The sequence below is a fragment of the Gorilla gorilla genome, chromosome 17 (genome assembly GCF_029281585.2).
Source record: "Gorilla gorilla gorilla isolate KB3781 chromosome 17, NHGRI_mGorGor1-v2.1_pri, whole genome shotgun sequence".
Lineage (NCBI taxonomy): Eukaryota > Metazoa > Chordata > Mammalia > Primates > Hominidae > Gorilla > Gorilla gorilla.
In genome coordinates, this window is record NC_073241.2 from 110334144 (window position 1) to 110406232 (window position 72089).

The window sequence follows — 72089 nt, forward strand, 5'->3', positions numbered from 1 at the left end:
TGTCCTGAGGTTCTAGTGTTGAAATAAGAGCAGTGAGAGCAAGCAAGAGTAAGGAAAGAAAGAACTAATATTCACTGGGTGCCCACTAAAGGTTTTGTCTATTTTTTTCTCACCGTCCATAGCCCTATGAAGGATGTGTAATGACTCATGTTTTTACAGTGAAGGAACAGGGAAGAAAGAAAGCTGGGGAAACTGAGCAAGATTATCTGGCTAGTAAGAAATTGGAGTTGAAGGCCAGGAGCGGTGGCTTACACCTGTAATCCCAGCGCTTTGGGAGGCCAAGGCGGGCAGATCACCTGAGGTCAGGAGTTCGAGACCAGCCTGGCCAACATGGTGAAACCCGTCTCTACTAAAAATACAGAAATTAGCTGGGTGTGGTGGTAGGCGCCTGTAATCCCAGCTACTTGGGAGGCTGAGGCAGGAGAATCGCTTGAACCCGGGAGGCGGAGGTTGCAGTGAGCCAAGATTGCACCACTGCACTCCAGTCTGGGGGACAAGAGCGAGACTTCGCCTCAAAAAAAAAAAAAATTTGGAGTTGAAGCCAGGTCTCTCTGACCCATGAGCCCAAACCTTCTAGGTCCACATCAGAATTTCTCAACTGCTCTCCCCAAGGGGACATTTGGCAATGTCTGGAGACATTTTTGACTGTCACATCGTAGGGGTGGGGGTGGAGATGCTACTGGCATCTAGTGGATAGAAGCCAAGGATGCTGCTAACCATCCACCAGTGTGTAGGATAGCCCCCATAGACAACAAAGACTGACCCAGCCCCAAATGTCAATAGCACCGAGGCCCAGAGAGCCCAGTCTGTGTTAGGAACAGGAAGAGGACAGGCTTCCCCTGCAAGTGCAACTTGTGTTCCCTGGAGTGGCCTGTCTCATTTCCTGAGAATCTCTATAAAACCTAGTTTGAAAATATTTCATATACAAAAAAGTAATTATATTTGAAGTAATTAAACATCAACCAAGGACATGACTGTGACCTTTGTGAGAGAGAAAGAGGAAGAGGAGGGGAGAGAGAGAGAGAGGGGAGAGAAGAGAGGGGAGAGGGGAGATCTTAAGGCTTGCAGCAAGTGAAATGATATCATTTGAGTCTGATTTCAAATAGAAAGAGTATTGGATTTGTGATTAGATATTTGCCAAAGATCAACTACCCAGTGTTTAAACGGGTATTACATAAAAGGACAATAACAAATTTGATCAATACTAAGTTCTAAATCTGTACTCTGTATGGTAAAGTTATACAGGAGAGCAAGAGAGAGCAATTGTAATAGCGACCATTAACACAACATTTTTGTGAATGTGACACCAAATCTCTACAAACAAGTGATTACATTCTTACCTTATTTTGCAATTTCTACCTTTTATGATAATAAATCACTTCTAAGGGTTTCTCATACAAATTTTGAGGAAAAATTCAGATCTCCTGACTTGGGGCTATTGATTTTTCTGTCCTGTTTTTAAAATACATATTTTAAACTTCCCCTTTTGGAGCCAGAGAGCCAGTTATTGGTCCTTGCAGCATGTCAGATCATTGAGCAATTTCTCAGGTTCAATAAAACAAGATATACTGTGTCCTGCCTGCCATTAAAAAAAAAACAAAAACCCATGAATGACACTTGGAGTGTTCCAGATTGACTACTGGCTGAGCGTGTGTGTGAACAACAGCCGCACCTTCCAGCTCTCTCGGGATTAGTTGCTCAGACATGAGAACTTTCACTGAAGAGCCACGGCTGGCTCCTACAGACACTGTCTCCTTACTGGCAACCTTCAGACACAGCCTTTGGGACCAAGGACATGGTTGATGTTACCTGTGCTGAAGAACAGGAGATATGGTTGCTACTGGTCTACAGTCAAGTCTGCATATGACGGGCTGGGGTGCCCATGTGTGGACGTGTGCAGCTCCGGTCCCTATCTAGGGACACAAATCGTGATCAAACTTAAATTTTTGTCAGGAGTAGCTGAAAAGCACTATACATTTCTCAAGTGTGATGACAGAAAGCAAAAGAGATTGTGCTGAGGGTCAAACGCTTTATACAAAGGAAGTGAAACAGGTTGCACTTCTGATTGATGGATTTTTAACCCAGGCAATCCTCTGAGCATTTTGGGTTCCTTCCTCGAACTTACAGAGGCGTAGCTAATTCAGAACAGCTTCTGTGGATGGCCTTCTCCCTGCATCGCCCTTGAGCCCTCCCCTGGTTCCCAGCCTCTCAGGCTCACAGTGGAGGTGTGCTGCTGAGGAAACAAGGTCAAGTTGGCAACCAGCACTCATTTCGAAAGGCATCCTCCAGTCCTACAGGAGATGGTCCTTCAGGGCCCTTTGAAGGGCCTGATCTTGGGTGTAAAATGAGCATCTCCACTTAGACTTTCTCATTCAAAGATGTTGATCCTCACCAGAACTGAGATGCTCACCTCTGCCTGTGCACCTTGCACAGGGCGGTCCTGCTGGCCTTTGGTGGTCCATCACGGTGGCTGGTTTTGTGCTTAGTTATGAGGGTCTTCACGAACATCTTTTACCCCATAACATCCCATAAGCGCAAACTCAGTAAACATTGAAAGTGCCTGTAGGAAAAGCCTCACAAATGCTATAGAAACGGGGAGGTTACATCAAAGTGGGGACATGATGGCAAATGTTGCAGAACCTCACTGCTGCAGTGCATTTGGTGGTATGAATTATTCCAATATACAGAGAGCAAATTAGTACTGTCCTACCCTAGTGCTCTATACCCACCAGCCTGCAAAATAGCTGACCTGAGAGAGGTGGAGGGACATTTAGGGAGCATCAATTGAGATGGCTGTTGGCTTGGAGAGGGTCATAGAGGCTGGTAGCTGTGTGGACTTGCAGGCGGCCCCAAATGCTCACCTATGTGCAGAGTCAGCATGTCCTCCCTCCCCTGGTAATGTGGTCGCCTGCATCTCTGTGGCCAGGGCTCTCGTTCATCATTCAGTCTGATGGCTTGAGTGCCTCTATGTTTGCTACATGCTGAGACCGTATTCTAGTGCCGTATTCTGGAGGTACTGGGTGTACCTACAGATTTAAGAATGCAAATCTGGAGGTACACCCAGTGGATTCAAAGTAGTCTCATAGAACAAAGAGACTTATATAGTGACCTTTGCTGCATCCACAGTATACACCACAGAGGTCTCTGAACTGAAAATGAATGTGGAAGCAAGGGAACAGGTGATGTTCAGCTCTCAGATCTCACATGGCATTTATTTGGCTTGAGGTGCCCCTCTCCCCCCGTCCCCTGGCTGTGGGCTCATGGATTGGCAGAGCCCGGTTATGGCTTCCGTTTTACTTGCAAATATCCAGAGGAATGTACGATCTACCAGAAAATTGTGCTCAGGCATCCCTTTGTCACATTAAAAGCATTATGGACACACGACATTTTATTAAGTATTTTGTTCTGGTATCACTTTATTAAGTAAATTATCAAAATCCTTATTTAGCCATGGACTCTCATTAAAGCATGTTCTGGAAACCTTGGCCAAGGTTAGGAGCCTGTAAAGTTTGATTCATTGCAAGAGAAAAGTGATTAGCAGTTGGAGAGTGACATTGATGGGCCCCATTAAAAGGTCATTGGATGTGGTGGTGGCAAGCGAAGGTTGGAGTTGGAGGTCAGCAGGATGCCCTGATTTAGAACCAAGCTTACCTTTGCATAACCTATAGTGACACTCTCTTCATCTCCCCAGGCCTTAGCCATGTCTCCCTGAGGTTCATACTGTTTGGAATTTCACAGGCTCATTTATCAAAAAAAAAAGGCTTTTAATTTGGGAGACGGCTTGATTTTTCTTTTATTAATGATGCACATTCAAAATAAACAAATGCCATCTCCTATTGGAAAGGGTATAATCTCCAAGTGTAAAATTGAACAAATTTAGCTTAATGGGAAACTCACAATGTTGACCTTTTTCTCAATGCATTACGACTGGTAATAACCTTGGTGCAGACACATGCCAGTTCTTTTGAAAACCATAGGTCCAGCTCACATCTGCAAAGATGGAAGGTGGCGGGAAAGAGAAATATTGGGGGCAAGGAAAAGGCCCTAGAGAGAGTCAGGCGTTGAAGCAGTGGCTCAGGTAAAAACTTAGTGTCCAGAAATGTACAATTAGCAGATTAACTTTTTTTTTTTGATAGAGATAGGATTACTTGTAATTTTTTTCCTAAGAAAAAGTCATGGAGTGTCAGATTTTTCAGAGCACTTTAAATCCTTTTTACCCTCTCCTGATGTCTACAAATGAGAAATAGCTCATCAAGTTACCCAGGCTGGTGAATGAGAGCCTGCCAGCCCTTTCTAGCAGTTTTGGGGGACTCTTGTCTCTCCCAGGGTAGTAAAAAGCATACTAGGCTTTGAGACAGAAGGTTTTTCCTCCTCAAATTTTGTAGTAAGTGTAATTTTGGCTTCCATGTAATTCTGGACATTAGAATATTATTGTTTCGCATATGCATTAAAATTCTATATTATGAGTATCAGACTGCTCCTCTTTTTTTTTTTTTTTGAGATGGGGTCTTGCTCTGTTGCCCAGGCTGGAGTGCAGTGGCACAGTCACAGCTCACTGCATGCTCAACCTCCCAGGCTCAAGCAGTCCTCCTACCTCAGCCTCCCAAGTAGCAGGGACCACAGGTGTGCACCACCATGCCCAGCTAATTTTTTATTTTTTGTAAAAATGCATCTCACTGTGTTGCACAGGCTGGTCACAAACTCCTAGGCTCAAGCAATCCTCCCACCTCACTTCCCAAAGTGCTGGGATTACAGGCATGAGTCATTGCACCTGGCCCTGCTCCTCTTATATCTAAATAAAGTGCTGTTAAAGAAGATGAAAAGACCCATACATCTTGCTCTCCAAAAAGAAATGTGCACTCTGCTCTGGCTGCTCATCCCACTGAAGCTGACCATCAAGCACACCATTGTACCTCCTTGGATCTTGGTTTTTCATCATTAATCCAGGGGCTTGGATGACATGATCATAAATAACCCAATTCAGGCAGCGCATGGGGTCTCATTCCTGTAATCCCAGCACTTTGGGAGGCAGGAGGGATCACTTGAGGCCAGCAGTTCGAGACCAGCCTGGGCAATATAGGGAAATACTCTGTCTCTACAAAAAATACTAAAAAGAAAGGACCCAGCACAGCGTCACAGTCTATGTTTCTCTAACCCTGTCCATTTCTTTTAGCTGAGTGTTCTAGACATTGAGAAAACTGCTGTCTTGGTAGCCTCTGAATCCTCTTTGAAATTAAGTAGCTTATTCTTTCCTTTGTCTCTTTACTTCATTTTCTTTAGTTCTGTCAGTTCTTTTAATCTAGAATTGATAATTTGGCCCTTTATAAGGTCTAATCTAGGGTTTTTTTTTGGCTTAATGATTTTTTGCTTTTAAATGATTTGCTGGCCATATGGAGATTTAAGAAATTGTTAAGGGGTTATGAACATAACTGTTTTTTTTTTTATTTTTAGTGATGGGGTGTTGCTATGTTGCCCAGGCTAGACTTGAACTCCTGGGCTCAAGTGATTCTCCCACCTTAGCCTCCTGAGTAGCTGCGACTATAGGCATGCTACTGCACCTGGCTCATGAGCATACCTTTTTGTAAAGTTTTAAAAAGTACTCATTCATCTTTTAAAAGAATTATTTTGATTTTTTTAACCCAAGTTATTACAGGGAAATGTAAAAGAGTAGGATGTTTGCCCTCCTAAATAAGTTTGAGATCCTAGAGAAAACCCTGACATAGATGCAAGTTCCAGGTTGCAAATTCTATTTTCAAATCAGTTGGTTAGTAATTCTTTGCTTCCAGTGACATTGAAGGAGGTACCCACTAAGTTGTTTGGTGGTAGACCATTAAAAATAATAATTCCTGGTGATGCTAGACTATGGTCTGGTTTTTGGTATATAATTTGCAAGGAGTTCAGAGAATTGAGTGACCTTGATAACAAAATTATTTCCATTCTGGCCAGGCGCAGTGGCTCACACCTGTAATCCCAGCATTTTGGGAGGCCGAGGCAGGTGGATCACGAGGTCAGGAGTTTGAGACTAGCCTGGCCAATATGGTGAAACCCCGTCTCTACTAAAGATACAAAAAACTTTTAGCTGGGTGTGGTGGCCCATGCCTGTAATCTCAGCTACTCTGGAGGCTGAGACAGGAGAATTGCTTGAACCCGGGAGGCGGAGGTTGCAGTGAGCCAAGATCGTGCCACTGCACTCCAGCCTGGGTGACAGAGTGAGACTCCATCTCAAAAAGAAAAAAAAAATTGTTTCCATTTAATCTACTTTTTTTTTTTTTTTTTTTTTTTTTTTGGTGAGACAGAGTCTCACTCTGTCGCCCAGACTGAGTGCAGTGACGCCATCTCAGCTCACTGCAACCTCCGCCTCCCGGGTTCAAGCGATTCTCCTGTCTCAGCCTCCAGAGTAGCTGGGATTACAGGCATGGGCCACCACACCCAGCTAAATGTTTTTTGTATTTTTAGTAGAGACGGGGTTTCACCATGTTGGCCAGGCTGATCTTGAGCTCCTGACCTCAAGTGATCCACCCGCCTCGACCTCCCAATGTGCTGGGATTACAGGCCTGAGCCACCACACCCAGCCTCCATTCCATCTACTTCTATTTAAGTGAACAAATTTTCTTGGCACTTACGTCTCTAAAATGAAAAATAGAGAGTTGATACCAAACCATCTCTTCCTGGTATTAAGTGATAATCATACACACATGAAGTGTTTGAGGGAAAAGCCCAATAAAATTCTGTTTTGTCATGCTTAAAAATTATTTATCAAAATGTGTTCTGATCATTTGTATACTAATAATAATGTAATGAGAACTCAATCCAAAAGAAAAATAATTTTTACACTTAGAGTCTTAAGATTTCAGGAAAGAAAAAATCTTAAACTTCAATTTCTATACATGTTTTTACAATAGAAAGATGATAAAATAGTTAACAACAGACTTGAAAATGGATTAGGATAAAATTCAGCAGTAGGGGTTGGAAATATGAATTTAAGGAGGAAAAGGAATGATGTAAAATTTCCAACTGTTAAAATCTTATGATATTTTAAAATGGATGATGGTGGTGGTTAAATTGCTGCAGTATTCAAATATATATTGGATATATTTAAGAAATCTATGTAAGTTATATTTTAAAATCTCAATGTTTAGAATATAACAGAAATTACATCCTTTGTGAGTAAAACTTACATAAAAGTTTAGATTTCAACTTGATATGTGTGAGGAGGATATACAAGGGTTTCCAAAATTATTTTAGCAAGTACACTGGCTTCATAAATATATCACTTTATACTTACACAAACATTTCTATGGATTAATTTCTAGAAGTGACACTGATATATCTGAAGGTGTACACATTTACATTTTGTAATAGGTATTGCCAAATGGCATACAGAAAGGTTGTGCCAATTTATGTTCCTGTGGATAATAGTGTAACTACTGTTTCCAATAGAGAATTACATTATTTATCAGATCACTTTGCATAGCAAATTTGGGCCTGTAGTGAGCAATTTTTAAAGGAATGCAAATGTGGAGAGCTACTTTTCCCCACTTAGAATTGCTTGTCATCAATCCGAGTGAATCACTACCTCTCCTCGAAGCAAGACTACAGTAAGACGTGTCCCCCCTTTCTCTGATCTAAATTGGGTCCCCATGCTATCATTGCTAATTTCACCTTTTATCGTTCTTTCATAGTAACTAAGAGAATTTGTAATTATCCATGCAAAAGCCTGTCTCCCTCAGTGGGTTCTTAGCTCCATGTGGGCAGGGAATGTGGCTATTTTCCACCCCTGTATCCCCCTTTGCCTAGCCCAGTGCCTAGTTCATAGTGTATGCTCAGAAAAATAGCCACTGAATGAATGGGCTGAGCGTTTAAGTGAGGGGAAATATCAAGATGCAGGATCATAATACACAATCTTCATTGCCACTAGCCACGTGTGACTATTAAAATTTAATTAAATAGCTATACTTACCCATAATCTATGCACTCTGTAGCCACGTGGGGCTAGTGGCTACGATTTGAACAGCATAGATTATAGAAGATCATCACAGCAAGTTCTACTGGACAATGCTGATATAGGATGATTGTACATTGATTCTCAAAACTATCCCTATGCTTGGCACAAAGTAAATACTTAAGAAATGTTTGATTGAATTAATGAGCAAATAAACACTGTATCTCCCTCTCTTATTCTTGAGCTACACGTTTTGATGTAGAAGTTGCTTGTACCAAATTGCCAAACATTCTCTTAACTTGCCTAACACATTACATTTCTTGCCACAGAGTGGCTTGAAGAAGCCAGCCCCTTTTCCTGCCCATTTGAAAACACATTTGAATAAAATAGAAAAAAAACAAGCAACGTTCTGCAGTGGAAAGAATCCCTTGGATGTGAATCTGTGTGTGGACCCTATTACTTGTTGGTAGTGACCTTGGGCATGTTTTCTAACCTCTGGCCCTCCATCTCTTTCTTTGCGGATTATAGTAATGCCCACACAGCATGGGGTTTCGTGTACATGAAATGAGGGTGTGTGCATGCGGAGCATCTAGTAATGGCATGGCTGGCACATGGAGTTCAAAACAGTAGCTCAAAACTTGTTTATAGCAAGGCATGGTGGCTCATGTCTGTAATCCTAGCACTTTGGGAAGCTGAGGCAGGAGGATTGCTTGAGGCCAGAAGTATGAGATCAGCCTGGGCAACATAGCAAGATCTCATCTCTACCAAAAAATAAGACAAAACAAAAAATAACTGGGTGTGGTAGCTAGCTAATTGGGAGGCTGAGGCAGGAGGGTTGCTTGAGCCCAGGAGCTTGAAGCTACAATACCATGAGCTATGATCACACCACTGCATGCACTCCAGCCTGGGTGACAGAACAAGACCCTGTCTCTAAAAAAAAGAAAAACCAAAACCCCCGAAAACTTATTTATTCTCAGCAGCTTGCGTCCTGCAAACTTCACACCTGGATTATAAATGAAAACACAACAGCTGATCTCCTATATCCTTACACATTTTGGAGGGCTTATTTTCCTGCAGAATCTAATCATTGCTAATCATTTCAGTTAGTGAGTCAGCTAACACAGGTGCTCATTTGACCCCCCCCCAATATTGGGCCCATCTTGATAGTCTGCACAGATTTTCCACACTAGTCAAATGACTGAGGCATGGAGCTAGACTTCCTCCTCCCATTCAGACTACCTCATGGTGTTTCTGCAATGCGGAGAAAGTACCTGCGGCCCTGTGGGTTTAGAGTTTTCTCGTCTTAGACCTTGGAAAAAAAAAAAGGTAGCGGAGGGGGGATTTCTAGCCTTGCTCTTAGATTCTTGTTTCCAAATCCCACAGCTCCGTTAATGGTGTATGAAAACAGAATTCTATCTGCATGATTTGAAAGGGTTTTCACATAGTCTCTCATTTACGAAAGAATAACCTTACGAAGCTGATGGCTCAGATAATTCTCTCATTTTTTTCCTGCTGGAAAATCTGAAGCCTAGAAAGGTTGTTTGTTAATGTATTTAATAATCATTTTTTGAACACTCGCTGCAAGCCAGGAGTGATCTTAAGTCCAGGGAAACAGAGAGAAAAGCCGTAGCTTCTTCCCTGGCTGGTTGGGGGAGGCAGAGAAGTCAACAGGAAATGTCAGTACAGGGCACTAAATGCCGAGATCACGATGATGGGTGAGTAGGGATGCACCCAACCCAGGTCTTAGGGTGCAGTCTGGCTTCTTGGAAGAGGCCTCAGTTGTGGCACTGAAGGAATTAGTCAGGGGAGGAAGCCCTGAAGGGACATACTCAGATGGGGACTGTACACCTCTCTGGTGGCAGCATCTGAATGGTAAGGGGCTTGAAGTGAGAAATCTATTAACAGTGGTTCCAGGCAAGAAATTCAGCGGCCTTAATAATCTGAGACAGGGTGTGGAGGAGAAGAGATGGCTTCCAGAGATATTGGGAGGTAGCGACATTGCCAGGTTTTAGCTGTAAGCAAACTTATATCCTAAAGCTCTGTTTAAAGTGCACAGCAACATGCTATAATGAATGCAGAGAACCATTTAGGAGCTCCCAAAGAACTCTGCTGGTGACAGCTAGCCTGACTTAGCCTTTTGACTGTTTCTCCTCTGTGCTTTCAGTGGATGTGCTTTACGTCACCTGCAGTCACTGGTACCATTGCTCCTATCCATGGAAAATGAGGCTACATTTTCTAATTGAACCAAATAGAGTGTGACTGAAGTTCATGGAAAATGAGCAACTTCATGTGCCATGAAGAGTCAAAGGCCCTTTCCAAGCCAACTCCATCGTGCCCAACATGAATTATCCCCGTATGTCTGCAGAGAGTTTGTTGTCCAAGTATCACAAAAGCAAAGGGCCTCTCGTCCTTATGAAACTAACTTCTTAAAAATACCCCAGCATTTGCCAGTTCAATAGTTTTGGACTGACTTATGGGCATTAAAACCTTTTTCTCTTAAGAGGAAAAATTCCCAGCCAGGCCGAGAAAGCTCATATCAAGTTTCAGCTTGATTCATTTCAAAACCACCATGAAAATTGGGACATTTTCTCCACACCACAATGGGTTAGTCATGGAAATTCTGCCTTAATCGCAGCTACCATGGCCACAGCCATGAAGCATGTGCTCTGTGCCTCTGAAAAGTGATGTGAGAGTATTGGAGAATTTCTCCCCTTCACTGTCGGAAAGCAGAAATGCATTACAGTTCATGGTCTATGGAAAAATGCCAGGGTAACCTGAGGTTCCCTTTTCAGCAAGCAATCTGATATTTGATACATTTTTTTTTTCTGTATGGCAGTTTGGTTTGGTAGCTGTTTCCAAAATGTGCTCTTTCCAAACTAAAACTATAGAAAGTTAAACTTAGCAGAAATGTGCATTAAGCTGGGTGTAGTGGTTCACACCTGTAATCCCAGCACTTTGGGAGGCCGAGGTGGGTGGATCACCTGAGGTCAGCAGTTTGAGACCAGCCCGGCCAACATGGTGAAACCCCGTCTCTACTAAAAATACAAAAATTAGCCAGGTGTCGTGGCGCGTGCCTGTAATCCAAGCTCCTCGGGAGGCTGAGGCAGGAGAATTGCTTGAACCCGGGAGGCAGAGGTTGCAGTGAGCCGCGATTGTATCACTGCACTGCAGACTGAGGGACAGAGCAAGACTCTGTCTCAAAAATATATATATATTATAAATATAATATATATTATATATTAATATAATTAATATAATATATATTATATTAATATATTATATATTATATTAATATATTATATATTAATATAATATATTAATATATTATATATTATATTAATATATTATATTAATATATTATATATTATATTAATATATTATATAATTATATTATATAATATAATATATAATATATTAATATAATATATTAATATAATATATAATATATTAATATAATATATTAATATAATATATAATATATTAATATAATATATTAATATAATATATAATATATTAATATATTATATTAATATAATATATAATATATTAATATAATATATTAATATAATATATGATATATTAATATAATATATTAATATAATATATGATATATTAATATAATATATTAATATAATATATAATATATTAATATAATATATTAATATAATATATAATATATTATATTAATATAATATAAATATAATATATTAATATAATATATAATATATTATATTAATATAATATAAATATAATATATTAATATAATATATAATATATTAATATAATATATAATATATTAATATAATATATTAATATAATATATAATATATTATATTAATATAATATAAATATATTATATTAATATAATATAAATATAATATATTAATATAATATATAATATATTAATATAATATATAATATATTAATATAATATATTAATATAATATATAAGGTATATTAATATAATATATTAATATAATATATAAGGTATATTAATATAATATATTAATATAATATATAAGGTATATTAATATAATATATTAATATAATATATAAGGTATATTAATATAATATATTAATATAATATATAAGGTATATTAATATAATATATTAATATAATATATAAGATATATTAATATAATATATTAATATAATATATAAGATATATTAATATAATATATTAATATAATATATAAGATATATTAATATAATATATTAATATAATATATAAGATATATTAATATAATATATTAATATAATATATAAGATATATTAATATAATATATTAATATAATATATAAGATATATTAATATAATATATTAATATAATATATAAGATATATTAATATAATATATTAATATAATATATAAGATATATTAATATAATATATTAATATAATATATAAGATATATTAATATAATATATTAATATAATATATAAGATATATTAATATAATATATTAATATAATATATAAGATATATTAATATAATATATTAATATAATATATAAGATATATTAATATAATATATTAATATAATATATAAGATATATTAATATAATATATTAATATAATATATAAGATATATTAATATAATATATTAATATAATATATAAGATATATTAATATAATATATTAATATAATATATAAGATATATTAATATAATATATTAATATAATATATAAGATATATTAATATAATATATTAATATAATATATAAGATATATTAATATAATATATTAATATAATATATAAGATATATTAATATAATATATTAATATAATATATAAGATATATTAATATAATATATAATATAATATATAAGATATTAATATAATATATAATATAATATATAAGATATTAATATAATATATAATATATATAAGATATTAATATAATATATTAATATGATATATTAATATATATTAATATGATATATAATATATTAATATATTATATTATACTAATATATTATATATTATATAATATATAATATATTATATTATATATTTTATTAATATATGATATATATTTTATTAATATAATATTATATTAATATAATATATAATATAATATATTAATATAATATATAATATATTATATTAATATAATATATAATATATTATATTAATATAATATATAATATATTATATTAATATATATAATATATTAATAAAATATATAATATAATATATTATATATTATATAATATATAATATATTAATATAATATAATATATAATATATTTATATAATATATTAATATAATATATCATATATTAATATAATATATATAATAATATAATATATATAATATATTAATATAATATATTATAATATATTAAATATATATTAAAATATATGTTTAAAAACATATTATAATATATTTTAATATAATATATAATATATTTTAATATAATATATAATATATATAATATATATTATATATAATATATTATATTTTAATATTATATATAATATATATTATATTGTATATAATATATTAATATATTATGTATAATATATTAATATATTACGTATAATATATTAATATAATATATATTATATTTTAATATAATATATATTATATTTTAATATAATATATATAATATATTAATATAATATATATTATATTTTAATATAATATATATTATATTTTAATATAATATATATAATATATTAATATAATATATATTATATTTTAATATAATATATATTATATTTTAATATAATATATATTATATTTTAATATAATATATATTATATTTTAATATAATATATATTATATTTTAATATAATATATATTATATTTTAATATAATATATATTATATTTTAATATAATATATATTATATTTTAATATAATATATATTATATTTTAATATTAAGCTGAGTAGGGATTCTGAGTAGCAGAGTTCTTTGGGAGCTCCTAAATGGTTCTCTGCATTCATTATAGCATGTTGCTGTGCACTTTAAACAGAGCTTTAGGATATAAGTTTGCTTACAGCTAAAACCTGGCAATGTCGCTACCTCCCAATATCTCTGGAAGCCATCTCTTCTCCTCCACAGCCTGTCTCAGATTATTAAGGCTGCTGAATTTCTTGCCTGGAACCACTGTTAATAGATTTCTCACTTCAAGCCCCTTACCATTCAGATGCTGCCACCAGAGAGGTGTACAGTCCCCATCTGAGTATGTCCCTTCAGGGCTTCTTCTCCTGACTAATTCCTTCAGTGCCACAACTGAGGCCTCTTCCAAGAAGCCAGACTGCACCCTAAGACCTGGGTTGGGTGCATCCCTACTCACTTAATATTAAATATTAAATTAGATATTATATTTAAATATTAAATATAATATTTTATATATTATGTTTTAATATATAATATATATAATATATATATGCATTAAGAGGTTAAGAGTGGCTTCCCCTGAGGTATTCGGACCTTCCTCTTACTCATGAGTGACAGAAATAGAGCAGTCTTCTCTGCCATATGTCCTGGAGACTCTTGCTAAGTGTGGCCAGGCTTCACTGTGCTTAGGTCTTCTTAGTGCAAACCTCAACCAGTAAAACAGAATGGGCCGTTCCGCCTTCTCTGCATCCATAGCAGAGAATGCTTCTTCAGCCTTGAAGCTACTCACATCCCGCTAGGAGCCACTTCTATAAGCTACATTCCTGGTTTTTTTCTTGAGATAGTTTGTTCATTTGTTCGCTTGTTCCTTTATTGACAGAGGAACCAGCATGTTTTCCCTAGGAACATTCTAGACTTTGAGAACACAAGGATGAGTTCCTGCCCTCCTGGGGCTCACAGCCTAAGTGCGGGAGACAGACATCACACTTCTGGGTTGTTTTAAAAGTATAACTCATTACAGACTGCCACCTCACACATTCTGAAATCCTAAACTGCCAGGTGGACTTAATTCAGTGGGCCCAGGAGGGTCGGGGGATGGCAAAGATGGAATCCTCCCTGGAGTCCTGGCAGAAGTTTCTCGGTGTGAACTTGTCCACCCCTGCACACAAGTGGACTTACCAAGTCCATCCTAAGAGGGGCCCAAAGCTGTCCCATCTGCTCCCCTGGCTCCCTGCATTCCTCTCCCACCCCACTGTTATGCTGGGTCACATCTCGGGCCTCTTCCTGGCTCCAGCTGAGGTGTGTCTGACCTGCCACCAATCATTCGAGCCTTTGGCCACCATTTTCGTCAAGTGCTCCAGCACCTCTGTGGCCCTCCAAATCGGGCCAGCGCTCCTCAGCCCAGCATGGGAAGACCCACTGTTAGAGAGCCCAGGCAGGCTCTCTATTCACTGGGCCCTGGAACACCCTTCAGTCACTTGGTGGCCTCTCCACTCCTCCGCTTGGCCAAATCCTCACTCCCTTCCCTCCCCTCAGCCCCCAGCCTCTTCTAGAGCAGTGCTTCTCAGCTTTTGCCGCATGTTCACATCCCCTGGGGAGATTGACATCTGCTTGTGCCCAGGATGCACCCTAGATGGGGTGAGTCAGTTCCTGGGATGCAGTGGTGTTTTGTTTTTTTAAATTGTCCAGGTGATTCCTCTGTGCAGCTGAGTTGGAGAAGCAGTGTTAACTAGCCTTTCGTTGTTCTTTAGTCACTTCATCCTGTTCAGTTTTTGCTCCTGAGCTTGTTTTAGTTTCCTGGACAGAGCCGTGATATAGGTTTGTTCAGCTCTGCCCCTGGTAGCTACTAGCCAAGGCCGTTGGCAGCTGCCTGTTTGCTGGAAACTTTAACAGCCCCCTCTTCCATCTCCTTCACTGGCTGCCAGTCAGCATCTGCTTCTTGCGTTTTTGTCCTCTCTCCTCTCCCCGAGCCTTCCTCTGCCCCTCGTTATGCCTCTGTCCTCCCCAACCAGCACCCCGCCCGGCCCCCAACAAACCTCCCTGTCCTGGGCCTTATTTCCTTCTTCCAGAACAGTTGGAGATCTGCACGGATAAGCTGCTAAACTCATTATGTGTAGAGTACATGCAAGGATATTTGTGCGGCGCTCTTCCAAAACCGTAAACCATAGGAGGGGGAAATGATTTGGAAACTAGCTATCCAACAAATGGGACTGATTAATTGCAGTGCAACAACAATTAAAACATTTACAAAGAATTTTTAGAGACATGGCTTATCCGGTTAAGGGAAATAAGCAGAATGCAATATTACATATAGTATGAGCTATACTATCTACAGGAAAAGAAGCCTGGAGGAGAATATGCCAAAATACTAACAGTGCTTGTCTTGATGTGGTAAGATTATAGCTGACTTTCTTTCGTTGTTACAATTTCGTGTTTTGTTTTTTAAAAATTATACGCTCATCATGTATTACATTTATCATCAGGGGAAAGTGATTTAAAAAGATGAATTGGGGGGGTTGTTCATGTCAGATGGTGGCTTTTTGCATCCATCCAAGTGTGTAATGGGGAATTTTCATTTTAGACAACATGGACTCAGTAGAGGAGAGTCCCAGGGTAGAGTCTGGAGGAGAACCTTTTAAGAAAATAAGTTTCTCCAGCCTGGGCAACATGTCAAAACCCCGTTTCTACAAAAATTAGCCAGGTATGGTGTTGCGTGCCTGTAGGGAGGCTGAGATGGAACAATCAACTGAGTCCAGGAGGTTGAGGCTACAGTGAGCCAAGATTGTGCCACTGCCCTCCAGCCTGGGAGACAGAGCAAGACCCTGTCAAAAAAAAAAAAAAAAAAAAAAAGAGGGAGGGAGGGGAAGAAAAGAAAGAAAGAAAAAATAATAATAAGGTTCTCTTAAAGGGAAGGCCCCTGAGAGGGGTCAGCTTAGTGAGCCAGGACTGGAGAAGCACATTCTAGCAGGGGGAATCTTTGCCCTCCCCTGGCCAGGGTCCTCCTGGCACCCTGCTGAGCCCAGCTAGAGAGATGGGTGTTTATGAGCCTCATTCAGGTACTGGATGCTGATGGGCTCCCTCTTGGCTTCAGAGCACCACTGATGTTTTCCTTTGTGCCATCTCTGCGGATGGTTAACCTTTCATTATACCTGCCTTACCCTGATAAGAGGAGTTATCATCAGGTGCTAGGATAATGTCACTTAATATAATCCCAGGTGTAATTTAATGGCTTCTCCTGACCAGTGACTTGTGCTTGATTTTGCATATTCTACTAAAGAAAATAGTTTGCAGACAACACCTGCCTGTTCATTAATAGAATAAAGCTGTCATACAGCCAGATCACTTATTATAACCATCAGCAAAAGAATTATCCCCAAAATAAAGTGAGGGGAAATGCACATCATTTTTTTTAACTTCTCTGTCCTGGACCAGTATAGCTGCAGTTATGGCAGTTAGGATGTTTTTAGCTTCAAATAAAGAATATCTGATTAAAACTGGCTGAAATAACAGGCGTTTGTTAATTTCACATGGCAAGAAGTCTGGGCACTAGATCATCCCAGGGTTGCAACCCATCGGGGTTGTCAGTTAACATTTTCCATTTTTCTCCCTTGCCATCCTGTGACTAGATGGCCACATGGTCACCAGATGGCTGCCACAGCTCCAGACATCCTGTCCTTACACAGTAGCATCCCAAGCAGGAAAGAAGAGGAACAGCAGCACAAAAGGCCTTCTCACTTGCCTCTCTCTGGACAGAGAGAAAAATCTGTTTCCCACAGGCTCTCAGTATACTGCCCTATATTGCTCAGTAACTCAAATTGGGCTACATAGCTGCCTCTAGACCAGTCACAAGTGCAGAGGAGCAGGACTGCCATCTCTTCTTGTCTTTTGGAATGAATGACCGGCATCCACTCGCTTGTGGCTGTTGTACCTTGTAATAACTGCCTTTTGTGTCAAGACTGCCAGAGTGTTCTCTCTACTAAAATGGACTTGGATTTGTGGAAAAAAGAGGATTCTTCCTCTAATCCTCTTTCTGTAGCTTTTTAAAGATTTATGGATATAGCTGTAGAAGGGAAAAAGAAAAATCCTGTTTCTCTCTCTTCCATGCAATAGCTTGTTAAACTAAGAAGGACATGATTATTCCATTCAGTTTGAATCCTGTTTATTGAATGACCAAAGGACGTAAACAGCCTTTGTAAAAGATGAAGTGTAATCCAGACAGAAAGTATTATTATTGAGGAAGAGAGGTGCTTATGACATATCATAAGAGTCTTTGCTCCTATTTTGGCTCTTAAAACTGTTTTACTTTTGTTTTAGACTTAGAAGGTTTTGACTCCGTGGTATCATCTACTGAGAAACTCAGTCATCCGACCACAAGCAGACCAAAAGCTACAGGGAGGCGGCCTCCGTCCCAGTCCCTCACATCTGTAAGTGTCTCCTCAAACTGTATGTCCCCTTACTTCTCTACAGCGGAAAAGCAGGACAGATTAGAAACTCTAGCTAAGGACTCTTCTGCAAGCAGCCGATTTGTGGACACCCTGGGAGAGGGAGGCCATGAGATACACTGCCAACCAAAAGTGATTTCAGTCTTCTTTACTTGAGCGGCATTTCTTTCTATCTGTTCTTTGTGTTTCTGCCAGCAAGGTAGGTGCTCCGTATTCCCACTTTCCTTTTCTTTCCTTCCAGACTGATTCTTATTTGAACCTGAAATGAAATGGGTAAGAAAAAAAATCACGTTTTATGGGTGGGGAGAGGAGAATGAGGCTGGTTTGGTGTGTAAACAAAACAAAACTTTACTAAATAAAGATCTGCTCCTATATAGCGCCAGGCAGCAGCCGAACCTTTCTCTCTCAAATCCCCGTTGCCTGTGCCCCTCCACAGAATACCACACAGGCCTTCAGGAGATTGTTTTCAAACATATGAGGCACCTGGTGATGAAGGAGAGACTGATTGGAACACTCAGGATAACCCATAGAAGATTTTTGTTTGGGTCGTTTTGAATGACTTTTTATTGCAAACCTATTACACGTTTATTGTACCAAATTTGAACTACAAAATGTGTAAAGAAGAAAGTTATCTGTAATCCTGCTCCCCAGTGCAAAGAACCGTTAACTTTTTGTTATACAGCCTTAGCTTTTTTTAAAAAAATTATTTGTATATATAAAATTATTTCTTCACAAATAGGATTACGTAGTACGCATCGTTGTGAAACTTGCTTTACTCCTCTTCTGTTGTGTGCCTTTCTCCCCAGTCATGACACATTCTTCCCTGATATCACATTTCATGGCTGCCCATTTTTCTAACCTATGAGTATGTGAGCGTTTAGCCAATGTATTGTTATTGGGCATTTATGTTGTTTCCAGTTCCTCATTATAAACAACACTCAAATGAATGCCACTGCAGAAAAATCTTGATGCTGCTCTAAAATTATTGACTTGGGTAAAAATTTTCTGGAAGTGGGTCAAAGGGAAATGTATGCTTTGCTTTTGCCACAGGTTGTTCTGTCCCCTCCAAGCTCACCTTCCACAAGTTGTGTTTGTGTATAAGTTCGATCTCTCTCTCTCTCTCTCTCTCTCTCTCTATTTATTTCCATATAGCACATTGCCTTGTTCCAGTGAGTCTAAGTCCTTATAACCTCTACCCAGATAAACCAAGGAATTAACCTTTTGCAGGTTTCCCAGGACACTTCCTATTTTCATGTCATCACTGATCCCACCTAAGGTGTCATCATTTAGAAGAAAAAGAATGTCACTTCCTTGGAACCTCTTCTCTCATATCTAGAGTATGGAAGTATGGTTTGAGTCATCCTATTTTTCCTCTTAGTATGAAAAACCTAACTGCATTGACAACTTTTTGGGTGAAACACTTTTAAAAGTAGCTGACTTTTTTATTGTTATACAGACTTCTCTGTCAACACCACCTTCTTTCCCTTCTCCCTCTCACCTCTTCACACCCCACCCCAACACCCCTCTTATACCCACGACCTGTTTAGTTGGTTCTTAGTATCTCTATATTTTGTTTTTCAATCCTACCTCCTCCATCTTCTCTGTAAATCCTTGATCATTTTTGTCTTCCTTCCAAATTCTTCCCAACTTTTCAAGGTCTAGAGAGCCTTGTGACTTCCAGAATTACAGAAAGGTTTAAATTACCATCTCTTGTCCCACCTTTGGTCCATACATCCCATGCCTGAGAGTTCGTATGTATTTGGGGGATGTGGTGAGGACATATCATCTTCACTGCCTTCGGACTACACAGTTGTTCATTCATTCAACAACTCTTTATAGACATCTATCCCCTATGGGCTCGGCACTGTGCCAGGTACCAAAGATACAACTGGAATGAAAAGCACATGGTCACTGCCTGCAGGAAGCTTACGGCACAATGACTCGAAGTTTGGCATTTTATATGAAGTGATTTCATTTGCAGACTTAAAACAAAAGGATATATTTGTGCTTTAAAGTATAAATATTATATTCTCTTCATTCCCATTCATCCCTACTTGGATGTGTACATTGAATTCCTATTTACTCTCCTTCAGTTAGCACCTGTGGATTTTTCATAGGCAAGTGGAGGCTTAGTGGATATGGGCGTATTCCTCAAAGGTCACTGGGGGAAATGATGGAGGAAATGCACCAGTCATGATTCCCCAGCCTGGGGCCTCTGACCCTAGCTGAAGTTCTTTATGTTTATAGGACTCAAAGAGCAAGCTTTGATTGGCAGCTCATGAACCCTAGGTTGTAATGGAGGGAACTGGCTTTTTGAATAAAATCTCAAAATGAAAGGATTCAGGCATGGTATGGTGGCTAAGCAGTTAAGCCTAGATTAATAAGAAGGCTTGGTGGTGGGGGAAACGTTATTCTAGGTAATTGGATTTTCAGATTAAATGAAGGTTAACAAATAAAACCTGTTAAATTGAAAAATTTGCTTAAAAATTCCCTAAAATGCATTAGGTTTCTGCCTTAAGTAAACAGAAGAAAACATACTATATTTTTGGGTGTAATTTTTCTATAATGACGCCAAGTGGTGACTTTAAATGGGACTGTTTTTCTACCACCAGGGTAGAAAGCATAGAGATGAAGCTGAAGATGAGCTTGCTGAAAGAGATCTGTGGAAGATTCTTCATTATAAAGGATTCCTTGCTATAGGAACTCTTATTTTAATTTGCTTTGTTCCAAAATAGGGAAATTCTAGCCCAGTGATCATCTGTGACCAAGTGAATTCCAGTGAATTGGTCCAGAATTTTTTTTTTTTTTCCAGACAGGGTCCCCACTCTTTTGTCCAGGCTGGAGTGCAGTGGTGCAATGTCAATGGCTCACTGCACCCTCGACCTCCAGGGCTCAAGTGATCCTTCCACCTCAGCCTCCCGAGTAGCTGGGACTCCAGGTGCACACCACCATGCCTGGCTAATTTTTGTATTTTTCGTAGAGATGGAGTTTCACCATGTTGCCCAGGCTGGTCCCAAATTCCTGGGCTCAAGAGATCCTCCCGCCTCATAATCCCCGTGTTGGGATTACGGTCATGAGCCACTGCATCTGGCCTCATCTGGCTTTTTTATCTTTATAGTGATCTTCACAGTGAGGCAGAAAGAACAGGGGTGTCGTCCTATATTTTACCAAAAGATGCTGCCATTCTGTAAATATACTATAGCAATACAGACTCCAAAATGAATGTTGGCTGTCAGCAATAATGAGGGCAGAGATTTAGCAGCAGGTACGAAAGGAGATATGAGCTTGTTGCACTAGCGAGCAGGGCTGTGCTCTCAAGCTGAGGAAACACTGGTCACTGGACCACAAGCCTGGTGAGCCCTTATCCCTGGAAATGGTTTTCTCTCAGACACATCCTTTAGGGCACTTCCGTATGCAGCAGATTTAGTGATCATGGAAAAGGTCAAGGAAAAGGAAGAGGAGGGAATGGAGGAGAGGCAGATTAGAGCAGCCTCTTGTTGACCTGTGTGTTCTTCCCTGGTAGACTGTCAGCCCTGTGAGGGCAGGCATCCTGTGCGGCATGTCACTAAGTCTGCAGTACAAGCTCACTGCTTGGCACATGGTAGCAAATGTTTAGAGGAAGGAGCAGGAAAGGATGGACGATGGATGCTTGCAAGGATGAAGTGATTGATGGACATCAGTGGCAAGATCCCTGGTTTAGGAAACCTTGCTTCTTAGTCGCAGTTCTGCCACTAATCAGCTATGTGACTTGAGCGCGTGGATAACAGCACACTTTTTTGCCTCACAGGGTTATCGTGAGAAGACAAAATAGCAGTGTCAAGTGCTTTGGAAAGCATACAGCATTATATTAACGAAAGTGGTGTCAGCTAAGGTGTAATTCTGACAAAAGCATTTTCTTTTGGCTTTATCAGTCATCCCTTTCAAGCCCTGATATCTTCGACTCCCCATGTCCCGAAGAGGATAAGGAGGAACACATTTCACTTGCGCACAGAGGAGTGGATGCGTCAAAGAAAACTTCCAAGACTGTTACCATATCCCAAGTGAGTCACCAGCCATGGCGAGGGTGTCCCTGTCATTTCATGCATGTGCTAATGATGGGTTATAAACCAAACAAAGATACACAAACAGTGCAGGTGTTTGTCATTCTTCAGTGACAGCGATTCTGTTACTCATCAAAATCCCCAAGGCATGTTGCAGTCTCCGAAACTAGGCAGAATCCCTGAGATACAAGTTCAGTTGTTTATTTCCCATGTTGTTCTCTTGTGGTTTGATCTCCTCTTCATACCATCACACACACATTCACAAATACCTTCACACACTACCACCATCACCACAACCAGAACAATTTAAAAAGCCTTGAGGCATCTAGAGAGAAGACATTAAATATATTAAATGCTGTGCCCTCTGCCCACAGATCTTGTCTTTTATGTTCAAAGCTGGTCACAAATTATAGTTGGAAGATCATAAATATAAATAACTAATGTGGTCTCTTAAAGAAAATTGATTTGGAGTCACATTCTATGATAAATTTATAGTCTAAAAACACTTTAATTTTATTCCATGCCCAGAGAATAGTACAGATACTTTATTAGTTTATGAGAAACAAGGAAGACATTTAACTTTTAGCTACTGCATGTAACTTTTGAGGAGCATCTTGTGCAAATTTTCTTCCTGTGAATACGAACCAAGATTTTAAAATTCCATTTTCTCCCACTAAGAAAACCAAGTCAATTGGAATTATTTTCTCTGAATATTAGCAACTTCTTTCTGTCTAAAAGCAGAAAACTATAGTCACTTGAAGCAGGAATAGCACAAAGAAATCAAAGGTTACCGTGGAATTTTCCTTCTCCATAGATTTAAGAATTTACATGTATAGATTTTCTGAAAAATCTGATACAGTAAGCAAAACGTGATCCTATACAACAGATCAGTTGTAATTATTCAAAAACCGAAGCATTCTTTCTTTATAAAAGGATTCCATCTTCAGAAATTGCATTTAGACCCGTTTTTTCTGGTGACCGTAGGTATAGTTTCATTTGACATCCCTGGGGTGTCTCTACAGTGACATCTACTGGTGGACAGTGGGTTTTCGTGGTTCTGATTTACACAGTTGTATCCCATTAGCCTATTTCACTTCCCCGGAGTTGTCATATTGTGCTCTTCAGTGCTTCTAGAAATTCCACTTGAACTAATTTGATCAGGGAGGGCGGTGGCCTATACTCTGTGAGGGCTTTAAAATTGCTCAGTAGCCGAAATGGGCCGGGAGAGCGTGTCATATAGGAAATGCCAAGAGAAGCATTGATTCAAGAAGTGTCTGGAAGTCAGTCAGTGCAAAGGCATTGGTGGGTCACAGGAGTATGGGAGGTCCGCAAGGATGCAGGATGGGCAACAGGAAAAGGCAAAAGCCCAGGAATAGGTGACAAGCAAAGGAGAGGACAGGAGAGTGCGAATCTTCAGACTCAGGCAGCCACAGTCGCAGTGCTGGACTTGAGGGATCCAGTTGATAGGGAATTGATCCCCTGTTCTGCCAGTTATTACCTATGAGTCTTGGGGAACTACTCAGCCACTTCTCTAAGCCTCAGTTTTCTGCTTGGTAAAATGCTTGTGCCAACCGATCGTTGCTCAAATTGTCTAGCCGGTGTCCGGCATGTGCTCATTGCTCCAGAAATGTCAGTTCCTCTTCCCTCTTACTCTGACTCCTACTAATGATAATGCACAGGCTGGCGGAGCGCTATTCCTGGCAGCAGAGAGCACTTTTCCTCAATGGTAACTTGGCAGAAAAAAGGCGAGCAGAGAGGCTGGGAATGATGGCCCATCTGCTTTTGGCTTTCTCTGCCCAGTCTCTCCCTCTAGCACAGCCTGAATCCAGACTCTGCCTCCTCGCCATGCCAGCCAAGCCCCTTTTGGCTCCTGCGCTGGGGTAGCCTGCTGGGTACCTGCTGCTGGAGGGAGTCTCACGGCCGCGTTGCCAAGCTTCACCACCAGCCTCTACTTCTGCCCTGCTGCTCATCGCCCCCGCCTCCCAACATCCTGTCCCACTCTTTTCCCTCCTCGCCACCTGCCTCCCAGCTCCCTTGTTGGTGCCTTCTCCCCCAGGGGCCTACTGGGCACCCCTCTTCTCTCTCGCCCATGACTGTCCTTCTTCCTCGGCCCTCCTGGCCTCCTCAGGACACTTCTCCATCAGGCCTCCCCCGCCAGTCTCCTCCATCTTCAGCCTGGCCCTTCGCTGGCTCTTTCTCTCAGCGTATCGTGCAGCTTAGGGTCTCCCCAGTCCCGGAAAGTGAACAGAGCCCTTCCCTGATCCCACCTCCCCCTGAAGCTTCCGCATGAGCATGCTCCCTCTCTCCCGTCTTCCTGCCTTAACCAAGTTTCTGGAAAGAGAGTCCTAAACTTGCAGGCCACACCTTCACCTCCCATCCAGGTGCTCATCTGCCAGGAGCAGCTTTCTGTCTCCCTGGCTCCACCAAGTGGACTCCACCCAGTTTTCCTCTCAGCACCCTTCACCCACGCATGCAACCACTTCGTTCCTTCTGGACTCTCCTCCAGGCCTGTCTTCTGCTTCATCCCCTCTTCCTCCCCTCTTTCCCAGTCACTAAGGGCTCCTAAAATCCAATGTGTCAAAAACGGAAATCATTATCTGATTCTCCAATCTGCTGTTTCTCCCATGAAAGGTACAATCTCGATGCCTGGTGTGTGCACCACACCCGTGGTCCCTGATCTGTCCTTCCTCCTCCACCCTCTGCATCCTGTCCAGGACCACATCTCCCTGCTCACAAGGCGTCTGTTCCATGAGGGCAGGGTCTCCATCCTCCTGGCCCACTCCTGCCCCCAGCACTGGGAACAATGCCTGGTGCTCTATGTCGGCTGTGCTTGCCTTTGCCACATCACTCAAAGTTGTCTTGTGTCTATCCTCCTAGCCACTGCCTGGGTCCAACCCTGACCGCTTCTAGCTTACGTTGTGTAAGACTCTCCCAGCAGTTCTCTCCAGCTCCAGATCTGCCAACCCTTCAGCCTTTCTGCAGCCAGCATGGTCCTCAGCACCGTGTGCCCTCCTCTCACCCTTTCGCCTAGCAGCTTGTACTTCCCAGCCTTAGCTCTGCCCCCAAGGCCCTCTCTTGCCCCCTTTGACGGTCTAGCAGTACTTCCCACCAATGCATTTTGCTCTGCGGTCTCTAGACCTTTGCCTGGCGTGTTCCCTCCCGCTGCAGCTTCTTTCTCTAAGCGCCCCTCCTTCCCTCTGGCTACTTCTTGGTCCTCCTCCAAGACGGGACTGTCAGCACCTGCTTGCGATGCCTGCCCGTCTGGATGGCTGGCCCCTTTTCTGTGTTTCTGGGGCTCTGTATGCTCACCTCCCTCTGTGCAGTCGTCCCCCCATCTCAGTGCGTTGGTCTGTCTGTCTGTCTGCACCCCACTGGGTTCTGAGCTCCCTGGAGACCAGGAGAATGCCTATTAAGGCATGTCTTGTTCACTTCAGAGTTTGTGGTGCCTGGCAAGTAGTTGGGCATCTCAATGTGTATATTGAACCAGTCGGAAACTCTCTGTCCAGAAAGAAGGTCACATTTAAAATACATAGAAGGCAGCATGTGAGTAAGGGGGAAATGCCTGTACCAAGCAGGCCCTTGGTGGCTTGTGGATGAAGGAACAAGTGAATGGAGTGTGTGGAGAGAGGCGGGGACAGTGGTGTTAACGGAGAGTTTGACTAACCAGGACAAAGACGCAGCACACAAATCCCCGGCCCTGAACCCTCCCTGCCTTCCCTCGTCACAGGTGTCTGACAACAAAGCATCCCTGCCGCCCAAGCCAGGGACCATGGCAGCAGGTGGCGGTGGGCCAGCCCCTCTGTCCTCAGCGGCGCCCTCCCCCCTGTCATCCTCTTTGGGAACAGCTGGACACAGAGCCAACTCCCCGTCTCTGTTCAGCACGGAAGGAAAACCAAAGATGGAGCCTGCGGCCAGCAGCCAGGCGACCGTGGAGGAGCTAAGGACACAGGTCCGCGAGCTGAGGAGCATCATCGAGACCATGAAGGACCAGCAGAAGTGAGTGCCTGGGGACTCTTGGGGGCCGTCACCCAGGTTGCTCTCTGCCAGGCCAGCACCTAGTTCTGAAAGCATGGATCCCAGCCTGCCTTGGAGGGCGGGCCTGGTCTCCCCGGTGATGGTGGCAGCAATGGTGGGAGTGCGTGTAGACCCCGAGAGTCTTAATTTATACCTAAATTTTGCTGCATGTTTTTGCTGGACTTACTGTGTGCAGGAAGGGCACGGGCTGGCCATGGGGCATAGAGGGATGAGTCCATTGCAGGGACTGATGCTCTCAGCAGGCTGCTAAGAAGAAAAGCATTTAAATCCCCCATAAAATACAGTATGTACATGAACCACTTCTTAAATAAGCTCAACAGCTAGCTTTTCCTCTTGCAACAGAAAAATGGCAATTTCTTCACTTAGCTGCCAGATGAAGCAGTTGGCCTGCATTGAGGTACAAGTAATGTATGAAGAAGATGTAGGGAATCTTGAAGCCCAAGATTTTACACTCAGTAAGATGTTCTCACCATGAGACTGCAGTGGGTGGGGCGGGGCAGTGGGGGTCTTTCTTCCTGCATGGCTGCACACACACTCTCGCCACATCTCTAATCCTCAAGGAGCACTTTGTTGAGGAGAAAGGCCTGGACACAAAAATAAGTATCATACATCATTATCATCCAGGATGTGGTTTGCAATGACAAAGCCCATAGGAGGATTAGAAGTAGAAAATGGGCATGGTGGCTCATGCCTGTAATCTCAGCACTTTGGGAGGCCAAGGCAGGTGAATCACCTGAGGTCAGGAGTTTGAGACTAGCCTGGCCAACATGGCGAAACCCTGTCTCTACTAAAAATACAAAAAAATTAGTTGGGCGTGGTGGCTTGCACCTGTAATCCCAGCCACTTGGGAGGCTGAGGCAGGAGAATTGCTTGAACCCAGGAGGAGGAGGTTGCAGTGAGCCAAGATTGCGCCACTGCACTCCAGCATGGGTGACAGAGCGAGACTCCGTCTAAAAAAAAAAAAAAGTAGGGAGGCACTGCTCTGAGTAAACTGAGGCTCGAGGAGTTTAGGGATCAGTTAGCTGTTTCTTGAGAGAATCAAGGGAGGCACCTCAAAGAGTTATTTCCCGGGTAGGATTTTGAACGATGATTTAGGATTGCCAAGAGCACACTACTCCAGCAGCGAAAACATCATGTTGATTCCTGGCCACACGGGGCAGCCTGGTGAGGTCAACACATCCCCAGGTGACTGGCCTCCTTGGATTGGAGGTGCCTGGGGTGGTGACAGGAGATGCAGCCAGAGACTTACAGCGATGAAGCCCTCTGCCAGTCTGGGGTCAGCAGAAGCCCTGTCACCTGCCTCCCTCTACTTGGCTTGAGGGCCCTAATGTGTTTTGTGGTCACTTTGGGGGGATAACTGGGTTAAGCAAACTTAAGTTCTTTTCTGAAGGGCTCTTCAGAGCCTTCGCTTTGCATTGGGAGGATGGAGAGGATAGCATATGCAAGGTGTCCCACACCTGCTTAATCACAGAACCTTTTTTTTCCAGAGCATCCTAGGATGAGGGTTCCATGGAATTCGCTTTGAGTAATGTGGCTCTAAGCGGGTTCTGTTCCACTCAGGCTGGGAGGGAATTGAAGCCTCTTGGACTTACCCCAGCCTGGAAGAGATCCATCAGATTAATATACAAGACTGACAGATGGTACTTGAGAAGGAATCCTGGGGCCAGCCAGGCTACCTCTAACCCCTTAAAGTCCCCAGCTCCTATCTGGCTCTGGAGGTTACTCATTTGGGTACCCAAAGGCCCCATCCACGTCCAGGTGACCTGTGTCCCTTTCCTAGACAGGACATCCCAGAGGCCCCAGGATACCCCAGAGCATTGGTTATTGCCTTCTGAACAGGACCATCATGGCATCAGACTGGCTTGAATTCAGGGCTTTAGCTGTTTGGACCCTCTGAGAGGTGCCTGCAACATCTGAAATGCCCTGTGCTTCCGGGCTGCCACACCATGTTTCTCCCCCACTGTGAAGCCTGCAAATAGTTGGTGGGAATTGTCTTTCCCCGGCCAACATCTCTTGAGTCAACACCCCACAGTGGCCTCTCTTCCAAAGCCTGCCTTTTGCTGCCTACGTCAGTCTGGCCTTCGTGCCCAGGGTCAGTGGGTCCCTACTAGTCTCTTGTATTAGTTCTTCATGTCAGTTTCCTGTTAGCCTTCAACTCAAGTCCACACCAGCTCTCCTTATCCCCAAATAAGCTGGTTCTCACCTCCCTGCTTTTCTCTGGCTTTTCTCTGTCAATTCCCCTGTGTTTCTTCCTCCTCATAGACTTACGCTCATTTTCATTTCACTAGTTCAAGACTTAGTGACTTTCTTTGGACTGCTTTCCCCAATTAACTCCCCACAGCTGGACTGCTTGAGGCTTTGCCTGCCAGTCTCCTGGGGTTGGAGCATTTGCTTGGAGTCTCACCTTCTTCCTTCCTAATCCCTAAGTAGTACCCAATGAGATATGGGTGCATGATGTGTGCTTAAATAAATACAATAATGAATCACAACTGGTTCATATTCGTTGTGATATAAACCCAGTATGTTGACAGCAGAGCTGGGACACTGCCCCAGAGAATAGGGACCATCATCGTGCTCATCCGAAGTGAGAAAATGCAATATAACTTCCACCTTATTTTACTGTGGTGTCTCAGGCATCTTTGTTTCTTGATTTTCCAATCCAGTCTGTAAAAATATGCATGTAAAATGGAGGGTTGGATACCTGAAAATGGAGGACAGCTCTCTGCCCAGTGTTTGGATGGTTGCAGTGTCCTAAGTATAGAGCCCTAACTTTGTGGGATGGTTAGTGCTGTGCACTTCATTATTTTTCATGTTGGAAAGGGCATTAGGCCGTGGATCCTAAGTCATGCCAGTTTCTCTAAGACATGATTGCCATACCGTTACTCCAATTATTTTACCCCCAAGTTTTTGGGACTTACTGTGTAGGATTTTGTGAGAATCCATGAAAACATACCAGTAACCTTTCAGCAATTAAAAACCCTATTGAAAATAAAGGAAATAGGCCAGGTGCGGTGGCTTATGCCTGTAATCCTAGCACTTTGGGAGGCTGAGGTGGGCTGATCACCTGAGGTGAGGGGTTCGGGACCAGCCTGGCCAACATGGTGAAACCCCGTCTCTACTAAAAATACAAAAATTAGCCAGGCATGGTGGTGTGTGCCTGTAATCCCAGCTCCTCGGGAGGCTGAGGCAGGAGAATCGCTTGAACCCAGGAGGCAGAGGTTGCCGTGAGCCGAGATCACCCCACTGAACTCCAGCCTGGGCAACAGAGTGAGACTCCATCTCAAAAAATAATAATAATAAAAATAAATAAATAAATAAATAAAATAAAGGAAATATATATGGAGTGGTAAAAACATCTGCAATAAAAATTACAAGAAGAGCCAGGCTTAGTGGTTCATGTCTGTAATCCTAGCACTTTGGGAGGCCAAGGCAGGAGGATTGCTAGAGCCCAGGAGTTCAAGACCAGCCTGGGCAACATAGACCCCCATCTCTACAAAAATAATTTTAAAAATTGGCCTGGCATGGTAGTGTGCGCTTGTAGTCCTAGCTACTCAGGAGGCTGAGGCAGGAGGATCGCTTGAGTTTGGGAGGTTGAGGCTGCAGTGACCTGTGATCGTGCCACTGCACTTCAGCCTGAACAATAGAGCAAGCCCTTGTCTCAAAAAAAAAAATTATAATAAGTACATTTAAAGCCCAGTGATTTTGTAATAAAGGAATGGTTATGGGGAAGATGACAGAATATGAACCTGTCATATTCTGACAGGTTACGTGAAGTCTAGTAATTGGGCAAGTCAGGCCACCACGCTGGGCCTCAGTTTCCCCATCTTATCCTTTTGAGAGAAGTTTGGACTAAGGGATTTCAAAGATCACTTCCGCACCCACCAGTTGCTGGCTACATATTTTAGGGGCCCCAGAATAATGGTGAGCCTTACTGTCTGAAACAAATTTTAAGCAGTAACAAAGCAAAGAAAATAATGATGTTTTGTCCACAGTTTCTTTGTAAAAAAGGATCAGATGGATTTTGTAATGATAATAAGAGATTTCTGATCTCTGATGAAGGAAGTCTGGGATTTTGGTTAATTTCATTGCCATTTGCTTTTCAGACGAGAGATTAAACAGTTATTGTCTGAGTTGGATGAAGAGAAGAAAATCCGGCTTCGGTTGCAGGTGCGTCCCTTTGGGTTCTGCTGCCCGTGAGTCCTAGGCTCAGTGGGGCAGGACATTGTCAGGGCTTTTATTTCAAAAATAAATGATTGTCACCTCTCTGCAGATCTGGATACATTTCCTGTGACCATCTTCTTAGAATCGTATGGGCTTACTACATATCGTTTCCCCAGGAAGTCTTGGGGAAGGGAAACATTAGGAAATGTGCCCCAAATTGGGTTTCTCGTTTGGAATTTATCTTTTTTTTTTTTTTCTTTTTGAGATGGAGTCTCGCTCTGTGACCCAGGCTGGAGTGCAATGGCGCCATCTTGGCTCCCTGCAACCTCCGCCTCCCGGGTTCAAGCAATTCTCCTGCCTCAGACTCCCGATTAGCTGGGACTACAGGCATGTGCCACCACACCTGGCTAATTTTTTGTATTTTTAGTAGAGACGGGGTTTCACTGTGTTAGCCAGGGTGGTCTCGATCTCCTGACCTCAGGTGATCCGCCTGCCTCAGCCTCCCAAAGTGTTGGGATTACAGGTGTGAGCCACCGCACCCAGCCTGGAATTTATCTTAAACATCTCTGTGAAAAGCCCCTCTCCCACCTCCATTTCCAAGAGGCCTCATTATATGTGGTCACTATGGCTCCAGGGGCCACAGCTGTCCACGTTCGGGGGCATTTGCTCTTGATTTCTCAGTGATGGCCATTTCTGTCCTGCCAGGGTGTTAGAGCTCTGTCCCCTGTAGCCTCTGATTCAACACTGCTGTTACCAAATGGCAGAGAATGCGTGGGAGTTCTGATTGACCGAAGGTAGACTTTTAGCTTTCATCCAGTTGGCACCCTTGTGGTGATGGGGACCCATGCTGCTTAACAAAGGATAGGTAGCTGCTTGCCATCATTTTGGGGGTGCTGACAGACACCCCCTTGAGCCAACCACAGCTGCCTTCCAACACTGCCAGATGGCCCAGCCTGTTAGGACCGCCTGCTCTACCCTCTGGCTAAGAAACTTGAATTATTGCTGCTTTTGACAAACTTTGCAGCCTGGCAGCCTGAGAATCAAAATGTGCACCATTTCCTAGTGCCTCGTGTCTGTGTACCTGTTCTGTGTTGATGTCACTTCTGGCATTGCTGTTGATTGTCTATTCAGATGTCATGTCACCTTTAAAATTGTCAGATTGATTGTTTTCTTTCAGTCGACCAGGTTGATAATCTTTCAGCTTCTATAAAACCAGCCAGTTCATTATGACTTTGTTCCATTCTTATTTTTCTCTTTCTAGATGGAAGTGAACGACATAAAGAAAGCTCTACAATCAAAATGAATACTTGATCAATGAAATGTCACATTATTCATCCTGAGTCCGAGACTCAAATTTTCTGCCCCAGCCAAAATAATCTTGTGCCAAAAGATTAAAGGTTTGCCTCAAAATGTCCCTGTTTGAAAGATTAGCACAAAAGTCTTGATAGCACAACACAAATTCCATCCAAGAGGAGAATCTTCCCCAGGGTTTAGTCCTGGGGCTGGCACTCGTTGTGACTTACACAGAGCAAAATTGTGCTAAAGGCTTTTCTACTCTGAGATCTCAATGCGAAATGAAAACTCAGGCAGTTTAGTCCATAGTGGTACTATTTTGATGATATTTTCCATTAATAAAATGTAATTTCAGATTATTCGTTTACAAGCTTTATAATTTTATGATTTTTTAATCGTGTTTTGTCACAGACTTCCCTAGTGTTTGTACTACACGTAGTCAGAAGCGAGTGTCCTTTTCTTTTGCTTCAGGCTAAGAGCTGCCTCGCTCTTTGTCCCCCCATTAGGATTCTATTACATATGCAATTGTAGGTTCAACCTGTCCCTTTCCCTGCCAGCAAACCCCACCACCCTAAGAGAAATTTTAGCTTATATATGATGGTATATTTACAAAAAGAGAAAGAGAAAGTCTGGTATTTGCAATGATCTGTGCCTTCTTTTTACCACCCTCTTGATTGGAGCTTTTGTGATGCAGCTACCATGATTCAAAAAAATTAAAAATTAAAAAAAAAAAATCTGCCACTTATCCAAGTCCACTAGAGGCCACTGTCTTCAAAGCTTCTCTCACCCTAGCCAAAGGTCCTAAGAGGAGACAGCTGTGAAGTTGGGAGTGCTCTGTGGTACCAGCTGTGACTTTTCTATTTCTCCTAGTTTTAGGTTGTTCATGAAACTAGAAATGTCATCCTGCTTGATTTTTCATCAGCCAAGTTAAACCCCTGCTTTCTGTCCTTTGCACCTTTTGCGTGAACAGAATATGCATTATTAAAGCAAAAATAAATAAAAGTAAAATACAAATGAAAACAAGGGAGGGAAAGTTGTATTATTTCCTGCACTGGGTTACCCGTGTGTGTTATCGTTTAAACTGTATTCACATAATGTCATTTGCCTTGCTCACTTGTAACCCCTTCCTCAGGTCCAAGAGAATGGGAGGAGGGTCATGTTGAAGTGTAGCCATTGGAACTTTCTTGCATTTATGGAGTTGCTTTTTCTTTCCCAGGGAAACTGATGTTTGCCTGTCCGCTTTATCTTTGTAGTATATGAACAGTTCAGCCTTAGACTATGTAACTGTTTTCTCATCCTTAGCTGAAAATGAGGGGCCTACTGTATTGCGAGACTGTTCAGGGGTAGGGGTGGAGGGGGTGGTCCCTTAATGGCCCCTGAAGATGTTGGATGTGTTTCTCAAAAGCTGCTTTGTCTATTTCCTGAGTTTAATAGTGAAACTACTAAACATTAATAGATTTGCACAGCCACAAAGAATGAGAGTTGATAATACTGAAGAAGTGATGCAAAAACAAAAAATCACATTATTGATCATTGATAGTATTACAAATAAATGTCTCTTCCTCCCTCCCTCCTCCTGCCTTCCTCTTAACCTATGTGCTCATCCTTGCTACTTGAGGCTGTTATTTCCCTCCGAGTATTTAAGGAGCCCAAACACCTTGGTCTTCCTGGGTGGGGGCATAATTAAGGGAAGGGAGTGTATAAGGAAGGAAACCTGATACCCTCCATTCCCATCCCTGGATATATTGCCTTTTCAGCAGCCTCGGGTTCAGTGTGCTTGGGGTCAGGAGTGACAGGTTCCCAAGAGCAGTGTAAAATATCCATGTACCCCTTGACAGTTATAAGCATTTCTGCGTTAAACTTGAAGATTCCAGAGATTCCCCACGACCTAATGATCTAAGAATGCAGATTGGATTCTTTGATGTTCAAATTTCTCATCTACTTATGAAAATCCCTAATTATATAGTTTTATATAATGTGTATACAGAGTAGGATTGTTGATGAAATAGAGCGGTTGGAACACCCTCATGGAGCACTGGCAACATGGAATGTAGAGAGCTGATGTCTTCCCCCTCATAGACGCCATTGGCTTCCTTTGTATAAGGAGAGGGAGAAGTGATTCTGGAAGGAGAAGTTGGTATGTCTAGCTTCATTGCTGCCCCTCGGGCTACCCAGCAAGAGGATTCTGCGTCAAGGAACTGGAGGAGCCGCTACCCAAACTGCCACCATCTTTACTCTTTACAAAATGGACCCATCGAGAATGTTGAAAAGCTTGGAAGTATCACTTTTGAAAAAAAAAAAATTATTTTGCATTCAGCGTGGACTCGACCAGGCATCTATGGAGATTATTTTTTTGCTTCATTTTATAAAGTTGTATTTAGAAAAGTCTTAAGTATTGTGCTTTGTAAAGAAGATGATTAAAATGAAATTTTGTGAGAATAGTTTTGTTCAAAGTTGTCATGGTCCAAGAGGAATGATTTTTTTTTTTTTTTGGAATACCATTTTTCTCCACTTTATACAGTTAGATTTCTCTTATAGAAATATCTTTAGAAGACATGGAATATAGTGCCTCTCCCCCATCTTTCCCAAGTGAACAGAAATAATCTGTGAAATCTGTGCCTGTGAATTCTATTTTTTAAATTGTTCAGTTTTATACTCATATCTAATCAGAAAATGCCAGTTAGGTATAAATTCTTTTTTAGTGTAAAAAATTTTAAGTCATCATTATTCAAATAACTGTGTAAAGCCACTTTTTTTTTTTTTTTTTTTTTTTTTTGGAGACAGACTCTCACTCTGTCACCCAGGCTGGAGTGTGATGTTGCGATCTCTGCTCACTGCAACCTCCGCCTCCTGGGCTCGAGTGATTCTCCTGCCTCAGCCTCCCCAGTAGCTGGGATTACAGGTGCCCGCCACCGCGCCTAACTAATTTTTGTATTTTTAGGAGAGACGAGGTTTCGCCATGTTGGCAAGGCTGGTCTCGAACTCCTGACCTCAGGTGATCTGCCCACCTCGGCCTCCCAAAGTGCTGGGATTACAGGCATGAGCCACCGCACCTGGCCAAGCCACTTTTATTCACACACAGTCCTCTAGGTGGCACACTCAAGTACATAATTTGTTTTCTTCCATAAGGACATCCTGTATGTATCCTCACACGTGTCTTTGCTTATTAGTGGCAGGGTTTTCTTTCCTTTCATAACCCGCTCCTTGATGGGAAAACTGCAGGATGTATAATTTATTGCTCAAATTCGCCACGGTCTGTATAAAAATAATCCCCAGGTCCCACAAAGGGCTTTGTATTGTAACGCGAGGTCATCCTGGTCTCCTTTTTGTGGTATGAGATTAGGTTTTAGTCCTCTAGTTATTTTAGCACAAATTAACATCGAGATGTTTTGGCACCAAGGGGGCTTGGTGAAAGCTTCCCTCTTTGATTTTGTACAAACGAGAACCATAACAAAGCACCCATGCGTGGGTGACCGGCATTCAGCGTGACTGATTGTGGCATCCGACAGAGGGAAGCCTTGGCACTTAGGACCCAGGGAAGAAGATGCTGTGCCCAAAATTAGCTCGAGTGAAGGCGCACAATGGCCAAGCCAGAAATAAATATCAGTGGTGTAAGGACAGGCAGGGACCAGGTCTCTTAAGGGGATGAACTTTTCCTGTCACTCCTAGTCCTATTCCTAGGGTCACCAAGGCTTGGTTCCCAACATGTGGAGCAGAGGCGGCCTGTGCAACTGACAAGAATCCATGAAGTCAGTACAGGTTCCCACATGGTGGTTTTACTTTATGCCCTTTTTCTTTTTTGAAGTGGAGTCTCACTCTGTCACCCAGGCTGGAGTACAGTGGTGCAATCTTGGCTCACTTCAATCTCCGCCTCCCGGGTTCAAGTGATTCTCCCACCTCAGCCTCCTGAGTAGCTGGGACTACAGGCGCCCACCACCATGCCCAGCTAATTTTTGTATTTTTAATAGAGATGGGGTTTCACCATGTTGGCCAGGCTGGTCTCGAACTCCTGACCTCAGGTAATCCGCCCGCCTCGACCTCCCAAAGTGCTGGGATTACAGGCGTGAGCCACCGCACCCGGCCTATTTCATGTCTTTTGAATTGATTCCAAATTGAAGTGGCTGTGGGGGCAGCCCCTTCCCACAAATGATGGGGTGCTCATTGTGTTTCTGAATTTGGAATTCACAATAAAATGGGCTCTTCCTTTTTTCTTGTTGGAGCAATAGGTGATAACTTATTTCAACCAAACAACAGAACAAGGTGATGTAGTAGGTTGTAGCTAGAATTTTCTGAGGGAAAAGAAAACAAAAACAAAAATAAAAAAACTGAATTCCTGGCAAACCAGCTTCATGGAGCTGTTCTATTTAAGTGGCAACAAGTTTAATTAAATTATGCAGATAATTATGTAACAATGTCATTTTAGTCTTGAATGCTCCCTGTTCCCACCCACCCCATAGAATATTACCAGTTCTCCAGAAAGCTAAGATTTGTTTGCAAACTTTGAGCTCTTTGATGGGAAGGTGCCCTGGAAATGCAAATTTTCGTTATAGCTTCTATTAAAAAAAAAAAAAAAAAAAAAAGGCCAGGCGCGGTGGCTCACGCCTGTAATCCCAGCACTTTGGGAGGCCGAGGCGGGCGGATCACCTGAGGTCAGGAGTTCAAGTCCAGCCTGGCCAACATGGTGAAACCCAGTCTCTACTAAAAATACAAAAGTTAGCTGGGTGTGGTGGCGGGCGCCTGTAATCGTAGCTACTCAGGAGGCTGAGACAGGAGAATTGCTTGAACCCAGGAGGCAGAGGTTGCAGTGAGCCAAGATCACGCCATTGCACTCCAGCCTGAGCAACAAGAGCGAAGCTCCATCTCAAAAAAAAAAAAAAAAAAAAAAAGGGCCGGGCATGGTGGCTGAAGCCTGTAATCCCAGCAATTTGGGAGACTGAGGTGGGCGGATCATGAGGTCAAAGAGATCGAGACCATCCTGACCAACATGGTGAAACTCTATGTCTGTACTAAAAATACAAAAAAAAAAAAAAAATTAGCTGGGCGTGGTGGCACGCCTGTAGTCCCAGCTACTTGGGAGGCTGAGGCAGGAGAATCACTTAAACTTGGGAGGGGGAGGTTGCAGTGAGCCAAGATCACGCCACTGCACTGCAGCCTGGTGACAGAGTGATACTCTGTCTCAAAAAAATAAATAAAAACAAAAGTTTTAAGGGATTTACAAACCAAATTTTAAACTAACCCAGCTGGTAAAAGCCATCCTGAAACCAAACGAAAAAACATGAAGAAATCAATAACATTTCCAAGGTTATTTCCCCCAAAGAAAAACAGAGATGTCTGGCCAGGCGAGGTGACTCATGCCTATAATCTCAGCACTTTGGGAGGCCAAGGTGGGTGGATTGCCTGAGCTCAGGAGTTCCAGACCAGCCTGGCCAACATGGTAAAACCCTGTCTCTACTAAAATACAAAAAATTAGCCGGATGTGGTGGTGCACGCCTATAATCCCAGCTATGTGGGAGGCTGAAGCACGAGAATTGCTTGAATCTGGGAGGTGGAGGTTGCGGTGAGCCGAGATTGCGCCAATGCACCTCAGCCAGGGTGACTGGAGTGAAACCCTGTCTCAAAAAAAAAGAAAAAAAGAAAACAGCGATGTCTTAGGAGACATACAGCAGATTCTTTTCAAGCTTCATGAATATTTCTTAGAGTCAATCTGAGAAAACCAAGAATTTGGCTGGGGCTGAAGCTCTGCCCTTGAATGCCGAAGGGAAATAGATGAATAGGGAGTAAACGGATGCCTGTATGAAATGCCTGCTCATTTCCCTGCTGTCGTCCCAAGGCAGCTCTCAGAAAATGTTCTTTGTTCTCAATCAGGGCAGTCTTCTTGGAGGAAGTGAATCTGGAAGGAGGAGAAGGACATGAATTGAAAGAGGAATTATCAGAGGAAGCTTCAGGCCTGAAGGTAGAACTAATCTGCTTTGATAGGGACGCGTGTGGGTGGTGCTGAGAATCTGGGAGGGGTGATGAGGAAGACAAAACGGTACAGCTGAGGGTGACAACTTTCAGGGTAATTGAGGACACTTCACATGCTGAGGATGGGCCTGTCGATGAAAGTGTCACCAATGAATATTCCATGTCTTAAAAATGTTTAGGCCAGGCTGAGTACGGTGGCTCACGCCTGTAATCCCAGCACTTTGGGAGGCTGAGGCGGGCGGATCACCTGAGGTCAGGAGTTCGAGACCAGCCTGGCCAACATGGTGAAACCCTGTCTCTACTAAAAATACAAAAATTAGCCAGGCGTGGTGGTGGGTGCCTGTAATCCCAGCTACTTGGGAGGCTGAGGCAGGAGAATCGCTTGAACGTGGGAGGCAGAGGTTGCGGTGAGCTGAGATGGTGCCACTGCACTCCAGCCTGGGCAACAGAGTGAGACTCTCTCTCAAAAAAAAAAAAAAAAAGTTTAGGCCGGGCACGGTGGCTCACACCTGTAATCCTAGAATTTTGGGAGGCCAAGGGAGGTGGATTGCTTGAGCTCAGGAGTTCAGTACCAGTCTGGGCAACATATGGAGACCCCATCTCTACAAAAACAAACAAACAAAAAAATACAAAAATTTGCCAGGCTTGGTGGTGCGTGCCTGAAGTCCTAGCTACTCAGGAGGCTGAAGCGGGAGGATCACTTAAGCCCAGGAGGTTGAGGCTGCAGTGAGCTGTGTTAGCACCACTGCACTCCAGCGTAGGTGAGAGAGTTGAGACTGTGTCCCCACCGCCGCCAAAAAAAAAAAAATGTTTAGAGCACCAGAGTGGTGACTATAGGCTCAAATGTAGAACAAAGTCACCTTGAGAATTTTTAGATAACTTTTTTTTCTGAATATGAAGCGAATATTTATGCCCAAAGTAGAAAATACAAAATATAAAGAGAAGACAGACATTCTCAGAAACAGCCTTTAATTTTGGTCTCTGATAAGAAGGTCATTCTGTATTTATAGTTTTATGGCCTGCTGTTTATACTTAATATCATTTTTTGTCTTTTTTTTGTGAAAACAATTTGTAATGGCTGCATAGTATTCCATCTGTAAATATTCCAGAAAGCATTTGACCAATCTCTTATCTAACATATATAGGGTGCTTATGGTGATGTGCCAGATGCCATGAGAGGCGCTGAATGCGACAGAGTCCCTGCCCTGAAGGAGCTCTGTGTCAAATGGGCAGAAGTAGGCAGGTAAACAGGCAAGTCTTCCTCAATACAAAACACAACCACATAGAAAAGCCCCCAGAGCTTTGGCGTGACAGAGGAGACACGCCCACTGGAGCCTTGAGGGGAGGGAAGGTCAGGGAAAGAAGCACGTTTCTCACGAACTTAATTTTTTTCTTTTTAAAATAAAGTTGTCATGGACATCTTTACGCATCAATCTATGTCCACATTTCTTTTTTCTTTTTTCTTTTCTTTTTATTTATTTATTTATTTTTTGAGATGGGGTCTCACTCTGTCACCCAGGCTGGAGTGCATGCAGTGGTGCCATCTCGGCTCACTGCAACCTCCATCCCCTGAGCTCAAGGGATCCTCCCTCCTCAGCGTCCTAAGTAGCTGAGACCACAGATGCACGCCACCACGCTTGGCTACATTTGTGTGTGTGTGTGTGTGTGTGTGTGTATTTTTGGTAGAGACAGGGTTTCACCGTGTTGCCCAGGCTGCTCTTGAACTCCTGAGCTTAAGCAATCCACCCACCTTGGCCTCCCAAAGTGCTGGGATTACAGGCGTGGGCCACCATGCCTGGCCTATGTCCACATTTGTGACCTATCCTTAAGATAATTCCAAAATGTGGAACGTGAGTATAAGTTGCCTGATATTTTTAGCAAAAATCATTTTTGGCCAATTATAAACTTAGTTAATTATTAACATTAGCATATACAAGTGACTAACCACCCATCTTTCCTTAAAGTTGCATTTGCCTAAATCCTGATGGGGGTCAGGTCTGGATCTCTTTTTTCCTGATTGGTCACTTCTCCAATGTCACTTCATCAGAGAGGCCCTCCCTACCCCTCTAAATAAAAGAGCAACTTTAGCCTTGACCCACCCCCAGAGTCCCCATATCAATACCTCCTTCATTTATTTTCCCTTGCTTGCTTTGTTTCTGTTTTCAATCTCCCCTCCCTTAGAATGAAACCACTCTGAGGATAGTGACTTTTCTGTCACTGCTCTATCCCCAGCACCTAAAACATTGACAGATATATATTAATAGTAATCACTTGATATGTAGTTGACTGAATAGATGAATTGGTAATTGTGACTGATGTCAAATACAATTTATTCTATACATTTGAGCAGCCCGGTTTGACCTTTACTAAAACTTTAGTACAAAACTGGGGCAGTAGGGAAGCTCCACAGCAAAAGAAACAGATACAAAGAAAGCCTTCAGAGCACTTTACTTCTATATAAGTCTCAGCCAACACCCGGACCCTAAGGAGAGTGCTTCTTGCATTACGATGGTTCTCAAAACCAAGTTCATGTCATCTGAACACCATTTTCTCTAAGACGTCCAGTCACTACTTAGAAACCTGTGGCTACCTCTGTTTTAGAAAGTAAAGTTGTTTTTTTTTTTCCTATACTCATTCTGGAGGAAAAAAAAGAAATGAATTCTGGGCTGAAAATGGTGGCTCAAGCCTGTAATCACAGCACTTTGGGAGGCTGAGGCAGGTGGGTCACTTGAGGCTAGGCGTTCGAGACCAGCCTGGCCAATGTGGTGAAACCCCATCTTTCCTAAAAATAGAAAAATTAGCTGGGCATGGTGGCACATGCCTGTAATCCCAGCTCTTTGAGAGGCTGAGGCGAGTGGATTGCTTGAGGACAGAAGTTTGAGACCAGCCTGGCCAACAAGTCCTGTCTCTACTAAAAAATACAAAAATTAGCCCAGCATGGTGGCACACACCTGTAATTCCAGCTACTCAGGAGGCTGAGGCATGAGAATCACCTGAACTTGGGAGGTGGCTGTTGCAGTGGGCTGAGATCATGCTACCGCACTCCAGCCTGGGTGACTTGCAGGCTGCACTCCAGCCTGGGTGACGGCAAGACTCTGTCTCAAAAAAAAAAAAGGGAATTCTTTGCTGACTCTTGATTCTTCTATGAGGTCAGCTGAGAACCTAATTGCTCCCTCTCAGGGCAAACCATCTGCTCTCAAAGTGATGAGTAAGTGGGAAAGTTAGATAAGCGCTGAGCTTCTAGGAAGAGCCATAGAGCAGTGGTTCTTAGAATGTGATCCCCAAAAGAACAGCATTAGTATCACCACTGGGGAACTTGGTAGAAATGAAAATTCTTGTGCCCTGTCCCAGACTTACTGAATCAGAAATTCTGGAAAGCAACCCAACAATCTGTGTTTTAACAAGTCCTCTCAGTAATTCTGATGCACGCATAAGTTTGAAGACCACCATCATGGGGGGATCAACTCATTCCCAGTGAGTTGTGTGTAGAGTAGCTGACAGCAATCTTTTCCAGAAATCTCTAATTGTCCTTGGCTGAAGCAAAACAAGGTGCACTACTCAGAAATAATGCCGTAGTCTATTTGGTTGAAACATGTGAAACTAACATTTTTTTAGATAAAATATGGTTGAATAGATAGGACTTCCAGTTTCAGCTCAGAGATGTGGAAGAGCTGCATGAAATCCCTTCCTGTGCTAACAACAAGAAAAAATCTGGACAGACTGGAAATTAATAGAGAACTAAGTTCAAAGAGCAAATGGCCATTTGAAAATCTGGGCCAGGTGTGGTGGCTCACACCTGTAATCCCAGCAGTTTGGGAGGCCGAGGCGGGAGGATTGCTTCAGCCCATGAGTTCAAGACCAGCCTAGGCAACATGTCAAGGCCCCGTCTCTACAAAAAGGACAAAAAATAGCCAGGTGTAGTATCGCCTGCCTGTGGTCCCAGCTACTTGAGAGACTGATGCAGGAGGATCACTTGAGCCTTGAGGCTGCAGTGAGCCGTGATCACACCACTGCATTTCAGCCTGGGTGACAGAGCAAGACCCTGTCTCAAAAAAAAAAAAAAAAAAAAAAAAAGCTAGGCACTTCCTGCAAGACACAGGATCTGAGCATTTGGTTACCAAGGGCAGAAACCACCAGATGCCATAGAACTAGGTAGAAAGGTCAGGCTAGAAAATTTGACCAATTTCTGGAAGCCAACAGTGGGCTAGCTTGAGAGTGTGCAGCTCCTAAGAAAGACTGTCATCCTTCTGCAGGCTTTTCCTCCAGGAACCCCACCTGGTTCTCACAGGGAAGATCAGGGGAAATCCAGAGAAAACTCATGGTGCTGGCTCAGGAACCACTGAGAAATCTACTCAGACCCTTCTCCCTTAAGGAACAAAAGGCTATTCTGCATGGGGAAAGACATGGTCCGAGGGCCCTGGTGAATTACCATTGCAACTAGGGGAGGGATCTGCACTCAACTCTAGCTCTTCATCTCAACTAAAAACAATTCAACCTTCAGAGAAAAGGGCTTCAAGTCTATAGACTGAAAACACTTGTAGATACCCACTGCAGCTGGGAGAAGGGAATGGGAGGGAGCTCTGTCCCTGGAGGAGAAACAGAAACAACTGTGAAAGTTACACCCGAGACACAAGCCCACTGTGCACTCCAAAGACTGAAGTTTAGAATATTAGAGAATCCATCCCCCAACAGCATGCTAACAAGCCTCCAGGAATAACAATAGCAGGGAAGACTGCAAGAGACAGACGTTGGGGAGCAGCACAAAGGGAAGCCCCAAAGCCAAGAGAGGTGGGGGACAAAAAAAGATCACTAGAGGAATCTGAAGTTTGTAATGTTCATAGGAAAACAAATCTCAACACAGCCCAACTCCTGGCCGGATCAACATAAAGTCCCACACTAAAGGTTTATTATCTTAGTATCTGCTGCCCTATATACAACGTCCACCTTTTGACAAAAAATTACAAGGCATGCCAAAAGAAAAAAAGCATTCTGAAGAGACAAGTGATCAGATTCAGACTTAGATATGGCATTGCTATTAAAGTATCAGATAATTTTATTTTATTTTATTTATTTTAGATGAAGTCTTGCTGTGTCACCCAGGCTGGAGTGCAATGATGTGATCTCAGCTCACTGCAATCTCTGCCTCCCAGGTTCGAGCAATTCTCCTGCCTCAGCCTCCCGAGTAGCTGGGACTAAAGGTGCATGCCATCATGCCTGGCTAATTTTTTGTTTGTATTTTTAGTACAGACAGGGTTTCACCATTTTGGCCAGGCTAGTCTCGAACTGCTGACTGCAGGTGATTTGCCTGCCTCAGCCTCCCAAAGTGCTGGGATTACAGGCAGGAATTTTAAATAATTATGATCACTATGGTTTTAGTTTTAGTTTGTTTTTGTTTTTGTTTTTGTTTTTTTTGATATAGTCTCACTCTGTAGCCCACGCTGGAGTGCAGTGGTGTGATCACGGGTCACTGCAGCATCAACCTCCTGGACTCAAGTGATCCTCCTGCCTCAGCTTCCCAAGTAGCTGGGACTACAGGCATGCATCACCACAGCCAGCTAATTTTTTGTATTTTTTTGTAGAGATGGGGTTTTGCCATGCTGCCCAGGCTGGTCTCGAACTCCTGAGCTCAAGTGATCCGCCTGCCTCAGCCTCCCAAAGTGCTGTGATTACAGGTGTGAGTCACCGTGACCAGCCCGATTACCATGTTAAAGTCTCTCGCAACCTAAGTAGACATCATGCAAAATCGGATAGGTAATTTCAGCAGAGATGGGAACTGTAAGAATCAAATGGCTAGAAATAAAAAAACACAGTAACTGAAATGAAGACTATCATTGATGGGCTCATCAGTAGACTTGAATATTTACATTTACTTGGCTAGATAGCAAAACTGAAAAAGATAAAAAGAGAGAAGGCAGCCATTAAAAGTATAGTAAATAAGAACAACTTTATGACATCTTGGGCATCTTTATGACATCAACATCTTAGAACAAATGGACCAATTCCTTGAAAACCACAAATTATCAAAACTTAACCAAGATAGAATGGACAATGTGAATAGTTATATAACCATTAGAAAAAATTGAACTTATAATTAACACACCCTGAAAAAGAAATCTCCAAGTCTCAATGACTTCACTGGAGAATTCTACCAAACATTTGAAGAAGTGACACCAGTTTTACCCAGTCTATTCCAGAAGACAGAAGACAACAGAATAGTTCCCAAGCTATTTTATGAGGCTAGTATTACCCCGATATACAAACAAGGCAAAGGCAATACGAAAAAAAATGAAAACAAAACTACAGATCAATATTTCTCATGAACCTAGATGCAAATATCTTCAATAAAATATTAGCATATCACATTCAGCAATGTGTAACAAAAATGACATGCCACAACTAAGTGGGATTTATTCCAAGAATGCAAGGTTGGCTCAACATTTGAAAGTCAGTGTAATCCACCATATCAACAGGCTAAAGAGAAAAAATCATATGGTCCTATCAATTGATACATAAAAAGCATTTGCAAAAAAATGCAATACCCATGCACAATAAAGACTCTCAGCAAATTAGGAACAGAGGGAACAGCACCTACAAAAAACTTACAGCTAACATCATCCTTAGGGTGAAAGACCTGAATGTTTTTCCCCTAAGATCAGGCAAGGATGCCCACTCTCACTGCTCTTTTTCAACATAGTACTGCAAGTTCTAGCCACAGTAATAAGGCAACAAAAAAAGAAAAAGAGAGAGAGAGAGAGAAAACTCTCCCTTGCAGATTACATGATTGTCTACATAGTAAATTTCAAGAAAACAAAAATCTCTTGAACTAATAAGTGAGCTCAGCAAGGTTGTGTAATACAAATTCACACAAAAAGTTGCATTTCCACATACTAACAATGAACATGTGAAGCCTGAAATTAAACATCATACCATCTACAATCACGCTAAAGAAAATTTAATTCTTGGGTATAAATTTGACAAAATGTGTACAGGATCTGTATGCTGAAAATTAAAAAATTCTAATGAAAGAAATCAAATAACATCTAAATGGAGAGTCATACAATGCTCATAATTTGGAAGATTCAACATAATAAAGATGTTTATTCTCTCTGAACTGATCTATTGGGTTTGATATACTTCCTATCAAAATCCTAGAAACTTTTTTTGTAGACATAGGCAAGCCTATTCTGAAATGCATATGGAAAAACATAGGCCAAAACTCAACCAAGATAGAATAGACAATCTGAATAGTTATATAACCATTAGAAAAAATTGAACTTGTAACTAAAACACCCTGAAAAGCAAATCTCCAAGTCTCAATGACCTGACTGGAGAATTCTACCAAACATTGGAAGAAGTGACACCAATTTTACACAATCTTTTCCAGAAGATAGAAGATAACAGAATAGTTTCCAAGCTATTTTATGAGGCTGGTATTACCCTGATATCCAAACAAGGCAAAGGCAGTACCAAAAAAATTAAAACAAAATTACAGATCGATATTTCTCATGAACCTAGACGCAAGTATAGCTAAAACAATCCTGGAAAAAAAGTAAAGGAGGAATCCTTCTACCCAGTATTAAGAGCTACTATATAGCTTCACTAATGAACAGAGTGTGGTAATGGTGGTGGGATAGACAGGTCAATGCAATATAGAACCCAGAAATAGACTCATACACACGCACAACTGATTTTTGACAAAGAGGCAATTCAGTGAAGGAAGGACAAGCTTTTCATCAAATGGTGCTGAAGCACTTGAACATCCACAGGCAAAAAAGTAAACCTCAACCTATATCTCACATCTTATACAAAAATTACCCCAAAATGGATCATGGACTTGCATGTAAAAGTGAAACTATAAAATTTTTTAGAACAAAGCATAGGCAAAAATCTTCAGGCCCTAGTGCTACGCAAAAAGTTTTTAAATTTGGAACCAAAAGCGCAATCCATAAATGGAAAAAAAATTGATAAATTGAACCTCATCAAGATTAAAAACTTTTGTTCTGTCTGTGACAGTTCTTGTTAAGAGGATGAGAAGACAAGCTACAGACTGGGAGAAAATATTTGCAAACCACATATCCACCAAAGGATTGGTATCTAGAGTATACAAAGAACACACAAACTAAAGAGTTAAAAAAAAATCCAACTAGAAAATGGCTGGGTGCAGTGGCTCATGCCTGCAATCTCAACACTTTGGGAGGTTGAGGCTGGCAGATCACTTGAGGTCAGGAGTTCAAGACCAGCCTGGCAACATGGCGAAACCCGGTCTCTACTAAAAATACAAAAATTAGCAGGGTGTGGTGGTGGGCTCCTGTAGTCCCAGCTACACAGTGGCTGAGGCACGAGAATCACTTGAACCTGAGAGGTGGAGGTTGCAGTGAACTGAGATTGCACTCCAGCCTGGGTGACAGAGTGAGACTCTGTAAAAAAAAAAAAAAAAAAAAGAGTGGGGGCAGGCATGGTGGCTCACGCCTGTAATCCCAGCACTTTGGGAGGCCACGTGGGCAGGTAACTTGAGGCCAGGAGTTTGAGACCAGCCTGGCCAACATGGTGAAATCCCATGTCTACTAAAAATACAAAAATTAGCCAGGTGTGGTGGCACGCACCTGTAGTCCCAGCTACTCAGGAGGCTGAGGCAGGAGAATTGCTTGAACCTGGGAGGTGGAGGTTGCAGTGAGCTGAGATTGCACCACTGCACTCCAGCCTAGGTGACAGAGTGAGACTCCATTTCAAAGAAACAACAACAACAACAAAAACTGGTACATGAAAGTTTATAGCAGCTTTATTTATAATAGGCAAAAACTGGAAACAACCAAGATGTCCTTCAAATGGTGAATGGTTAAAGAAACTGTGGTATATCCATGCCATGGAATAGTACTCAGCAATAAATGGAATGGACTATGGATACATGCAACAACTTGGATGAATCCCAAGGAATGATGCTGAATGAAAAAAGAATTTCAAAATGTTACATATTGTGTGATTCCATTTACATAACTTTTTGTTTGTTTGAGACGGAGTCTTGCTCTGTTGCCCAGGCTGGAGTGCAGTGGCACGATCTCGGCTCACTGCAACCTCCGCCTCCCGGGTTCAAGCAATTCTTCTGCCTCAGCCCCCCGAGTAGCTGGGACTACAGGTGTGTGCCACCACACCCAGCTAATTTTTGTATTTTTAGTAGAGACAGGGTTTCACCATGTTGGCCAGGCTGGTCTTGAACTCCTGACCTAGTGATTCGCCCACCTCGGCCTCCCAAAGTGCTGGGATTACAGGCATGAGCCAATGCCCCCGGCCCTTTTTTTCATTTCTATAATTTTGTCACTTCAAAAATGTTATGTGGCTGGGCGCCTGTAATCCCAGCACTTTGGGAGGTCAAGGCGGGCGGATCACTTGAGATCAGGAGTTTGAGACCAGCCTGGCCAACATGGTGAAACTCCATCTCTACTAAAAATACAAAAATTAGCCAGATGTGGTAGCAGGCACCTGTAATCCTAGCTGCTCGGGAGGCTGAGGCAGGAGAATTGCTAGAACCCGGGAGGTGGAGCTTGCAGTGAGCCGAGATCGCGCCAGTACACTCCAGCCTGGGCGACAGAGCAAGACTCCGTCGCAGGGGGCAAGTGGGGAAGAAGAGATGAGTGCTTGCCAGCAGTTAGGGATGGGGGTTGAGAAGGGTGATGGGTGTGGCTATCAAAGGGTGACAGAACCAATCCTTGTGTGTATATACACACACACACACACACACACACATATATATATATATATATATATATATTTTTTTTTTTTTTTTTGAGACACAGTCTCACTCCATCACCCAGGCTGGAGTGCAGTGGCATGATCTCAGCTCACTGCAACCTCTGTCTTCTGGGTTCAAACAATTCTCATGCCTCAGCCCCTTGAGTAGCTGGGACTACAGGTACGTGCCACCACGCCTGGCTAATTTTTGTACTTTTAGTAGAGATGGGGTTTCACCATGTTGGCCGGGCTGGTCTTGAACTCCTGACCTCAGGTGATGCGCCCATCTCAGCCTCCCAAAGTGCTAGGATTACAGGTGTGAGCCACTGTGCCCGGCCCTGTTTTGTATTTTGATTGTATCAAGGTCAATGTCTCGGTTATGGTAGTATACAACAAGATGTTAACATTGGGGCAAACTGGATCAAGGGTACACTAGATGTCTCTGTTTTATTTCTTATAATTGCATGTGAATCTACAATTATCTCAAAAGAAAACATTTTAATTAAAAAAGTTTTTTACATACACAAAACAACAATAGAGACAAATATGGAATCCTCTAGGAGAGGGTCATCAGGGTGGAGAGTAGTCTGGAAATGATGCCATGGAGAAATGATCGAAGGGCCTGGGAGGTGGGGTATCACCTGCAAAAGAGAAGACTTAAGGAGAATTCTTGGACAGTTGCCATGTGGAAGAATAATTAAATTGGAACCAGTGGGTGTGGCCAGGCACAGTAGCTCACAACTGTAATCCCAGCACTATGGGAGGTGGAGGTGGGAGGATTGCTTGAGCCCAAGAGTTTGAGACCAGCCTGGCCAACATGGCAAGAACCCATCTCTACAGAAACAATTAGCCATGTATGGTGGCATACACCTGTGATCCCAGGTACTTGGGAGGCTGAGGCGGGAGGATTGCTTGAGCCCAGACCAGAAGGTCAAGGCTGCAGTAAGCCATGATCACACCACTGCACTCCAGCCTGGGCAACAGAGCAAGGCCCTGTCTGGAAAAAAAAAATAGTGGGTAGCACTCACAAAGGGATTTCCTCTAAATATATGGAAGAGGTCAGGCATGGTGGCTCATGTCTGGAATCCCAACACTTCGAGAGGCCAAGGCAGGAGGATTGCTTGAGCCCAGGAGTTGGAGACCAGTCTGTGCAACACAGTGAGACATCATCTCTACAAAAAAAATTAAAAAATGAGGTAGGAGGATTGTTTGAGCAAGGAGGTTGAGGCTGCAATGAGCTGTGATGGCGCCACTGCACTCCTGCCTGGGTGACAAAGCAAGACCCTGCCTCAAAAAAAAAAAAATTAAATATATGGAAGAACTTTCCATGATACCTCTACATTCGGACAAAGTTGTTTCCAGGGCATGTACTTAGTAAGGGGCAAGGCGAAGGTAAGAACAAGACAGTTGTTCAATTAAACAGAATTAATCCAGCATTTTGCAATTTTCTTCTCAGTGGGGCTGGGGGGAGGTAGGAAGGACGTTGGGGGAAGGGACCAGGGCATGCTTCAGGTGTGCAAATTGCTACACACAATGAGAAGGTGGGCTGTGTGTCCCAACTTCAGGGAAGGTGCTCGTTAGCTGGGTAAATGCTGCGCTCTCAGCATTTACTCAGCAGGGTTTGTATTTAGAGGAAGCTCTTATTCAAGCCAGAATTCACAGCTCCCGTGGGTCTCACTCCATCAGCAGGGCCCCAGTGAGAGCTGAGAGGAATTCGGGAAGATTGTGATGGGGACAACAGCAAGATGCTGGCAAGGGATTTTAAGTGGGCATCTTTGCCCTTCTGAAGGCTGTGGCAGTCCCTGGAATAATTCCAGATGAACAGGCATATTAGGAAAATTACTATTATTATGCATTACAAGGTTACAAAGAATACATGTGTCCTTTTATAGCATCATACAAAAAATGTCTTAGAACAAGGTGTGGAGAGTTTTTCTGAGCTCTCCTGCTTCCCAGCCTGGTCTGTGTGTTCTCACAGATTTCCTCAGAACCCATTTTCCATTCGTTGACCACAGACGAGGATGCACATGGAAGCTGCTTGTGATTTCTGCCAGGGCTGGAACGAGGGCAGGATTTCTTCATGGATTTATACAGATAGTTTCTGCTTTCTTTGGGGGTGGGAGGTGGACTGTATTAGTACTGAAGCATGCAAAGAAGCTGAAATGTTTTATAAGTCCTATCCTGCACGTGTCAAAATGGCTTGTGATGTGCTGCCAAGGACACCCTCAAGAAAGTAAAAAGACAGCTCACAGAATGGAAGAAGATATTTGCAAATCACATATCTGATAAGGAACTTCTATCCACAATATGTAGAGGATTCTTACAACTCAATAATAAAAAGACAAATACTCAATTAAAAAATGGGCAAAGGATTTGAATAGACATCACTCAGAAGTTGTTATACAAATGGCCAATAATTAACACATGACAAGATGCCCAGAGTCATTATCCATCAGGGAAATAGAAATCAAAACCATCATGAAGTACAATTTCACACCTGCTAGGATGGTCATAATCCAAAAACAATAACAAGTGTTGGTGAAGATGCAGGGAAATTGGAACACTGCTGGTTGGTGAGAATGGAAAACGGTGCAGCCACTTTGGAAAACCGTGGAAATTTCTCCAAAGGTTAAACACAGAGGTAAGCCTGGTGTGGTGGCTCACACTTGTAATCCCAGTGCTTTAGGAGGCCGAGGTAGGAGCCAGGAGTTCGAGACCAGCTTGAACAAGATAGTGAGACCCCATCTCTATAAAAAAGTTTTCTAAAAAAAATTGTAGAGTTAGCATGTGACCCAGAAATCCTGCTCCTAGGTATATGCTCAAAAACCTACGTCCACACATTGCATGATTCCATTTGTATGAAATGTCCAGAATAGGCAAATCTACAGAGATGGTAGACTTATGGTTACCTAGAGCTGGGGATGTTGGGAAGGAGGGAGAGTGGTTTCTAATGGGTACTGATTGATTTTTGCACTGGAGCATGGGGTGATGAAAATTTTATATAACTCATTATGGCCATAGCTGCACAACGCTGTGGATATACTAAAAACTTTCATTGAATCGTACACTCTAAATGGGTGAATTGTATGGTATGTGAATGATAGCTCAATAAAGCTGTTATTAAAAAAGAGAAAACCTTTGGGTATAAGCCCAGTAATGGGATTGCTGGGTGGAATGTTATTTCTGTTATAAGGTCTTTGAGGAATTGCCACACTGTCTTCCACAATGGTTGAACTAATTTCCACTCCCACTAACAGTGTATAAATGTTTCTTTTCCTCCACAGCCTCGCCACCATCTGTTATTTTTTGACTTTTTAATAATAGCCATTCTGACTGGTGTGAGATGGTATCCAGTTGTGGTTTTGATTTGCATTTCTCTAATGATCAGTGATGTTGAGGCTTTTCTTTCATATGATTGTTGGCCACATGTATGTCTTCTTTTGAAGAGTGTCTGTTCATGTCCTTTGCCCACTTTTTAATGGGGCTGTTTGTTGTTTTCTTGTAAATTTAAATTATTTATAGATGCTGGATATTAGACCTTTGTCAGATGCATAGTTTGCAAAAATTTTCTCCCATTCTGTAGGTTGTTTGTTCACTCTGTTGACACATACATGTGTATGTTCATTGCAGCACTATTCACAATAGCCAAGACATGAAATCAATCTAAATGCTTATCAATGGTAGATTGAATAAAGAAAATGTGGTACATACACACCATGGAATACTATGCAGCCATAAAAAAGAATGAGATCATGTCCTTTGCAGGAACATGGATGGAGCTGGAGGCCATTATTCTTAGCAAACAAATGCAGAAACAGAAAACCAAATACCCCATGTTCTTACTCATAAGTGGGAGCTAAATGATGAGAACACATGGACACATGGAGGGGAACAACACACACTGCGGCCTATCAGAGGGTGAAGGGTGGGAGGAAGGAGAGGATCAGGAAAAATAACTAATGGGTACTAGCCTTAATGCCTGGGTGATGAAATAATCCATACAACAACCCCCCATGACACAAGTTTACCTATGTAACAAACCTGCACATATACCCCTGAATTTAAATGAAAAACAACAGATTGTATTCCATAAATATATACAATTATTATTTGTCAATTAAAAATAAAGTTTAAAAATAATATTGCAATTGAAAAAAGAAAAACCTCCAAGTCTGTGACAGCGTCCGGTGCATTCTATCTTTTAGAAAACAATGACCCAGGTGCGGTGGCTCACGCCTGTAATCCTAGCACTTGGAGAGGCTGAGGGGGGCGGGTCGCTTGAACTCGGGAATTCGACAGCAGCCTGGCCAACATAGTGAAACCCCGTCTCTACTAAAAATACAAAAAACAAACAAAAAAAATTAGCCGGACATGGTGAGGTACGTGCCTGTAATCCCGGCTACTCTGAAGGCTGAGGTGGGAGGATCGCTTGAGCCCCGAGAAGCAGAGGTTGTAGTGAGCCTAGAGCAGAGATCGCGCCACTGCACTCCAGCCTGGGCGATAGCGACAGACTTTGTCTCAAAAAAGATAAAAAATAAGAATAATGGTATTACCCTCAGTGGTAACACTATTTTCTTTTAATATTTGTGTCCAAATTCGTGAAGTGCCTAAGATCCGAGTGAGGACCCCTTTGAGTTCATGGCATTTTCAAAGGTCAGGCAGGCAGCGTACTTGGAGTCTATCTTCCAGACAAAATTTGTTGCTGGTGCCTCCCTGTGCCTTGTCAAGGTCACGGCGAAAGCCAGGACGAGCTCGCCTCCGGCACAGGGCTCACGGGGGGCCGTGCGCTTGGCAACCAGGGATGAAGCATCCGTTCATCCCAATGCCGGGTGAAAACTATTAATACGTCTGTATTGAGTCGGGAATAGAACATTTCCATCCAACCGATGCTTTGAAAGAGTTTTTACCCTGCTCGAATGCTTCAAGTTGTTTTGAGAAAAAAGAAATTGGAGCTCCTAATGGTGGTCAGGCTAGAGGGATGGCCAAAACAAAAAACAAAAAACAAAAAACCCAATTCCTGTTCCCGTGTTCGGCGTCTCCCGGCTGCGGGCGGGCGCTGCCTGGAGGGGGCAGCAGGGGGCACCCTCCCCGCTCCTGCCCCGCCGCCCTCCCCGGCCCCCTCCCCGCCCCTCGCTCGCCCTGACGTCCCAAGCCCCCGCCTCTTTCTCTCCGGCCTTCAAAGGGCGCTGGGGGCCTTGGGGCCTGAGCTTCAGGCTGCAGCCTAGGGGAACTGCCTTCTTCGGCCCGCCGCGGGGCCCCCGGTGCGCTCCGTTCCCTTGATTTCCGCAGCGTCCCGCGCTTCAGGAGCAGGTGCCGGGACCGCCTGCGCGGCTGCTCTAACTTGTGGCTCCTAGCGGATCGCAGCCGCTGGCCACTCGCGCAGGGGAAGGGCGCGCAGGCGGGCACATGGAGAGCGGCGGTGGGAATACTTCGGCGGGGGCCCTCGGGGCGGCGAGCGAGTCCCCTCAGTGCCCGCCGCCGCCGGGGGTGGAGGGCGCGGCTGGGCCGGCGGAGCCCGACGGGGCGGCGGAGGGCGCGGCAGGCGGCAGCGGCGAGGGCGAGAGTGGGGGCGGGCCGCGGCGGGCTCTGCGGGCAGTATAGGTGCGCAGTGAGAGCTCCCAGGGCGGCGCGGCCGGCGGCGCGGCCGGCGGCCCGGAGGCTGGGGCGCGGCAGTGCCTGCTGCGGGCCTGCGAGGCCGAGGGCGCTCACCTCACCTCCGTGCCCTTCGGGGAGCTGGACTTCGGGGAGACGGCCGTGCTCGACGCCTTCTACGACGCAGGTGAGAGCGGCTTCGTCCCTACCTCAGTCCCAGTTCACCTACCCTCACACGAGCCAGGGCACCCGCCCCGCCCCCTCGTCCTTCTCCCCCGTCCCCCTCCCCCTCGTCCCCCTCCCCTCCCCCAGTCCCCCTCCACTTATCCCGCTCCCCTTATCCTCCTCCCCCAGTCCCCCCTCCCGCAGGCCCCCCTCCCCTTAGTCCCCTCTCCCCTTAGTCCCCCCTCCCGCAGGCCCCCCTCCCCTTAGTCCCCTCTCCCCTTAGTCCCCCCTCCCGCAGGCCCCCCTCCCCTTAGTCCCCCTCCCCTTCCCCTAGTCCCCTTCCTCTCATCCCCCTCCCCTTAGCCCCCCTCCTATCCTCTCACCCCCTGATCCGTCCAACAGGACCGTCCTGCCTTTGGGGGAGGGTAGAGTCGTTAACGTTGTGCCCTTTTACAGATAAGAAAATAGAGGCCACGGGCATTTAGACTCTTTGATTCTTCAGGCATCTTAAACATCAGATAACCCAAGAAACAGCCTGTAACCCAGACCCTACCAAGCCCCCCTTCTCCCAAGTTATCCAACTTTTGCTTTCTCATTCCTGGCAGGTCTCTTACGGCCGTGGGTCCCAACGCAGGCTACATATTAGAATCACCTGGGGAGCTTTTAAAACTCTGCTTGCCCAGATCGGACCCCAGACCAATGACATAAGCACCGAGGCCTTCCCAGGCGATTCCATTTTGCAGCCAGGAGTGGAAATCGGTGTCTTACATGTGTGTGTGTTGCCTCTACTTAGAAATACCCAGTGTTCTTTTGCACACTTCAATTCTCGTCCCCAAAACACTGACGGTGGAGTGTAAGCCACCACCCTGTGTTGACGTATATTTTATCCCATAATGCACAGCATTCACGGGTTCGGGGGCACCTTTGCTGGAGTGGGACTCTAGGTCTCTAAACTCACTATAATAAATGTGCCTGAGAATCCAGCCTTAAGAAGCGTACTTTGGATTGGCAAGAGTTTCTCTCGGTGTGGAATGAATTGTTGCTTGACGTTTTTTCCCTTACAGCACCTTTGGTGACAAACCTCTGTCACCTGGGTGACGTTCAGAAGCATTATATGTGAGACAGTAATTACCTGGGAGTCCTTGTGCCTCAGTTTCTGGTCAAAGGGAGTAACAGTGCCTACCCTAAACCTAAAAGCTGATGAGATAGGATATGGGAAGTTGCTGTGCTGTAATAGTAAGCTAGGATGATTAGGATTCAGCCTCTGCTGGAGGCAGCGCAGATCTGTTTTTCTTGCAAAGCAAATTCTCCCCAGCTGGAAGGGCGGGGGAGGGGGGGAGTCAGGCTTGTTTAAACAAGTGGCAGCTGGACCCATTGAAAGCACTCTCCTGACATTTCTGACCACACTGAGTATACTCTTAAGCACAACATCTTTTTAGAAAAGTCGTTCAGGAGTCCACTTCACCTAGAACCACTCCGTTTTCTCAACTTGTATTCATTCTGCTCCAAAATTGGAGTTTGAACAGACTCTTCTCTGAACTGTTAAATGTTCCTTTTGCTATGAGGCACAACACTCTCCTTCCTGCTGGTGCCACCTCTGAAAGATTTGTGTGCGGTGGCTTTTGCTTTTCCTGGGGCGGAGTGTGTGTGCACGGGGGGCCCTTCTAACAGGTCGACTGTGAAGATGCAGACGTCAAATCTCAGGCTTTCAATTCTGGAGCCACACAACAGACACGTCACCTTGGCTCACTCTGGCCTGGGTGGCCTAGAATGTTGGGCTGTACCATGAGCTCCCTTTGGTTAACCTTGTCCTGGTCTTGAGTAAATCATTTCTCAGTGCATTAGAATTGCTTTCAGAGGTTTGAAAAAGTACATACACAGTAAGTGGGTTCCTGGGCTAAACAGATGAGCACCTCCACTGTCTTCTGGATTCGTCCTCCATCACTCACTGCTTTTTGATGTTTCCACCAAAAAGATACAGAGCTCTCACTTTGGCTTCTTTGTAAAAATTCTAAAACCACTCTGTCCAATTTGGTAGCCACTCTCACTTTGGCTTCTTTGTAAAAATTCTAAAACCACTCTGTCCAATTTGGTAGCCACTAGCCACAGGTGGCTCTTGATAGTTAAACTGATTAGAATACGGTAAAAATGGTAAGTTCCTTAGTTGCATTAGTGGCATTTAAGGCGCTCAATAGGCCAGGTGCAGTGGCTCACGCCTGTAATCCCAGCACTTTGGAAGGCCAAGGCGAGAGGATTGCTGGAGTACAGGAGTTCAAGACCAATCCTGAGAAAAAAAAAAAAAAGCAGGATGTGGTGGCACCCATGTGCCTGTGGTCCCAGCTACCTGGGAGGTGGAGGCAGGACGATCACTTAAGCCCGGGAGGTCGATGCTGCGGTGACCTGTGTTTATGCCACTGCACTCCAGCCTGGGTGACAGATCGAGACCCTGTCTCGAAATAAACGAATAAATGCATGCTCCCTAGGCACAAGTAACTCCCAGGTGGGACAGTGAAGTTACAGAACTCTTTCCTCATCTCAGAAGGTCCTATTGAACAATGCTGTTCTGGAAAAAGGCTTGTGGGGGAGGGGAACTGTTGAACGGCCCAAGTATTTATTTTTAACTTTAAGTTCTGGGATACATGTGCTGAACGTGCAGGTTTGTTACATAGGTATACATGTGCCATGGTGGTTTGCTGCACCAATCAACCTGTCATCTAGGTTTTAAGCATGCATTAGGTATTTGTCCTAATGCTCTCCCTCCCCTCCCACTCCCCACAGGCCCCGGGGTGTGTGTGTGTGATGTTCCCCTCCCTGTGTCCATGTGTTCTCATTGTTCAGCTCCCACTTATGAGTGAGAACATGTAGTGTTTGGTTTTCTGTTCCTGTGTTAGTTTGCTGAGGATGATGTTTCCAGCTTCATCCATGTCCCTGCAAAGGACATGAACTCATCCTTTTCATGGCTGCATAGTATTCCATTGTGTATATGTGCCACATTTTCTTTATCCAGTTTTATCATTGATGGGCATTTGGGTTGGTTCCAAGTCTTTGCTATTGTAAATAGTGCTGCAGTAAACATACATTTGCCTGTGTCTTTATAGTAGAATGAATTCTAACCCTTTGGGTATATACCAGTAATGGGATGGCTGGGTCAAATGGTATTTCTGGTTCTAGATCCTTGAGGAATCGCCACACTGTCTTTCACAATGGTTGAACTAATTCACACTCCCACCAACAGTGTAAAAGCATTCCTATTTCTCCACATCCTCTCTAGCACCTGTTGTTTCCTGACTTTTTAATGATTGCCATTCTAACTGGCGTGAGATGGTATCTCATTGTGGTTTTGATTTGCATTTCTCTAATGACTAGTATTGATGGGTTTTTTTTTCACGTTTGTTTGCCACATAAATGTCTTCTTTTGAAAAGTGTCTGTTCATATCCTTTGCCCACTTTTTGATGGGGTTGTTTTATTCTTGTACATTTGTTTAAGTTCCTAGTAGATTCTGGATATTAAACCTTTGTCAGATCGATAGATTACAAAAACGTTCTCCCATTCTGGAGGTTGCCTGTTCACTCTGATGATGGTTTCTTCTGCTGTGCAGAAGCTCTTTAGTTTAATTAGATTTCCTTTGTCTATTTTGGCTTTTGTTGCCATTGCTTTTGGTGTTTAAGCCATGAAGTTATTGCCCATGCCTATGTCCTGAATGGTATTGCCTAGGTTTTCTTCTAGGATTTTTATGGTTTTAGGTGTTACGTTTAAGTCTTTAATCCATCTTGAGTTTTGTATAAGGTGTAAGAAAGGGGTCCAGTTTCAGTTTTCTGCATATGGCTAGCCAGTTTTCCCAGCACCATTTATTAAATAGGGAATCCTTTCCCTATTGCTTGTTTTTGTCAGGTTTGTCAAAGATCAGATGGTTGTAGATGTGTGGCGTTATTTCTGAGGCCTCTGTTCTGTTCCATTGGTCTATATTCCTTGGTATTTTATTCTCTTAGTGGCAATTGTGAATGGGAGTTCACTCATGATTTGGCTCTGTGTTTGTCTTTTATTGGTGCATAGGAATGCTTGTGATTTTTGCACATTGATTTTGTATCCTGAGACTTTGCTGAAGTTGTTTATCAGCTTAAGGAGTTTTTGGGCTGAGACCGTGGGGTTTTCTAAATATACAATCATGTTGTCTACAAACAGACGATTTGACTTCCTCTCTTCCTAATTGAATACCCTTTATTTCCTTCTCCTGCCTGATTGCCCTGGCCAGAACTTCCAACACTATGTTGAATAGGAGTGGCGAGAGAGGGCATCCCTGTCTTGTGCCAGTTTTCAAAGGGAATGCTTCCAGCTTTTGCCCATTCAGTATGATATTGGCTGTGGGTTTGTCAGATAGCTCTTATTATTTTGAGATATGTCCCATCAATACCTAATTTATTGAGAGTTTTTAGCATGAAGCGGTGTTGAATTTTATCGAAGGCCTTTTCTGCATCTATTGAGATAATTGTGGTTTTTGTAATTGGTTCTGTTTATGTGATCGGTTATGTTTGTTGATTTGCATATGTTGAACCAGCCTTGCATTCAGGGATGAAGCCCACTTGATCATGGTGGATAAGTTTTTGATGTGCTGCTGGATTCGGTTTGCCAGTATTTTATTGAGGATTTTCACATCGATGTTCATCCTGAAATTTTCTTTTTTTGTTGTGTCTCTGCCAGGTTTTGGAATCAGGATAATGCTGGCCTCTTTTTCTGTTGTTTGGAATAGTTTCAGAAGGAATGGTACCAGCTCCTCTTTGTACCTCTGGTAGAATTCGGCTGTGAATCCGTCTAGGATTTTTTTAGTTGGTAGGCTATTACTGCCTCAATTTCAGAACTTGTTATTGGTCTTTTCAGGGATTTGACTTCTTCCTGGTTTTGTCTTGGGAGGGTGTATGTGTCCAGGAATTTATCCATTTCTTCTAGATTTTCTAGTTTATTTGTGTAGACGTGTTTATAGTGTTCTCTGATGGTAGTTTGTATTTCCATGGGATCAGTGGTGATTGCCCCTTTATCATTTTCTATTGTGTCTATTTGATTCTTCTCTCTTTTCTTCTTTATTAGTCTAGGTAGTGGTCTATCAATTTTGTTGATCTTTTCAAAAAACCAGCCCCTGAATTCATTGATTTTTTTGAAGGTTTTTTCATGTCTCTATTTCCTTCAGTTCTGCTCCAATCTTAGTTATTTCTTGCCTTCTCCTAGCTTTTGAATGTGTTTGCTCTTGCTTCTCTAGTCCTTTTAATTGTGATGTTAGGGTGTCGATTTTAGATCTCTCCTGCTTTCTCTTGTGGGCATTTAGTGCTATACATTTCCCTCTAAACACTACTTTAGCTGTGTCCCAGAGATTCTGGTACATTGTATCTTTTTTCTCATTGATTTCAAAGAACATCATTATTTCTGCTTTAATTTCGTTATTTACCCAGTAGTCATTCAGGAGCAGATTGTTCAGTTTCCACGTAGTTGTGCAGTTTTGAGTGTGTTTCTTAGTCCTGAGTTCTAATTTAATTGCACTGTGGTCTGAGAGGCTGTTATGATTTCTGTTCTTTTGCATTTGCTGAGGAGTGTGTTACTTCCATTTATGTGGTCGATTTTAGAATAAGTGCTCTGTGGCACTAAGAAGAATGTGTATTCTGTTGACTTGGGGTGGGGAGTTCTGTAGATATCTATCAGGTCTGCTTCGGCCCAAGTATGTTTTAGGGGCCATCATCTATGTGAAATTTAAGCACTACCTGTCTCCTGTTCTCACAGCAAGTCAAAGTCAGGTTTGACTGTGGTTTTCCATCTCCTTGTAGTGTTTCATGGGGTCATGTGTGAGTCTAAATCTTGGGGCTGTGTCACTAGCACATATAGTGGATTGGATGAGCTGCAGGAAAATGGCAGGCAGGCCTTGGACGTCAGCAAGAGCAAGTGGATGCTGTTGGAAAAGGAAAGTACCATGGGCTGAGAGGGGCAGGGCATGTCCCATTTGTGTTTTCTAAATTATTTTTAAATATTTATTTTTAAATTTTTGTACATATATATAGATTATTTTTGAGACAGGGTCTCTGTTGCCCAGTCTAGAGTGCAGTGGCACGATCTTGGCACACTGCAGCCTCACCCTCCCAGACTTGAGCAATCCTCCTGCCTCAGCCTCCCAAAATTCTGGGATTACAGGTGTGAGTCACCACCCCTGGCGCATTTTGTTTATTTTTCGTAGAGATGAGCTCTCACTTTGTGAGATCTTATGGACTCGAATTCCTGGGCTCAAGTGATCCTCCCACCTCAGCCTCCCAAATTACTAGGATTACAGGTGTGAACCACCACCCCCGGTCCTTGTGGTTTTTAAAATTGTGACAAAATATGTATAACAAAATTTACTATTTTGGCCATTTTTAGTGTTCATTTCAGTGGCATTACATATATTCACACTGTTACGTGACCATCAACAATATCCATCTCCAGGCCGGGCACGGTGGCTCACACCTGTAATACCAGCACTTCGGGAGACTGAGGTGGGTGGATCATCTGAGCTCAAGAGTTTGAGACCAGCCTGGCCAACATGGCGAAACCCTGTTTCTACTAAAAATATAAAAATTAGCCAGGCGTGGTGGCATGCACCTGTAGTCTCAGCTACTCAGGAGACTGAGGCAGGAGAATCGCTTGAGCCCAGGAGGCAGAGGTTGCAGTGAGCCAAGATTGCGCCACTGCACTCCAGGCTGGGCAACAGAGCGAGACTCCATTTCAAAAAACAAAAACCAATATCCTGGCTGGGCGCGGTGGCTCATGCCTGTGATCCCAGCACTTTGGGAGGCCGAGGCGGGTGGATCACCTGAGGTCAGGAATTTGAGACCAGCCTGGCCAACATGGTGAAACCCTGTCTCTACTAAAAATACAAAAATTAGCCAGGCATGATGGCGGGCACCTGTAATCTCAGCTACTCAGGAGGCTGAGCCAGGAGAATTGCTGGAACCCAGAAGGCAGAGGTTGCAGTGAGCTGAGATCGTGCCATTGCACTCCAGCCTGGGCAGACAACAGCGAGACCCCATCTCAAACAAAACAAAACCCTAGAAACCAATATGCATCTCCAGAACTTTTTTTAAAATACTTTTTTAGAGCAGTTGTAGGTTCATAGCAAACTTGAGAAGAAAAGTGCAGAGTGTTCCCATCAACCCCTCTGCCCTCTCCCACAAACTCCCCTATCATGAGCTTCTTCCACCAGACTACGGCACTTGTGACAATTGATGAACTTACACATATGTTGACACATCATACTCACTTGAAATCTTTAGTTTACATTAGGGTTGAGTTTATATTAGTTGTTCTTTTTCTTTTTTTTTTTTTGAGACAAGATCTCACTCTCACCCAGGCTGGAGTGCAGTAGCGCGATCACGGCTCACCGCAGCCTTGACCTCCCTGGGCTCAAGTGATCCTTCCACCTCAGCCTCCCGAGTCGCTGGAACTTACAGGCATGCACCACCGTGCCCGGCTAATTTTGGTAGGCTTTTGTCAACTGCATCCTGTGTCTCCCTCCTAGAGGTTCTCAGTGTTTGTGAACATCTTAAAGACTTGAGGCAAGTTGCAGGAAGCAAAGAGACCTGTGTGACTTTGTCTCATACTTTCTCAAATGTTTTGACTGTGGAAACTATCCTCCTGGGATGCTGTAATTGAATACACTTATTGTAGTAGGAAGTCTTAAAATGACATTGGGACTGATAGAATACAATGCTTTTATCTTCAGGGAGTACACCGTTTTGTTTACTCTTAGAATAGTTAGGTGGTTAGTTGTGTAAGTGACAGCCTCTACCTAGATGCTAATTAGCAGCATTCTTGAGTTAGCTATTAACTGCTTAAATGGCAAGAACAGCTTCTGAGGCACAAGTGATCTTCCCATACCTGTTGTGTCTGGCTTTGCATAACTTCACTCTTCTCTGAACCTCATTTAAATGTTACTTTCCTGACCCAGGGGTCCTGCTTCTGATTTTTGTTTTTTCCTTCTGTTACATGCACAGTGACCTTAAAAGTTGTGAAGTATTGCAACCCATACTAGGATGTTTTCATGTTTCCTGAACATTGATAGGAAAACTATAAGACTAGGCCGGGTGCAGTGGCTCACGTCTGTAATCCCAGGGCTTTGGGAGGCCAAGGCAGGGGGATCATTGTGGCTGAGGCCACCACTTCCTCAGCACAAACGATGAGCTGCTGGCAAGTGTCATCATGAAACATGCCATTGCCTCCCGGGGCCTGAAACTACAGACATCTTCATCTGGCTTTCGGTGGAATTTTGAATAGACCATTGCAGGACAATTTGTTACAGTCCTTGTGTTTCCTTTTTATTTTTAATACGGTTGTTACATTTACGGAGAAAAAGAGCTTTTATAGAACATAAAGCACTTTTTTGTGTGTTACTTTCAACTAATGTTCTGTTTGTTTTGAAGACAATTCATCTTAAATTGATATAGAGAGCCTAGAGTACAATTAAAAGTATAATTTTGTCCAATTGCCAATTAATCAGGAGTTAAAAGCCCTTGAGCAGCGAATGGGCCAGACCCTGCAGTCAGAGGAAAACAGGGACCTTCTGTGTCGTATAAATGAAGACCTTTCCCACTGAAGGGAAAAACTCATAAAAAATGAATAGGCATTATTGTCACATTATCCACATCATTTAATTTTGTCTTCTCTCTTGTAAAATTTGCCACAGAACAAATGGATGACATTGGATGTACGTGTACTACTACTGGTGACTTAACTATCAGCATGATTTAGGGATTCCTCTATAGCTGGGCATATCTTTTCCTTTGATGCTTTGAAAATTAAGGCAGAGTCGATCACCTCTCCTCAGTCATAATCATTTGCATTTTAGTCTTCTCTCATTGTGGGGCCTTACATTTAGCAAGGATGTTATTTCCCAGTTCAAGGAGAAACAGTCCCTGTCAGAATGCAGTTGTACATTTGCATAGAAATAAGTTGATTTTAACAACTGTTCACAAGCACAACGAAAACTTTGGGCAAAGTGAGATGTCATCTTTTACTATGGTATGAATGTGACCACAATCTTATTATAGTTGCAAATGTAATTTATATTCTTCCTTAAACAGTTAAGTCTCTTGTCTGTCATTACACTCTGTTATATAATCAAGAATAGTCTTATCTTTCCAGTGTCGTACAGGCTACAGTGGCTTCCCTTATCTTCTCAGCACTTGAAGAATATTGGTGAGTTTAATAATTTTTGAAAAAAGTCCTAAACGATGGCATAAACATAGAAGGACTGATATACATACCATTGTCCTTCATTTTCAGATAGCATCCTACAGATAATGTTGCTATCAGTATGTGCAGGGAGAATTTAAAAGGCCCACAAAGATGACAGGCAGTTGTGTCCAGTTGCATACAAATGACAACTGATTTTACTTTGTCTCTAAACTCATAATGACAGTCACCCTTCTCTTCCTCTCCAAGGTTTACCTACAGTGAACCATGGAGTTCTCTAGTGGTTATGGGCCATGTTGTTCTTCCTGCTACTGTTTGGCCCCAGCTTCTTTGCATCCATTAAATTTGGGTTCTTATGAAAGCTGACAATGTGTCTTGCCTTGTAGCATTCAGGGGCTTCTTTTGGCTACCCTGTCTAAAGTAATTTTATTTTACCTGCAGTACAGCAGCTGTTTATGTATTCTTTACTCACCCATCCTGCACACATTAGCACACATTCTGTACTCAAGGGAATAAAAAGGTGACTCACTGCTAATAGAATTCTGGGAATTCATTTGTAGAGAGTCTACCTGAAGCTTAAAACTTATTAGAACTGTGGCCAGGCATGGTGGCTCATGCCTGTAATCCCAGTGCTCTGGGAAGCCAAGGCATCAGGATTGCTTGAAACCAGGAGTTTGAGACCAACTTGGGCAACACAGCTAGATCCTGCTTCTACCAAAGAATAAAAAATTAGCTGGCCATGGTGATACATGCTTGTAGTCCCAGCTACTTGGGAGGCTGAGTCAGGAGCATTGCTTTAGCCCAGGAGATCAAAGCTGCAAAGATCACGCCACTGCACTCCGGACTGAGTGACAGAGTGAGACCAGGCCTCGAAATATATATATATATATATATATATATATATAGCCTTACTTAGGGCTTAAAAAACACTTCTATGTTATCCTAATTTTTGCCATCGTCATCCTCATTATCATCAACATCACAGACACCAATGGAGCAATTGCTTTTTAGGGGGAAGGCACTGAACTAAGGCATTACCAGAATCAGCTCATACCATAATCTTCCTTATGAAAAAATATAAAAAGTGAGAGAGGTATGATGAGGAAATTCATAATTAGAACACATACATATCTTTCTTGGAGTTATAAAAATGGGTAAACATGTGAGTCAAAACTACGGAAGACTGGTAAGTGACCTTTTAGAGTTGTTACAAATACAAATAAAAAATTACTAATGGAACCAAATATTTCACTTCACTACATCACAATTTTCTTTTTTTAAGGTGCATATAATGGTAATATTTTCTTCATGGGTTTGTAAAAGACAAAAGAATTCATATATTTAATATGTTTATAATATTTCCTGGTACATAGTAAATAATAAACATTTAGTAATTGTTGGGTTTTTTGCTCATTTAGTTGAAAGGTCAGAGCTACAATGATACAGTTATCTTTGAGATATCTAAAAAACACTAATCATAATTTGCTCTAAGTAATATATTTTAAGTGATATTAATTACTAATTACTTTTCACTAATTTATTAGTTTGGTAGATACTTTTGAGTGCCTATGATAAAGACTTAAAGCTTAAGTACAGATTTTTTTCTAAAAAATGTATTTGCTCTATATTTCCCCATATGATGTGGCTTATTTTCACTGTAATTAACCCCATCGTATCTAGAGAATTGTGTGTAATTTTGATAATACCTCGTTAAGTAAATGTTACACTGGTCATATCAGCAACAATTGTCACCTTACAAGAAAGGTTAAAAGACTATTGAAAACTTTGCATAATTATCAGTCATCAGCAGGACTTAAATTATTTAGGATCTAAAATATCTTTATTTTAGAAAAGTGCATGACTGAAATAATCTGAGTTTCTACCATTCTGATTTATTTTGTTGGAAACAAAGAATGAACTACATGTGAGTGAATTTGAATGGAGAATAACTTTAAGTTGTATTAGAATGTAGAGGAGCTTCACGTTTCCTTATAAATCCCAGTTCTGCTGACAGCATCAAACACTTTGGTAAATAATATTGAACCAAATGTCTGTTTATGTGGAATGAAAAAGTATAATACCACAAAGAGAGATCATAAAAATAGAGAACATTTTTAATGAGTAAGTGTAGTGCTCTCTAATGGACAAAAAAATCATTCCAACAATTTGACTGTGATAGATGCCTTTTCTTTAGAGTACCAGCAATGAAATGCTAGACAGTAATTCCTCCAGAATTATTTCTATTAAAAATAATATAGTAATATTAATTAAAACATTCACAGTGATCTTCCTTGCTAACCACTGTTTATTTTTAAAAACTGCTTACATATTAATCTTCATACTGTGGGCAAGTAATTTTTTGAGAAAAATACTGCCATCCTTAAATTGATGAATAATTTTTCCATTGCCTTTTTGTGTTTAACTCAGTAGGTTCATATTTTAGATTCCCAAATGAAATTAGTCTAAACAATATAAAGAGAAATTTCAATGGTTTTGAACCATCATTTTCTGTTTAAATATTGCCTCTTTCTTCTGAAACTCCAATATGATGGATATTAGACATTTTAAGTAATCATGACCTGGTTTCCTCTTTTTTCTCACTCTGCCCTCATACTGCATTCTGCTTAATTTCTTCAGATACAACTTTACGTTCAATAATTCCCTCTTCAGTTTCATCTTCTGTTTAATCTTCCCACTGAGGCTTTTTAAAAATTCTTAAACAATTATACTTTTCATTTTTGGAAGTTCTATTTTTTTGTTGTTGTTGTTTGTTTTTGAGTGGGAGACTCACTCTGTCACCCAGGCTGGAGTGCAATGGCGCAATCTCAGTTCGCTGCAGCCTCCAGCTCCCGGGTTCAAGCAATTCTCCTCCCTCAGCCTTCCAAGTAGCTGGGATTGCAGGCACACGCCACCACGCCCGGCTAACTTTTTGTATTTTTAATAGAGACGGAGGTTTACCGTGTTGCCCAGGCTGATCTCAAACTCCTGAGCTCAGGCAATCCACCTACCTTGGCCTCCCAAAGTGCTACCGCACCTGGCCTGGAAGTTCTATTTTATGTATGTATACATATATATTCATATACACACATATATGTGGGTGTGTATATATACGTATGTATACATATACTAACATATATGTGTATATATGTATGTATACATATACTAACATATATGTGTATATATGTATGTATACATATACACATATATGTATACATATATATGTGTGTGTATATATTTATATTTAGTTATATATTTTATATATATCTATGTATCTATATCTATATCTATATTTATATCTATATCTATATCTATATCTATATCTGCCTGGTCTGTTCTTTCTTGATAATCTCTAAATGCTACCTCACATTTCTTTAATCATGTTATGCATAATTATTCTATATTGCAATTCTCCAGTGTCTAGCTAACAGTTTGATCCCCAAAATTTCTTTGTGGGCCTGCTCAGCTGTTTATTGTTTGTGCTGATATTCAGTCTTGTGACTTGCCTGCCATGTTTTTGGTGATACTTGTGAACTCATATCTGCTGATTGTCCATCTATGTGCTCTTCAGTTGCTATATTGGGCATGTTGTTTCCAGAAAAGTTGCATGTCCACTCTTGCTAGAGGTTGCGGTACTTCAAGTCAGCATGTTTGAAGGAAGAAAACGGCAGCTCTTTATCCTTCTTCAAGCCATAGCATGATGTAAACTCTCAAGTTTAGTTCCCATACCTTGCTCCACTGGCCCAAGGTTCAGTTTTGAATTGGAACATCATAAGGAGCATTTGCTGTCAGGCAAACTTTATTCTCCACCTTCCTTGTTTCTCACCACCACCAAATCCAGGTTTGGCTTACAGTTTGTTTCCTATTTTATGTATCTTTTGGAGGAGGCAGGCCAAGCTCATTGGAGATATTTCTAATACCTATCTGTGTTTAAGCATGAGGGCAAATGAAGAGTATTCTGTTTCCATTCGTTAGGCAGCAAAATCCATTTATAATACCACACCTATTGGCTTAAATACAGAAGACCAAGACCCCTGTGGACCATTGAGCCCTAGATGAATGACTGCACTGAAAAAGACTAATTTCTTTATTCATTTCCTTGCTTGGTCCTCTTTTTCTATGTTCCATCCTTCCATGTTCCTGTGGCTGATATTGTGGAAAACTTAACAGTACACTGTGGACTAACAGAAATCTGTTCTGCAATGATCATTATAAAGCAACGTTTCTACATTGGCCACTTTCCACTGGCCCACCTTCCATTAGAATTAGGTTTCCAAAAGTGTCTAAGCTAACTGTGCTGACAACTGTCAATACCACAGTGTCAGTTTATAGTTCACATAAACCCCATTATCTACTCAGGAAATTACAAGTTGCCTGTTTCTTCTTGAAGCAGAGAAATACTTGAACTTTTGTTTAGATTATGCTCTGCTTCAATCAAGATAGATGAAATAGCATATATAAGGCAAGAATGAAGGAAAGTGTCTAGATTTCTAATGCACCTATTTGGGAAAATTAAACTTAAATTTAATGAGAATGTCATATTGATTTCATGTACAATAATATACGTACTAATTTTAGTTTTTTCTATTTGTCTGAGTTTTTTTTTTCAGTTCCATGTTGGGGAAAAAAAAACAAAAAAAAAAATGAAAAGGAAGACCCGTTGAAAATTATCTAAGAGAAAGTCAATTATTTACAAGCTTCTCTAGAGATTTTTGGAATCCTCTTTCCTCTTTAATTTTCCAAACTTCTGAAGATATTAGTTTTGCAACATACATTGTGTCTTGGTAAAATAAACAGCTTAATAAAAATACATGATATATTTCTCTAAGGGATGGAATTAAATAGCATATAAGTTGAATCTATCTGATGGTAAAATAAATATGTAATGCCTTTTAGAATATTAAGGAAATTAAAAAATATATTGTTTGTAGTCTTCCATCACATAGTATTGAGTTAGTGAAAAAATGGGAGACCACCTCTGAATAAGTTTATGCTCTTTTAAAACAACATCCATGATACAGAATGGTCACATACAATATCTTGTCTCAAATAGTCTTCCAGTGTCAAAACTCAGAGACAGCTTTTCAGGTGTATATTTATATTCCCGTTGGACATTTGTCATAATTTCTTTGACTCAACACACAGAATTTCTTGTTACTCTCTATAAGACTAAAAGGCACAACTGAGAAAATAATATAGCTTAATTTTTTTCCCTAGGGAATTTGGTGCCTCCAACCAAGTTAACATATCTTTCAATCACCTGTGATATTGCAGAATAATGGCAACTACCATGAAAAGATGAAATACATATGGTGCTGTAAAAACCAGAAGAGCCCAATGGCATTTTGCTCTTGCCATTCCTGAGGAGTTCATTGCCTACAGATGTAAGTGTACATTTTATCATATAGATGGAATTTCACGCAATTGAAATGTGTGATATATAACATGCAGAGGGTTTATACAAAGAAAATCATGAAAGATGCTTGAGAAACCTGAAAATTGATACATCAGGTAAGAAATAAAATGGCAAAGGAAACTAAGAAATGTAGGCCAGAATTGTTGATTGGAAGCATGGAGAATATAGTGTCACAGAAGCCAAGGAAAGTGTTAGAAGTGGTAAACTGTGTGAAATATTCTAAAACTATCAATAGAATAAGGCTGGAAACTCTAGAATGGGGATTGTCTGTATGTAGCTCATTGGTGACCTTAACCAGCAACCTTTATATGTGAGTGGTGTAAACAGAAGTCAGACTGACTGCAGAGTAAAATGGAGGTGGGCAAATAGGTAGCGTGCCTATGGATGCAACAATTTCCATTGGCATTTTCAAGTGTTCTTCTTTGATTCTGTTTTGTTTGTCCTGATAGCATTTATCACCACAATCAAAGAGGAGCAATCAAAAATGCCAATGGAGACTGGGGAAATGCCTCACTGAGAAAGTGGCTTTTGAGTAAAGACCTGAAGGAAACAAGAGCGCTGTCTTGTGGGTATTGGTGAAGAGCATCTTAGATGGAGGAAAGTTTATGTACAAAGACCCTGAAGAGGGAATGTGGCTGATTTTTCTACCAACAGATAGGAAGCTAATGTGGCTGGATAGAAAGAAAAGTAAAATCAGATCAGATAGACAATGAGGTGCAGAACACGCACATTCTAGTGGACTGTGGCAGAGAATTTACCTTTTACTCTGAGACAGGAAGACACTAGAGGATTTTGAGTAGAGGAGTGACATGCAGAGACTTACCTTTTAACACAGTTACTGTGACTGAGGTGTTATGAATACTCTTGAGAGACAAGAGCGGAAGTCGGGAGCTTATTTTAAAAAATGAAGAGAGGGAACACTGGGCTGGGATCAGAGTGGTGCCTTTTGGGTTGGTGACGGGTGTTAGAATTGTGAATTTAAGATAGAGCTTACAGGACTTGCTGATGATAAGTGGGGCTTTTGAAGGGAAAGAGGGAGCCAAAGGTGGCTACGAAGTTCTTAGCATCAGAAATAGAAAAAATTGAATTGCCATTATTAAGAGATGGACAGTAGAGAGTAGAGCAGTTTCTGGAAAGGAATGGGAATATCTGTTAAATTGAAGATGCCTGTTAGACATCCATGTAGATATATCAACTATTGTAGATGATTACTGGACATACGGTACTGAAGTTCGGGAGGACATGTGGACTTGAGATACAAATGTAGGAATGCTCAGGTTCTAGATGATATTTAAAGCAATGAGATTAAATGGAATACCTAGGGAGTAAGTGTGGATAGAAAAGGAAAGAGGTCAGTAGTTTAGATCATAGTTATACCGAATGTAAAGACTGACACATGATTAGTAAAATAGCAAAGGAGTCTCAATATGAATAACCAGAAAGGTAGGAGGAAAGCCAGGTGATATGGTGTCTTGTGAAGGAAGTGTCTCAAAAAGCGTAAAAATCAGCTCTGTCAAATGCTACTACATTAAATAAGATAGCAACTGCAAAATGACAGAGGCTGTAGTAACATGGACTTGAGAAGAGCAACTCCCAAGAAAATGCAAATTAAAGCCAAATGGTGTTTTTAACAAAGAACTTCTTTTGATTTTTGATTTTTAAAATCTGTCACCATCAAGCATTCCAAATATGTAAAAAACAACATATAAAACTGTGCACTGTTGATAGGAATAAAAATAAACTCCTAAGAAAACTATTCTGGATTATTTTACAAATATGAAGATGGGCATATACTATCACTCTGCAAGCCATATCTAGTTATATACTGTAAGGAAATATTTGCACTTCAAATACAGGAATGTTTGTAGTTGCCTCTGTGAATAATAGTTCCAAACTGGAAATAATCCAAATGCTCATTAAGAGTAGAATGGATAAATTAATTTGTGGCAAATTTCTACAATGAAATAACAATCAGCACACAATGAATGAAGTACAGTTATAAGAAGCAATATAGATGACTCTTAGGAACAATATTGAGGAAGAAAAGCAAATCTCATAGAAGTCTTAGAATAGTTCCTATTTAGATGTGATTAATAAACTTCACAAACTAAACAACAGAAACATTCAGGTTACAAATATATGTTGCAAAATTATAAATTAAAGCAATAAAATTGTAAACATCAAATTCATGATAGGGGTCCCTTCAAGGGAACAGAAAATTTATTGGTTTTAGGGAAGCACAATAGAAGACTTCCTAAATAGTGAGCCTATACGTATTTATTACTATCGTACCTCACATTCTCTTTATATGTTACAAATATCAGTGTGTATCTACTCAATATTTAATAAAAAATAAGTCTTTAGCAATCTATTAAATTATATTAATAGATTGCTATTATATTAATTTATATTATGGTATAGATCAATTCCACATGTTATATAATCTCATAGTTTCATGTAGCTCTTTTTTGTCACGTTTACAAGGTTTTAATTTTACATTTATCTATGCAAATCTTTTATTACTATCTGCTACCATTTTAGGGAATACACTTCATAGAGTTTGAAATACACTTCATAAAGTATGAAATACACTTCACAGAGTATGAAATAATTCAAAGCTATGCTTCTTGTCCACCCCCTTTTATAACATTTTAGTATACTTTTAATGAATATCATTCTATGTATGTATACGTAAACGAATGAATGAAAGAAAATACTAGCTCGTAGAATGCACTCATCTTAAAATTCCTTGTTTTTGACTCTAGTATTTTAGCGCTTACAAATTAAATTGGTTGCCACATTTGAATATGATCTTCATTTTCCCATCACCTCATTGTAGTTTTAAGTTTGTGTAGAGGTTTTTATAGACCCTGCTGAGCAGAGCAATATAATATCCACCCACTGACTCACTAATGTAGCCATTCTTTGGCAAGTAAACATGATGCGGTGGTTCAGATTAGGGGTGCCTGTGGTTCAGATTAGGGGTGCCTGTGATTCAGCAGAAGACCATGTAGACAATGGCCCTAATTTAGTGGATATTTTAATCCAAACAAGTAAATGAATGAGAAAAATTCATTTAGTGTTAAGTATGACCAAAAAAAAGTAAACAAAGCAATGAGATAGAAAGAGCCTGAGAACTGAGGGGGCAGGAAGACTTCTGGGTGGTCAGAGTCCTCATATTTGAGAGGGTCTTGAATAAGAAAAAGAAACGGGTCATGCTAAGTCCCGGAAGAACTGTAATTCACACAGAAATAATACAAAGAACTGTGGCAAATATCAGCTTGACTAATTCAAGGAACAGAAAAAGGCCACAATAGCTAGAACAGTCTTAGCGACAACAGTCAAGGGAAGGAAAGCACAAACAAAATGGATCACGTAGGTTTTATAGACGTGGTTGAATATTGGATATAAATTCCAATTACAATAAGATGCCACTGAGGAATTTTAAGTAGGAAAATGATATGTGCAGAAGGAACTATATGGGCACAAGAGGGGAAAGGAGAACTATAGTTACATATTTGGAAATGCATATCAGTTAGAATGGCAAGTACTGTTTTGTTAGGATTTACCATGACATATCATGTTGTCCCAGAAAAAATATTTCCTATGTTGGATAGTACATTTCCTTGTCTTTCTAATATCTGTTCACATATTGGCAAAACTTTCTAAAATATTTTCCTTTCATTTTATTTTGCAAAAGATAGAGAATAATTTTCTTTAGAATGATTTAGGCATCACTCCACCTGGATCTAACAGGGTACTTTTGTGCTAGACTTCTATCTCAATTCGACTCCAGTGTTAAGATTGTATGAATAATGTTATTTCACATTAGCATGAGACTTATGAGACAATTCTAAACCTGCTTCAAGAAATTATCCAAATGCATGATAAATCATCTTTTTTATTATCCTCACAGTTGCTGCTGGACTGTTTAGCTAGGAAAGAAGTATCAGACCCTTTTATTAGCTTGGACAAAAGTGGAAAAGCAATAAAATGCCAAGAAAAGTGCCACAGAGGGGCAATAAAGTTGTGATAAAAATGAGTTGGATTTTGTTATTCGTATCTGCTGTTTGGCATCCAGTGCTTAGAAAACAGCCAAGGGTCTTATATTATAGACAATAAATTATTCAAAACCAGTGGGTTGTAACACTTAAGCACTGAAGTCCTAAGTATTCTTTCTTCCCTCTCTTTCTCTTTGCTACTTTCTTTCTATACTCGAAACCTAGGGCTTAAACTATGTAAAATGGAATGTGAAAAGGAAAAGT

General features: G+C 41.7%; 1 protein-coding gene across 1 annotated transcript; it reads left to right on the plus strand.

The window, feature by feature from the left end:
* The first annotated feature begins 17433 nt into the window (after positions 1 to 17433).
* LOC129528259 (SH3 domain-containing kinase-binding protein 1-like) lies at positions 17434 to 31865 on the plus strand. Its single transcript, XM_055368086.2, has 6 exons — positions 17434 to 17593; positions 18103 to 18212; positions 22142 to 22270; positions 25998 to 26266; positions 30409 to 30472; positions 31728 to 31865. Exons 1-6 carry the CDS (start codon positions 17434 to 17436, stop codon positions 31767 to 31769), a joined length of 774 nt encoding a protein of 257 aa, XP_055224061.1. The 3' UTR covers positions 31770 to 31865.
* The last annotated feature ends 40224 nt before the right edge of the window (positions 31866 to 72089 follow it).

What these genes read in the sequence shown, in the direction of transcription:
- LOC129528259 (XM_055368086.2), top strand. Translation starts at nt 17,434, where the DNA reads ATGGCTGCCACAGCTCCAGACATCCTGTCCTTACACAGTAGCATCCCA. An exon ending in AGACTGTTACCATATCCCAA is followed by an intron (nt 22,271 to 25,997) that starts GTGAGTCACCAG and finishes CCCTCGTCACAG; the next exon opens with GTGTCTGACAACAAAGCATC. An exon ending in AAATCCGGCTTCGGTTGCAG is followed by an intron (nt 30,473 to 31,727) that starts GTGCGTCCCTTT and finishes TTCTCTTTCTAG; the next exon opens with ATGGAAGTGAACGACATAAA.